The sequence below is a fragment of the Caretta caretta genome, chromosome 7, assembly GCF_965140235.1.
Source record: "Caretta caretta isolate rCarCar2 chromosome 7, rCarCar1.hap1, whole genome shotgun sequence".
Classification (NCBI taxonomy): domain Eukaryota; kingdom Metazoa; phylum Chordata; order Testudines; family Cheloniidae; genus Caretta; species Caretta caretta.
In genome coordinates this window covers 109,421,317-109,493,405 of record NC_134212.1, presented here as the reverse complement: position 1 = coordinate 109,493,405, position 72,089 = coordinate 109,421,317, and the positions used below count along the sequence as shown (strand labels likewise).

At 44.2% G+C, this 72,089-nt stretch overlaps 1 protein-coding gene across 2 annotated transcripts; it reads right to left on the bottom strand.

Annotated features, from left to right (window-relative positions):
* Nucleotides 1-38,017: 38,017 nt before the first annotated feature.
* RGS10 (regulator of G protein signaling 10) lies at nucleotides 38,018-64,132 on the bottom strand. 2 transcript variants are annotated; one of them, XM_048858697.2, is made up of 5 exons: nucleotides 63,704-64,132; nucleotides 55,358-55,476; nucleotides 53,768-53,854; nucleotides 43,276-43,419; nucleotides 38,018-38,646 (listed from the first exon to the last, which is right to left on the bottom strand). In XM_048858697.2, exons 1-5 carry the CDS (start codon nucleotides 63,750-63,752, stop codon nucleotides 38,500-38,502), a joined length of 546 nt encoding a protein of 181 aa, XP_048714654.2. In that variant the 5' UTR covers nucleotides 63,753-64,132; the 3' UTR covers nucleotides 38,018-38,499. The 2 variants fall into 2 exon arrangements, with proteins under 2 accessions (XP_048714654.2, XP_074987158.1); XM_075131057.1 differs by lacking the exon at nucleotides 63,704-64,132 and adding an exon at nucleotides 61,503-61,596.
* Nucleotides 64,133-72,089: the final 7,957 nt, after the last annotated feature.

Genomic DNA, 72,089 nt, shown 5'->3' with positions numbered 1-72,089 from the left:
GTCCTATTGAACCGTCTTATGGTGAGCGGGCAGGCGATACGGACTGCTAGCAGTCGTACTGTACCATCTTCTGCCGAGCAGCCATGAGATGTGGATGGTATGCAGTCCTTCTGCACCGGCTGCTGCCAGCCAAAGATGTAAAAGATAGATGGAGTGGATCAAAACAAGAAATAGACCAGATTTGTTTTGTACTCATTTGCTTCCCCCGCTCCCCTGTCTAGGGGACTCATTCTTCTAGATCACACTGCAGTCACTTACAGAGAAGGTGCAGCGAGGTAAATCTAGCCATGTATCAATCAGAGGCCAGGCTAACCTTCTTGTTCCAATAGGGACAATAACTTAGGTGCACCATTTCTTATTGGAACCCTCCGTGAAGTCCTGCCTGAAATACTCCTTGATGTAAAGCCACCCCCTTTGTTGATTTTAGCTCCCTGAAGCCAACCCTGTAAGCGCCCCTCCCAGCGTCAGAGCAATGGCAAACAATCGGGCATCTGAGAGTGCTGTCCAGAGCAGTCACAATGGAGCACTCTGATGGGGCTAAAACATTGTCGCGGGTGGTTCTGGGTACGTGTTGTCAGGCCCCCGTTCCCTCCCTCCGTCCGTGAAAGCAAGGGCAGACAATCATTTCGCGCCTTTTTTCCTGAGTTACCTGTGCAGACGCCATACCACGGCAAGCATGGAGCCCGCTCAGGTAACCGTCACCCTAGGTCTCCTGGGTGCTGGCAGACGCGGTACGGCTTTGCTGCACAGTAGCAGCAACCCATTGCCTTCTGGCAGCAGACTGTGCAATACGACTGGTAGTCGTCCTCGTCGTGTCCGAGGTGCTCCTGGCCACGTCGGCTGGGAGCGCCTGGGCAGACATGGGCGCAGGGACTAAATTTGGAGTGACTTGACCAGGTCATTCTCTTTAGTCCTGCAGTCAGTCCTATTGAACCGTCTTATGGTGAGCGGGCAGGCGATACGGACTGCTAGCAGTCGTACTGTACCATCTTCTGCCAGGCAGGCAAGAGATGAGGATTGCTAGCAGTCGTATTGTACCATCTTATGTCAGGCAGGCAAGAGATGAAGATGGCTAGCAGTCGTACTGTACCATCTTCTGCCGAGCAGCCATGAGATGTGGATGGCATGCAGTCCTTCTGCACCATCTGCTGCCAGCCAAAGATGTAAAAGATAGATGGAGTGGGTCAGAACAAGAAATAGACCAGATTTGTTTTGTACTCATTTGCCTCCTCCCCTGTCTAGGGGACTCATTCCTCTCGATCACACTGCAGTCACTCACAGAGAAGATGCAGCGAGGTAAATCTAGCCATGTATAAATCAGAGGCCAGGCTAACCTCCTTGTTCCAATAAGAACGATAACTTAGGTGCACCATTTCTTATTGGAACCCTCCGTGCAGTCCTGCCTGAAATACTCCTTGATGTACAGGCACCCCCTTTGTTGATTTTAGCTCCCTGAAGCCAACCCTGTAAGCCGTGTCGTCAGTCGCCCCTCCCTCCGTCAGAGCAACGGCAGACAATCGTTCCGCGCCTTTTTTCTGTGCGGACGCCATACCAAGGCAAGCATGGAGGCCGCTCAGCTCACTTTGGCAATTAGGAGCACATTAAACACCACACGCATTATCCAGCAGTATATGTAGCACCAGAACCTGGCAACGCGATACCGGGCGAGGAGGCGACGTCAGCGCGGTCACGTGAGTGATCAGGACATGGACACAGATTTCTCTGAAAGCATGGGCCCTGACAATGCATGCATCATGGTGCTAATGGGGCAGGTTCATGCTGTGGAACGCCGATTCTGGGCTCGGGAAACAAGCACAGACTGGTGGGACCGCATAGCATTGCAGGTCTGGGACGATTCCCAGTGGCTGCGAAACTTTCGCATGCGTAAGGGCACTTTCATGGAACTTTGTGACTTGCTTTCCCCTGCCCTGAAGCGCATGAATACCAAGATGAGAGCAGCCCTCACAGTTGAGAAGCGAGTGGCGATAGCCCTGTGGAAGCTTGCAACGCCAGACAGCTACCGGTCAGTTGGGAATCAATTTGGAGTGGGCAAATCTACTGTGGGGGCTGCTGTGATGCAAGTAGCCCACGCAATCAAAGATCTGCTGATATCAAGGGTAGTGACCGTGGGAAATGTGCAGGTCATAGTGGATGGCTTTGCTGCAATGGGATTCCCTAACTGTGGTGGGGGTATAGACGGAACCCATATCCCTATCTTGGCACCGGAGCACCAAGCCGCCGAGTACATAAACCGCAAGGGGTACTTTTCAATAGTGCTGCAAGCTCTGGTGGGTCACAAGGGACGTTTCACCAACATCAACGTGGGATGGCCGGGAAAGGTGCATGATGCTCGCATCTTCAGGAACTCTGGTCTGTTTCAAAAGCTGCAGGAAGGGACTTTATTCCCAGACGAGAAAATAACTGTTGGGGATGTTGAAATGCCTATATGTATCCTTGGGGACCCAGCCTACCCCTTAATGCCATGGCTCATGAAGCCGTACACAGGCAGCCTGGACAGTAGTCAGGAGCTGTTCAACTACAGGCTGAGCAAGTGCAGAATGGTGGTAGAATGTGCATTTGGACGTTTAAAGGCGCGCTGGCGCAGTTTACTGACTCGCTTAGACCTCAGCGAAACCAATATTCCCACTGTTATTACTGCTTGCTGTGTGCTCCACAATATCTGTGAGAGTAAGGGGGAGACGTTTATGGCGGGGTGGGAGGTTGAGGCAAATCGCCTGGCTGCTGGTTACGCGCAGCCAGACACCAGGGCGGTTAGAAGAGCACAGGAGGGCACGGTACGCATCAGAGAAGCTTTGAAAACCAGTTTCATGACTGGCCAGGCTACGTTGTGAAAGTTCTGTTTGTTTCTCCTTGATGAAACCCCCCGCCCCTTGGTTCACTCTACTTCCCTGTAAGCTAACCACCCGCCCCTCCTCCCTTCAATCACCGCTTGCAGAGGCAATAAAGTCATTGTTGCTTCACATTCATGCATTCGTTATTCATTCATCACACAAATAGGGAGATGACTACCAAGGTAGCCCAGGAGGGGTGGTGGAGGAGGGAAGGAAAATGCCACACAGCACTTTAAGCACAGCACTTTAAAAGTTTACAACTTTAAAATTTATTGAATGACAGCCTTCTTTTTTTGGGGCAATCCTCTGTGGTGGAGTGGCTGGTTGGCCGGAGGCCCCCCCACCGCGTTCTTGGGCGTCTGGGTGTGGAGGCTATGGAACTTGGGGAGGAGGGCGGTTGGTTACAGAGGGGCAGCAGTGGCAGTCTGTGCTCCAGCTGCCTTTGCTGCAGCTCAACCATACACTGGAGCATACTGGTTTGGTCCTGCAGCAGCCTCAGCATTGAATCCTGCCTCCTCTCATCACGCTGCCGCCACATTTGAGCTTCAGCCCTGTCTTCAGCCCGCCACTTACTCTCTTCAGCCCGCCACTTACTCTCTTCAGCCCGCCACCTCTCCTCCCGGTCATTTTGTGCTTTCCTGCACTCTGACATTATTTGCCTCCACGCATTCGTCTGTGCTCTGTCAGTGTGGGAGGACAGCATGAGCTCGGAGAACATTTCATCGCGAGTGCGTTTTTTTTTCTTTCTAAGCTTCACTAGCCTCTGGGAAGGAGAAGATCCTGTGATCATTGAAACACATGCAGCTGGTGGAGAGAAAAAAACGGGACAGCGGTATTTAAAAAGACACATTTTATAAAACAGTGGCTACACTCTTTCAGGGTAAACCTTGCTGTTAACATTACATACATAGCACATGTGCTTTCGTTACAAAGTCGCATTTTGCCTCCTACCACCGCGTGACTACCCCCTCAACCTTCCCCCCTCCCTGTGGCCAACAGCGGGGAACATTTCTGTTTAGCCACAGGCAAACAGCCCAGCAGGAATGGGCTCCTCTGAGTGTCCCCTGAAGAAAAGCACTCTATTTCAACCAGGTGACCATGAATTATATCTCACTCTCCTGAGGATAACACAGACAGATAAAGAACGGATGTTGTTTGAATGCCAGCAAACATACACTGCAATGCTTTGTTCTACAGTGATTCCCGAGTACGTGTTACTGGCCTGGAGTGGTAAAGTGTCCTACCATGAAGGACGCAATAAGGCTGCCCTCCCCAGAAACCTTTTGCAAAGGCTTTAGGACTACATCTAGGAGAACCGCAAATGCCAGGGCAAAGTAATCCTTTCACATGCTTGCTTTTAAACCATGTATAGTATTTTAAAAGGTACACTCACCAGAGGTCCCTTCTCCACCTGCTGGGTCCAGGAGGCAGCCTTGGGTGGGTTCGGGGGGTACTGGCTCCAGGTCTAGGGTGAGAAACAGTTCCTGGCTGTCGGGAAAACCGGTTTCTCCGCTTGCTTGCTTTGAGCTATCTACAACCTCCTCCTCATCATCATCTTCTTCGTCCCCAAAACCTGCTTCTGTGTTGCCTCCATCTCCATTGAAGGAGTCAAACAACACGGCTGGGGTAGTGGTGGCTGAACCCCCTAAAATGGCATGCAGCTCATCATAGAAGCGGCATGTTTGGGGCTCTGACCCAGAGCGGCTGTTCGCCTCTCTGGTTTTCTGGTAGGCTTGCCTCAGCTCCTTCAGTTTCACACGGCACTGCTTCGGGTCCCTGTTATGGCCTCTGTCCTTCATGCCCTGGGAGATTTTCACAAAGGTTTTGGCATTTCGAAAACTGGAACGGAGTTCTGATAGCACGGATTCCTCTCCCCAAACAGCGATCAGATCCCGTACCTCCCGTTCGGTCCATGCTGGAGCTCTTTTGCGATTCTGGGACTCCATCATGGTCACCTGTGCTGATGAGCTCTGCATGGTCACCTGCAGCTTGCCATGCTGGCCAAACAGGAAATGAGATTCAAAAGTTCGCGGTTCTTTTCCTGTCTACCTGGCCAGTGCATCTGAGTTGAGAGTGCTGTCCAGAGCGGTCAGAATGGAGCACTCTGGGATAGCTCCCGGAGGCCAATACCATCGAATTGTGTCCACAGTACCCCAAATTCGAGCCGGCAACGTCGATTTAAGCGCTAATCCACTTGTCAGGGGTGGAGTAAGGAAATCGATTTTAAGAGCCCTTTAAGTCGAAATAAAGGGCTTCATTGTGTGGACGGGTGCAGGTTTAAATCGATTTAACGCTGCTAAATTCGACCTAAAGTCCTAGTGTAGACCAGGGCTTAGTTAATTGTATCCTAAGTTTATTGTAGTTGTAAGAATGCTTGATGATTTCAACAATTTCCATCCCACCATCAACCTCAGCCTGGACCAGTCCACACAAGAGATCCACTTCCTGGACAATACGGTGCTAATAAGCAATGGTCACATAACCACCACCCTATACCAGAAACCTACTAACCGCTATTCCTACCTACATGCCTTCAGCTTTCACCCTGACCACACCACACAATCCATTGTCTACAGCCAAGCTCTACGATAAACCGCATTTGCTCCAACCCCTCAGACAGAGAAAAACACCTACAAGATCTCTATCAAGCATTCTTACAACTACAATACACACCTGCTGAAGTGAAGAAACAGATTGACAGAACCAGAAGAGTACCCAGAAGTCACCTACTACAGAACAGGCCCAACAAAGAAAATAATGGAACGCCACTAGCGATCACCTTCAGCCCCCAACTAAAACCTCTCCAATGCATCATCAAGGTTCTACAACCTATCCTGAAGGATGACCCATCACTCTCACAGATCTTGGGAGACAGGCCAGTCCTTGCTTACAGACAGCCCCCCAACCTCAAGCAAATACTCACCACACAACAGAACCACTAACCCAGGAACCTATCCTTGTAACAAAGCCCGTTGCCAATTGTGCCACATATCTATTCAGGGAACACCATCATAGGGCCTAATCACATCAGCCACACTATCAGAGGCTCGTTCATCTGCCCATCTACCAGTGTGATATATGCCATCATGTGCCAGCAATGCCCCTCTGCCATGTACATTGGTCAGACTGGACAGTCTCTACGTAAAAGAATAAATGGACACAAAACAGATTTCAAGAATTATAACATTCATGAACCAGTCGGAGAACACTTCAGTCTCTCTGGTCACACGATTACAGACCTAAAAGCCGCAATATTACAACAAAAAGACTTCAAAAACAGACTCCAACGAGAGACTGCTGAATTGGAATTAATTTGCAAACTGGATACAATTAACCTAGGTTTGAATAGAGACTGGGAGTGGATGGGTCATTACACAAAGTAAAACGATTTCCCCATGTTTATTCCTCGCCCCCCCCCCCCCCACTGTTCCTCAGACGTTCTTGTCAACTGATGGTAATGGCCCACCTTGATTATCACTACAGAAAGTTTCCTCCTCCACGCACCTCCCCCACACCGCTCTTCTGCTGGTATTAGCTCATCTTAAGTGATCACTCTCCTTACAGTGTGTATGGTAACACTCATTGTTTCATGTTCTCTGTGTATATAAATCTCCCCACTGTATTTTCCACTGCATGCATCCGAAGAAGTAAGCTGTAGCTCACGAAAGCTTATGCTCAAATAAATTTGTTAGTCTCTAAGGTGCCACAAGTACTCCTTTTCTTTTTGTCTCCAAAGAGATTCCCCTACTATTCTGCCAACATGGACGATAGGGGGACTTTGAAATGAAGCATGACCAATTTCATTGTTGAATTCTGGGGGAACAGGGCATGGGGAGGAGAGGAAAGTATGAGGGCAACCCCTTTCCGCCTTCCAACCTTTTAGTCCGGTATTTTCTTTTCTGTTTCTAGCTGTTAGATTGTAAGAGTGAGCAGAGCCTGCAGTCCTTTTGCATCTTGTGTAGCACCAAGCACCTCCCTTGTGCTTAACAAATTATAGTAATGATTCTGGGCCCTGATGTGTGGATTTGAGAAGCTTCAAGGCACCTTTTGCCTGTACAGCCAACATTAATGCAGCCAGTATCCTGACTTGACAGTGTCCTTGGCAGCACTAGGGGGATGAGCTTCCTGTAAGACTGAGCTGTTCCTGCATGCTTTCTCCAGTGTATTAGGCTAAAACCATCAGTCACCATCTCTATCTGCTTATCCCAGATGTTTGTTTCTCAAACCAGATGTTGCAATGCTGGGGTGAATTAATTCATCAGGAGCCTACAATGACAGAACCTAGTCTTGGGGAGCATAGAGAAGGGTAAGGCGGTAGGGAAGGAAGCAAGGAAATCCAAATAGTTCCCAATGTCAGACACAATGTGACATTGAGAAAACCCCGTATATTAGGCTATCCTGCTGGTCCTAGACATTTGTGTTACAGTGCTGGGAAAGGTGACCTTTTATTATTCGGGCTCTTTGGGGCGTGTTTTAAATTCTTTAAGTTAATTTAGTGGTTGTGAAAGGTGCTGAACTGACAGCATGGGAGATGTCAGGTCTGTGTAACAACAGGAGAGGAGACAATACTGAACAGCACACAACATTCAACGCCTGGCTTAGATCTCATCTTTGCATGACACACAACAGGGAGGACAAGGTTGTTCCCATATCATTCACTTTGCCATACCTGAATGTGGGCTGCGTAGTGTGACAAAAACCCAGAATAAGGGGCAGCAAAAGATTTTTCATGCAGCAGTGTTAAAGACCATGGGCTTCCTTCCTTAGCACCTTTCTGGAACCTCCATTTCATGAGTCTATATGTCTAATGTAAAGCATTTCTAACAATAAAAGCAAAGGGACACCACGGAGTGTGGAACATAGGGAGTTTGGGGCCCAAAATGTCTCTTAAAATGAAGGGTAGTTGTGTGGTTCCAACCCCCAAAGGTTCAAAAGCCATGTCAGGTCCTAAAGCATCTTGAGATTTTACCATTAATACGTTTTGGTTTCTTTGTATTTTCTCTCTTGTGTTGTAGCCCTCATGGTTCCCATTTTTCTGCTTCTCTCCACACCCATGAGGACCAGCAAAATACTTTTTTTTTTTTAAATGAAAGCAGAGGGTCTCACCTAATCCTGTGAATCCTGAACCTGGGGCTTTAAGAAACATACCAAATATTGTTAGACTTGCAATGAAATCATGAGAGTTATCAACACTGTTGTTGCTCTGCAGCGAAATCGTGAGCACAAGTTAACTTTACAAGTGGGCGCAAGCAAGGTGATTGAATGGTACTAAGGGTCGAGCACCTTCCGTGTCAGTTCTCTTACTTTCAACATAACCCAGTGGTAGGTGCCTCTGGGGAAAAAATTAGAAACAGGTTAGCTAGAAAAGAGGCTCAGGTTTGATGTGGGCAGACAAAGTGCCAGTCTGAGGAAACAGTGGCTTAATTGCAATCATAATCATGCCAATGAAATGCACAGCTATGCCTCTTCCTCTGGCCTTATTTCTGCTACTAGGCAGGCGTAATCTTTAGGCTGAGTAATGGCATTCATTAATGCCAAGTCACAGTCCCCTGAGGTCCCCTCACTACTTCATACTTTTCCCTTTAGACGTAACCCTTCATCCCTGCCTCCGATCAAGCCCATAATCAATGTGACAGAAGCTTTACAAGGAATGCATGTTTAAGCCCACAGTGAAGGCCCTTTATATCTCTGAGCATTTGAGTGCTTCTCTCTGTGTCATATCCAGCATATACAGCCCTGTAGAGGTAAGGAGCCCAAACCCGTACTCCATTTAGGGCTTTGCCATATCCTTGGACAATGGTATAGTATTTTCCCTTAGCTCACTTGTGGCTAGGAAACTGACACCACTTCTGTTTGCTGCAGAACTGTGGAACATGTCTTGAGACAAATGTGCCCTGATCTCAGCAGTGCTGAAAGATGTCTCGCTGTTTCTTTTGTGGGGAACAAATTGCCATTGCACCTTTAAAGGAATCTGTTATTGAGGGAGAAGGGAAGATGAAGCTGGAGACTTGAGAAGAAGTATATGTCCTTTTTTTAGGCCAAAATGTTCAAACTTGTATGCTTTAGGTTAGACCTCTACATCCACCTAAATAAGTGGCCTGATTTTCAGTGATTTGGAGCTGCCACAGGTGTCAATGATTTCAATGGGCGGTTCAAGGGGGGAGGGTGCTCATCACCTGGGGAAATAAGGCTGCTTGTATTTTTAAGCTGGCTCATGCTGAACCCAGGAAAGACCAAGGTGATGCTGGTGGAAAGAGGAAATGCTCTGAAGAACTGTACAAGCCATCCCTACATTCTATCAAAGGCATACAGCTGGCATTCAGAAGTGATGGGGTCCTGTTTGATCCTTCATTAAGCTTGGATGACTGGGTAGCATCGGTATCTAAAAATACCAGTTTTTACCTCCAGCCTGCTAGGAAATGTTGTACTTTCCTCCCTGATGAGGACTGAGGCACACTGATCTATTGCCTCTGGACTGGAGTACTGTAAGTTTCTGTATCTGAATCTGATGCACAGGCTCCAGCTGGTGCAGAATGTGGCTGCCTTCTCCATGGCTTAGGCTACCCTGAGCTCAAGTCTCTTCCAGCTCCAGTCAGCTGCTGACGCCCGTTTAAGGTCTTGGTCCTAATTTTCAAAGCAATTCACAGATCAAGCCTCAACTACATCAAGGACTGAGTTTTGATCTATGAACCACCATGACAGCTGTGCCCCGCCTGGGACACTGCAGAGCGCAAAGCTTGGATGATGTTTGGGAGAGGTGGGCACAAAGCATTTGCTGACAAGGGGATCCGACTATGGCACAAACTCCCAGAGGAGAGCAGGCAAAGCCAGAGACTGGTCATCTGTAGGAAACGCTGCAAAACCTTTCTCTTTGGAAAAGCCATTCCATGCTCAGAGTGACACACACAGCACTGGTATCCCCTGCTACCCAATAATCCCCAACTAACCTAAAAAAGGGAAAAGAAAAGAGGAAATTAATAAAATATAAAAATCAAAACCAAAACAACTTACCCTAAACAGTTTTTTCCTGAAAAGGGAGAAATCCCAGATATTCCAAGAAGCCTACTGGGGCCTCTGCTATTGCTCCTGATTTTACATGGAAGGTGCTCAAATACCTTGGTGACAGGAGCCCTAGACATGCCGCTTCTACGCTGAGCTGCATGCAATTCTAGGAGGGACCACCACCACTACCCTACCCCTGTCCATTGACTCCGATGATGGGTTACTCGCCGTCATGCCTGAGGATTTTGCGGATGGGGAAGATGAGGAGGAGGCAGACGAGCTTGAGGAGAGCACACAGCACACCATTCTCCCCGACAGCCAGGATCTTTTTATCACCCTGACTGAAATACCCTCCCAACCCAAAGAAGCTGGAGAAGGGATCTCTGGTGAGTGTACCTTTTTAAATATAATACATGTTATAAAAGAAAGAGTTTTTTAATGATTAAGTAGCCCTGAGGACTTGGGATGCATTCATGGCCAGTACAGCTACTGGAAAAGTCTGTTAATGTGTCTGGGATGGAACGGAAATCCTCCAGGGACATCTCCATGAAGCTCTCCTGGAGGTACTCTAAAAGCCTTTGCGGAAGGTTTCTGGGGACAGCAGCCTTATTCTGTCCTCCATGGTAGGACACTTTACCACACCATGCTAGTAGCAAGTAATCTGGTATCATTGCATGACAAAGCCTGGCAGCATATGGTCCTGGTGTTTGCTGGCATTCAAGCGACATCCGTTCTTTATCTCTCTGTGTAATCCTCAGGAGAGTGATATCGTTCATGGTAACCTGGTTGAAATAGGGGAATTTAATTAAGGGGACATTCAGAGGTAGCTGTTCCTACTGGGCTGTTTGCCTGTGGCTGAAAAGAAATCTTCCCCGCAGTTAGCCACGCGGTGGGAGTGGGGGCATTGGCACTGAGCTGTTCGCGTTTGGCTAGCAGGGATCTTCCCTGACACCAGCCACGCGGTGGGGGGAGGGGTAAAGCGATCATCCCAGAGAATTGGATGCGGGGGGGGCGGGTTAGTTTGGTTTCTGCTGCTGCACATTAACAGGAAAACTGCAGCACTAAATGGCCAACTCAACAGGCTTTGCTTGGTATGGGAGAGGAGGCACTGCTGTTATGAAGGCTGCAGAAGCTGAAAGACTATGGCTTACCATGGCCGCCTGCAAGTCGAATTCTGTTGCCCGGCACTGCGTGTGTTATCTCTAACACCAAAGCCGCAGGCACGCAATATAAGATGCAAAATGCGACCTTGTACCAAAATCACATGTGCTATGTAATGTGAATAGTGTTGTTCACCATGAAAGAGTATAGCCATTGTTCTGTAAAAGGTATCTTTTAAAATACTTCACTCCCTTTTTTTCCTCCAGCAGCTGCAAATGTTTCAAGCCTCCCTCCTCTGTCCCAAGGGCTATCTCAGATAAGGCAGCGAAAAAAACGGACGCACAATGAAATGTTCTCTGAGCTCATGCAGTTGTCCGGCACTGACAGAGCTCAGCAGAATGTGTGGAGGGACACAATAGCAGAGTACAGGACAGTGGCCAATGAACGTGAGGAGAGGTGGCGGCAGGAAGATCAGAGGAGGCATGAGGCAACACTGGGGCTACTGCGGGATCAAACGGACATGGTCCGGCGTCTGGTGGAGGTTCATGAATGGCAGCAGGATCACAGACTGCCGCTACAGCCCCTGTTTAACCACCCTCCTCCCCAAGTTCCACAGCCTCCTCACCCAGACACCCAAGAACTGGAGGGGAGGCTCCGGGCACGCAACCACTCCATGCCAGTGGACAGTCCAAGCAACAGAAGGCTGGCATTCAACAAGTTTTGAAGTGGCCTTTTCCTTCCCTCCTACCCTCCTCCCACACCCAACCCGGGCTACCTTGTGAGTTATCTCCCTATTTTTATAATCAATTAATAAAGAGTACATATTTTCTAAACGATAGTGACTTTATTTCCTTTGCAAGCAAGCTGTGATCGAAGTGGGGAGGGCGGGTGGCTCACAGGGAATTTAGAGGCAACCAAGGGGGCGAGTTTTCATCAAGGAGAAACAAACAGAAGTGTCACACAGTACCCTGGCCAGTCATGAAACTGGTTTTCAAAGCTTCTCTGATGGGCAGCGCTTCCTGCTGTGCTCTTCTAACCGCCTTGGTGTCTGGCTGCGCATATTCAGCAGCCAGGTGATTTGCATCAACCTCCCACCCCGTCATAAACGTCTCCCCCTTACTCTTACAGAGATTGTGGAGCACACAGCAAGCAGCAATAACAATGGGAATATTGGTTTTGCTGCGGTCTGACCAAGTCAGTGAACTGCACCAGCGACCCTTTAAATGACCAAATGCACACTCTACCATCATTCTGCACTTGCTCAGCCTGTAGTTGAACAGCTCCTTTCTACTGTCCAGGGTGCCTGTGTACGGCTTCATAAGCCAGGGCATTAAGGGGTAGACTGCATGCCCAAGGATAACTATTGGCATTTCAACATCCCCAACAGTTATTTTCTGGTCTGGGAAGTAAATCCCTTCCTGCCGCCATTTAAACAGAGGTCCTGAAGACACGAGGATCATGAACCTTTCCCGGCCATCCCACGTTGATGTTGGTGAAATGTCCCTTGTGATCCACCAGTGCTTGCAGCACCATTGAAAAGTACCCCTTGCGGTTTATGTACTGGCTTTCCTGGTGGCCCAGTCCCAAGATAGGGATATGGGTTCCGTCTATAGCCCCACCACAGTTAGGGAATCCCATTGCAGCAAACCCTTCTAGTATGACCTGCACATTTCCCAGAGTCACTACCTTTGATAGCAGCAGCTCAGTGATTGCGTTGGCTACTTGCATCACAGCAACCCCCACAGTAGATTTGCCCCCTCCAAACTGATTACCGACTGACCGATAGCTGTCTGGTGTTGAAAGCTTCCACTGGGCTATTGCCACTTGCTTGTGAACTGTGAGGGCTGCTCTCATCTTGGTATTCTTGCGCTTCAGGGCGGGGAAAGCAAGTCACAAAGTTCCATGAAAGTGCCCTTACACATGCAAAAGTTTAGGAGCCACTGGGAACCATCCCAAACCTGCAACACTATGCAGTCCCACCACTCTGTTCTTGTTTTCCGGGCCCAGAATCGGTGTTCTGTGGCATGAACCTGCCCCAGTAACACCACGATCTCCAAATTGCTGGGGACCGCAGTTTTAGAGAAATCTGTGTTCATGTCCTCATCACCGCGCTTCCGTTGCCCCCTCGCCTGGTTATTCAGGTGCTGGTTCTGTGATGAGATTCTATGATGAGATTACTGGTTCTGTGGATGAAGGGAAAGCAGTGGATGTATTGTTTCTTGACTTTAGCAAAGCTTTTGACACGGTCTCCCACAGTATGCTTGTCAGCAAGTTAAGGAAGTATGGGCTGGATGAATGCACTATAAGGTGGGTAGAAAGTTGGCTAGATTGTCGGGCTCAACGGGTAGTGATCAATGGCTCCATGTCTAGTTGGCAGCCGGTATCAAGCGGAGTGCCCCAAGGGTCGGTCCTGGGGCCGGTTTTGTTCAATATCTTCATAAATGATCTGGAGGATGGTGTGGATTGCACTCTCAGCAAATTTGCGGATGATACTAAACTGGGAGGAGTGGTAGATACGCTGGAGGGGAGGGATAGGATACAGAAGGACCTAGACAAATTGGAGGATTGGGCCAAAAGAAATCTGATGAGGTTCAATAAGGATAAGTGCAGGGTCCTGCACTTAGGACGGAAGAACCCAATGCACAGCTACAGACTAGGGACCGAATGGCTAGGCAGCAGTTCTGCGGAAAAGGACCTAGGGGTGACAGTGGACGAGAAGCTGGATATGAGTCAGCAGTGTGCCCTTGTTGCCAAGAAGGCCAATGGCATTTTGGGATGTATAAGTAGGGGCATAGCGAGCAGATCGAGGGACGTGATCGTTCCTCTCTATTCGACATTGGTGAGGCCTCATCTGGAGTACTGTGTCCAGTTTTGGGCCCCACACTTCAAGAAGGATGTGGATAAATTGGAGAGAGTCCAGCGAAGGGCAACAAAAATGATTAGGGGTCTGGAACACATGAGTTATGAGGAGAGGCTGAGGGAGCTGGGATTGTTTAGCCTGCAGAAGAGAAGAATGAGGGGGGATTTGATAGCTGCTTTCAACTACCTGAAAGGGGGTTCCAAAGAGGATGGCTCTAGACTGTTCTCAATGGTAGCAGATGACAGAACGAGGAGTAATGGTCTCAAGTTGCAGTGGGGGAGGTTTAGATTGGATATTAGGAAAAACTTTTTCACTAAGAGGGTGGTGAAACACTGGAATGCGTTACCTAGGGAGGTGGTAGAATCTCCTTCCTCAGAGGTTTTTAAGGTCAGGCTTGACAAAGCCCTGGCTGGGATGATTTAACTGGGAATTGGTCCTGCTTCGAGCAGGGGGTTGGACTAGATGACCTTCTGGGGTCCCTTCCAACCCTTATATTCTATGATTCTATGATTCTGCATAAACTGCACGATAATGCGCGAGGTGTTTACAACGGTCATAACTGCTGCGGTGAGCTGAACGGGCTCCATGCTTGCTGTGCTATGGCGTCTGCTCGGGCAATCCAGGGAAAAGGGCGTGAAATGATTGTCTGCCTTTGCTCTGACGGAGGGAGAGGTAACTGACAACATGGCTTACAGGGTTGGCTTACAGGGAATTAAAATCAACAAAGGGGGTGGCTTTGCATCAAGGAGAAACATCATCTCCTAGGTGCTCAGCAGAAGACGGTGCAGTATGACTGCTGGCTATCGTCGTCTCCTGGCTGCTCCTTAGAAGACGGTGCAGTAGGACTGCCAGCAGGACTGAATTGCCATGAGATGAAACTTAAAAGGGAAATGACCTGGCTGAGTCACTCCCATGTTTGCCCAGGCACTCCTAACCAACCTCACCAAGGTCGGCTAAAAGAGCACCCTGGAGTATGGCGACGATGGTTACCAGTCATACTGCACTGTCTGTTGCCAAAAGGCAATAAGCTACTGCAGTGTAGCAATGCAGTACCACATCTGCCAGCACCCAGAAGACATATGGTGACGGTAAGCTGAGCAGGCTCCATGCTTGCCCTGGTATGGCGTCTGCACGGGTAACCCAGGAAAAAAGGCATGAAATGATTGTCTGCCATTGCTTTCATGGAGGGAGGGAGGGAAGGGGGGCCTGATGATATGTACCCAGAACCACCCGAGACAATGTTTTTGCCCCATCAGGCATTGGGATTTCTACCCAGAATTCAAATGGGTGGCGGAGACTGTGGGAACTGTGGGATAGCTACCCACAGTGCAACGCTCTGGAAGTCAACAGTTGCCTCGGTACTGTGGACACACTCCGCTTACTAAATGCCGACTAAATGCACTTAGAGCATTTGTGTGGGGACACACACAATCAACTGTATAAAAATGCTTTCTACAAAACCGACTTCTATAAATTTGACCTAATTTCATAGTGTAGACATGGCCTCAGACTCTTTTTCACCTCATACCAACTTTCATGCATCTCTTTGCCTTTATTAGATGGCTAATAGTCTTACGGGGAGAAACAGATGGCACTTATTTGCAAATGTTGAGCACATGTCTCACGTGGCATGTTTACTATTGGATTTCCACCGGAGAGTCTGAGCCCAGATGGTTATACCTCTGCTGTAATCACCTGCTTAAAAACTGAAGCAAACATTCACTGATCACGATGAGCCACACTATCACTTATAAAAAGAAAAGGAGTACTTGTGGCACCTTAGAGACTAACAAATTTATTTGAGCATGAGCTTTCGTGAGCTACAGCTCACTTCATCGGATGCATTCAGTGGAAAATACAGTGAGGAGATTTATATACACAGAGAACATGAAACAATGGGTGTTACCATACACACTGTAACCAGAGTGATCAGGTAAGGTGAGCTATTACCAGCAGGAGAGCGGGGGTGGGGGGGACCTTTTTTAGTGATAATCAAGATGGGCCATTCCCAGCAGTTGACAAGAACGTCTGAGGAACAGTAGGGAGTGGGGGCGGGGGGTAAACATTTTCCCATGCACCTCTCAGGAGCATGCTCAAACCACTGAGCTCGGGACATTGTGGTGTGGGGCTCCCTCAAGCCTCTCCTAGGGAAGCTGTTCTGAGGTAGAGACATAACTAAACAGTCATTGAGCAAGAGAGAGAGAGAGAGAATAGGAATGTCTCTGTAGTCCAGTGGCTAAAGCACCTCCTGAGAGGCAGGACACCCCTCGCTTTCCCCCCCCCCCACACACACACACAGGCAGAGAAGGGGGAATTGAAGCTGCAGCTCCTACATCCCAGATGAGTGCGCTAACCAATGAAGCCAAAAGTTACAAGGCGGAAACCACTACCATCACCACTTGCTCCTTCTTCAGCCAGATTTTAAATGGTAGCCGATCCAGAGGGCATGCACCAAGGCCGCCTACAGCAGTGGGTCCCACCCGCAAGATAGACGTCCAGATGCTTGTCTTGTCCCGGGTTGTGAGTCATTCAGTGGCTTAGGCAGAGAGATAGGCAGCCGAGCCGGATGCCTAGAGGCAGAAATTTAGGCATAGAGGGAACTTTTACCCTGAAAACTTAGAAGCCAAGTGAGTTTAGTACCTACAGCTGGAGTTTTGTGGCTCACAGTGGAGCCATAGTTGGGATTTAAGTGCCTAGGTACTTTTGTGCACCCCACCCTTAATCTCTGCTTTCCTGGGAAGGGAGCTATACCACAGGAGCACTAGGGTTACAAGGGGAGAAGAGATGCATCTCTTAGTACAGATGGTACTTGCCTTTGCTGCCTTTAAAAACAGGATTCATAGCAGGTTTATACTTTTATATGGAATTTCTTTACACTGGGAGAAGCCCCTTCAAACCACAGTCCTCTGTAGTCAAAGGTGCTGTGAGTGATACAATCCCTGTAGCAAAACCAGCGAGGAGTATTTGTGGCACCTTAGAGACTAACAAGTTTATTTGGGCATAAGCTTTCATGGGCTAAAACCCACTTCATCAGATGCATGGAGTGAAAAATATAGAAAGCAGTATAAATATTACAGCACATGAAAAGATGGGAGTTGCCTTACCAAGTGGGGGGTCAGTGTTAAGGAGGCCAATTCAATTAAGGTGGAAGTGGCCTATTCTCAACAGTTGACAAGAAGGGATGAATATCAAAGAAGGAAAATTACTTTTGTAGTGCTAACGAGGTCAATGCAATCAAGATGGACGTCGCCTATTTCCAACTGTTGTCAACTGACATTTGCCACAGAATCCACCCTTTGTGCCAGAATGATGCTCTGATTTGTTGGGTTTTTTTAATGTGTTTCTAGGCCTCCTGACTGGGAAGAGGGCCCTGAAAAACATGACAAGAGTGTGCACTGACATGTATTTAGTCTTTTCTATTCTGCATAAAATTACCCCCTTGTTGACAACAGGTGGCCTGTGGCTTCTGCAATGGTGCTGAACATGGGGTTGTCCTTGTCTGTGTTTGCTGCTAACCTGCATTCAGAACTAGTTCAGCTGCACCTGTCCACAGCAGCGGGTGTTTTGCTGCTGGCCCCTGACTCTGCAGGCAAATGGCGCTGAAAGGTACAACAGCCCGATTCGCTCAATCAGGTTTTAACTCTGAAAACAAAAATGCTTATCCCACAATCCCAAATTGCCTCCCATCCATCACCAGCTGCCCCCAACTATTCCAACAACTTCTAGGATGAATTTAGGTGTTGGAAACTCTGTGGCATATTAAAAATGAAAATGCAGAGAGTGCGTAACATTTAAATTCATTTTCTCTCAAAATAGCTAACATGGGGCTACTGTACTGACTGTAGTATTCATGTCTATATTTAATTAAATTATATTAATTTAAACCTCTAGGATCTAGTTGAAATGAAGCCACCACAGCATTTCTCTCCTGCTCCACCAGAGTAACTGTAGCATAGAGCTTTAAAGTGGCTTTCCCACAGCCATACAACAAGCAGTAGCAGAGCCAAGTCCCCTGACTTCCAATGCCTTGCACTCACCCGTAGACTATACTGCTTCCCAGGGACAAATTAAGCTGACAGTAACATGGAAAAGCAATGTAGCCTTGACAAACTGATCAGCCCTTCAAAGAGCAGCTGTCAGCAGAATACAATCAAGGTGGGGTGAACAGTGTATATATAAACTGAGCCAAGTGAACTACAAAGGAGACAAGCAAAATCTACTGGCAGGTATCTATGTATTCTTAGCTGTATTTTTTCACTTTTGAAACCAGAAACCCGTGATTACACAGCTCACTTTTGCTGTTTGGTTTTTCTCCTCTCACTTCAGTTCTGTTGCTCTCTCTGCCTTTTCCTTTGGTGTCACCTAGTTCCCCTTCTCCCCTGTTGCCCTGCACCTGTTCCCCTGGTGATAGGTTCTCTTCTCCCCTGCTACCAGAGACTTTCTCTTCCCACTTGCACTTCTGGTTCCATTGCTGCTCCTGGCTTCTCCCCTGTTGGTCCTTGCAGGTGGCTCTTTTCTCCTCTCCTGTTACTCAGTAACAGCCCCTACTGGAGGCAGAGGAGCTGGCAGTTCTGCCTTGTTGCCAGCTGCTTTTGCAACCATCCACGCTTTTCTTTCACTGAGGAATCCAGACACCTGTAGAAGAAGTTCCCAATAAAGAGGAGGCAACACCATGGGGCTGGCCAGCTCCCTATGGCCATGACTTAGGAACTGCTGCTTGAGTGACTTTCACCAGATGTTGCTTGCAGAGAGGGGAAACCAATGGAACCACAAGTGGATTCTTGGTTATCTCCATGATAATAGACTGTTCTCTGTTCCAACACGCAGGCTCACCGATGGGGGAGGGGGGACAGCAAAGGGGGCGATTGCCCAGGAGCCCGGGCGATTTAAAAGGGCCCAGGGGGCCCGGCCACTGCTGCCACCACTGGCAGCGCAGCAGGGCTAAGGCAGGCTTCCTGCCCGCCCTCGCTCCATGCCGCTCCTGGAAGCAGCCAGCACGTCCCTGTGTGTGGGCCCTGGGGAGGGGGTGTCCGCATGCTGCCCCCACCCCGAGCGCCAACTCTGCAGCTCCCATTGGCCAGGAACTGCAGCCAACAGGAGCTGCGGGGGCGGTACCTGCAGGCAGTGGTGCACGGAGACCCCCACCTAGGAGCCACTGCCAGAGGGGTGTGCTGGTCGCTTTTGGGAGCTGCCCGAGGTAAGCACCGCACCCCCTGACACACACACTCTCCTGCATCCCTCACCCCCTCCCCCAGCCTAGAGCCCACACCCAACCTCCCTCCTGCCCCATCCAGCCATGCCCCATGCTGGTGTCAGGCCTGACTCCCACAGTCAGTTCCCAGGGGACAGCTGGAGGTGGGGAGCAAGTGACATCAGAGGCAAAGTAATGAATACATCTGTGACAGGGTGCTGGGCAGCACTCTGGTTACTGCAGCTCCAATTCAACACGGCAGGACAGACCTGGTTTAGGAGAGCTGTGCCTCATTGGTGAATGGAGGCGAATGGGAAGGCTAAGTATGCCATTAGGCAGAGAATATAAAAAGCCACAGGAAGGAGGTTTGGGGAGGAAGCAGGGGGAGAGAAAGCAAGCTCTTCCCTGCTTGCCTCAGGAGCTGAGGGCTCCCTAAGACTATAGGAGTAAGGCTGTATTGGTGGGAACCAACATTGTAAATAAACTGCATTGGGTGTTTTACCAGCATAAAGGACTCAGTGCTGTTTGTGAGCTTGAGCAGAGGCAGGAGCAAGTGGGCCCTGCCACAACACCATAGAATAAATAGCATGTTTATTACATGAGGTCTGTATGAAGGATATGTATCTCTGAATATATGTGTATGTATATGTTGATAGATAACAAAGATCATCTGCTGCCTTGTACAAATATGTAGCATTGCTCATACGTTTCTAGGCTTGCTACAGCTGTTATGCACTGCAATTGGCTTGCTGAGCACCAGTCTGAACAGGTCTGAGCCACTGAAATGCTCTGACCCTTCCTCTGGCTGAGCTTCTAATGTTAGATGATAACAAATGTGCTATTCTCTGATACTAGACATGGCATCAGTGATGGGGCAGATGCTGGCAATGAGACTGCATGATGTGTGCACAAGGTCAAGCAGCTATCACATGGTGTTTATCCCTCCCTCCCCTTTGAATTGCACAGTACACTGTCCTATCTGGATAACTGTTCCCAGTATGTGTGTTAGATATCTAATGCTGCAAACACTCCTAGCCCCTAAAGTTAGTTATTAGTACTGCTTCTTGCATCTAATGCTGGTTACTAACATTGGGCTCTGAAAGTTTTACCTGCCTCAGTTTATTATTATTTATTATTTTGACTAGAGTATCACCTAAAGGCCCCAACTGAGGCTAACTCTACTGTGGTAGGCACTCTGCAAAAATATCGTATGAGGCAGTGCCTCCCTTAAAAAGCTTACCGTCGAAAGTGACAACACCGGCAAGGGAAGTACAATTATCCTTGTTTTAGAGAGGAGGAAGTGAAGCACATTAAATGACTTGTCCAAGGTCACAAAGATAGTTTGTAGCAGACCCAGGAATTGAAGCCAGCTCTTGTGAAACCTAGTGCAGTGACTCAATCACGCGTAGGGCTAGCAGTGATCCAGTGGAGACACCATGCTATGCAATTTTGAGTGCAGGGAAGGATAACTACCATGATATTTGACTCAACATGTGTGCCTACGATGTAGTCCCCTTGAAATAAACCCAGGACTGCTCTGAAAAAAAAAATCCAAGGACTTTCATCTGCTAAATAATGGATTTCACAATTCTCAGCGTGAATTTAATACACAAGTAATAGCCAAACAGCTCTGTATCACACTCTGCATTGACTGACTATTGACTAGGAACACGTCAAGGCAACACAAGCTGCAGAGAGCCAAATATAGTCAAGTACCCCTTTTTTCCAAGGTCAGTTGGCAGCACATCATGAGTAGCACTGCAAATCTTTGCTGACTGTACACTCTGAAACCTGCACAGGGCTAGAGTGCCATCTGCTGACTGCAGTGTCGCCTCTGCTAAAGTGTGGCAGTAGAGAGCTGCGATCCAAATTCTTGTTTGTGTAGTATAATTCCCTAGCGCCTGGCCCCTACCAAGACCCTATTGTGCTAGGCACTGTATAAACACATAGTAACAGATAGACCCCCCCCTCACCCTGAAAAAGGTACGGTATTAGACAAGAGAGAGAAAGTGTGTGTGGGGGGGGGGGGAATAAGGAGTAGTGAAATTATTTGCCCATGGTTATGTGGAAGATCAGTGGAAGAGACCAGGATATTATTCAGGTCTCCTGACCTCTAGTCCAGTTGATAACATCTGTTGGACCATGCTGCCATCCTATGTATGCTTGGGGTATTGAGGTTTTTTTAATCTATGTAATAGCCTAAGTCTACTATTTTATTTGCATTGCAGTAACCCCCTAGGAGCCCCAGTTACGGACCAGGACCCCATTGTGCTCAGCGTGGCACAAACACAAAACAAAAAGACAGCCCCTGCCCCCAAGAGGTTGCAATCTAAGACACGAGACACCAGGTAAGTATCTGTAAAAGTCTGAGCTGATAGTGAAGTTCTTTGTGCTAAATATATTTTATAGGCGCTTGGAGAAGGATTTTGTAAAAGTGGCCAAACTGGTTCATGGTCGTCAGGGAAGTAAAAGAGCCAAGGAAATGGTTCCAATTGCACTTTGGAGCACCTGAAACTCATGGATGTCCAGCTCCTAGCAAATCCTCACCTCAGTCCTTTGCTAACTTTTGCTACTAGCTAGTTGTCCTTCACTCTGCCTTTGCAATAAAATGCCCTCAGAATGATGCAGGGAGCAACTTCCAGGCAAGAGCACTTTCATAAGAAAAAGGAAACCAGATAACACCTTAGTGTTACCAAGTGCTACCATAGCCTGAGGGTGAGAATGGGGGAGACTCAGGGAGGGGAGCAGGAGCCTGAATGTGAGAATGGGGGAGAATGGTGGAGGCTGAAGGTGAGAATGGGGGAGGCTGAGGGAGGGGAGCAGAAGCCTGAATGTGAGAATGGGGGAGGCTGAGGGGGAGAATGGGGGAGGCTGAGGGAGGGGAGCGGGAGCCTGAACGTGAGAATGGGGGAGAATGGGGGAGGCTGAGGGTGAGAATGGGGGAGGCTCAGGGAGGGGAGCAGGAGCCTGAATGTGTAAGGCAGGATCAGGAGACACACCCCTCTGAGGTGCTGAGTAATAGAACAGGAGGAAAACAAAGCAGATGGAGGAAAAACTAGACGAGGCACCAAGATTCTGCTGTGAATGAACTTTTTCTGTGCTGGAGGTTGAATCAGAGGCAGTGATTAAGGCTTGTGCAAAAACTCTTCCATTTTGCTTAACAGTCAGTCTGGCATCTTTAACAAAATGGCACCTGTGCTTCCCCTACCCATAGCCCTAATCAAGTCTGTGTCTCCTTTTAACCCTTCCTTCTGCCCAAGCCCAGCATTTTATCCTCAGTCCTCATGCAACAGAAACTGCATAAGATCCAAGACAGAATAAATTAATTTAGCCCATTTAAATGAATAAACTTTACCGGCTGCCTTGGACATTCCTGGTGGCTAACGGCTTTAACAATACTCCTTCCTTGACGAGCAGACCATCCGGAAACCAATATCTCTTGCTATTGCCCATCCTAAATGCCCTCTATTAATGCAGTTTTTGCTGTAGTATAAAGCTACAAGTTCTGCTTATGAGAGCACAGTCTCATACACGGCTGCTCTGCCCCAGACACTGGCCAGGTATGTTGCTCTTTGCATTGCAGTAATGGCTACAGGTGCCAGCAAAGATTGGGGCCACAGTTTATTAAGCGTTGTACAACAAATACTGATAGACAGCCCCTGCCTTGAAGAGTCACAGTCTAAATAGACATGACAGACCAGGCTCACAGGAAGTATTATCCCCATTTTACAGATGGGGAATTGAGGCACAAAGGTATTAAGTCTGGTATTTCCAAAGACGTATAAGGGAGTTTGACACCCAACTCCCATTTAATATCACTAAGATTTGGGTACTTAGTTTCCTTAAGCTCTGAACCTTCCAGCCCAGGTGACTTGCCAAAGGTCACACAGTAAATTGGCAGAGCCAGAATCATAGAATCAAAGAATCATAGAATATCAGGGTTGGAAGGGACCCCAGAAGGTCATCTAGTCCAAACCCCTGCTCGAAGCAGGACCAATTCCCAGTTAAATCATCCCAGCCAGGGCTTTGTCAAGCCTGACTTTAAAAACCTCTAAGGAAGGAGATTCTACCACCTCCCTAGGTAACGCATTCCAGTGTTTCACCACCCTCTTAGTGAAAAAGTTTTTCCTAATATCCAATCTAAACCTCCCCCACTGCAACTTGAGACCATTACTCCTCGTTCTGTCATCTGCTACCATTGAGAACAGTCTAGAGCCATCCTCTTTGGAACCCCCTTTCAGGTAGTTGAAAGCAGCTATCAAATCCCCCCTCATTCTTCTCTTCTGCAGGCTAAACAATCCCAGCTCCCTCAGCCTCTCCTCATAACTCATGTGTTCCAGACCCCTAATCATTTTTGTTGCCCTTCGCTGGACTCTCTCCAATTTATCCACATCCTTCTTGAAGTGTGGGGCCCAAAACTGGACACAGTACTCCAGATGAGGCCTCACCAATGTCGAATAGAGGGGAACGATCACGTCCCTCGATCTGCTCGCTATGCCCCTACTTATACATCCCAAAATGCCATTGGCCTTCTTGGCAACAAGGGCACACTGCTGACTCATATCCAGCTTCTCGTCCACTGTCACCCCTAGGTCCTTTTCCGCAGAACTGCTGCCTAGCCATTCGGTCCCTAGTCTGTAGCTGTGCATTGGATTCTTCCATCCTAAGTGCAGGACCCTGCACTTATCCTTATTGAACCTCATCAGATTTCTTTTGGCCCAATCCTCCAATTTGTCTAGGTCCTTCTGTATCCTATCCCTCCCCTCCAGCGTATCTACCACTCCTCCCAGTTTAGTATCATCCGCAAATTTGCTGAGAGTGCAATCCACACCATCCTCCAGATCATTTATGAAGATATTGAACAAAACCGGCCCCAGGACCGACCCTTGGGGCACTCCACTTGATACCGGCTGCCAACTAGACATGGAGCCATTGATCACTACCCGTTGAGCCCGACAATCTAGCCAACTTTCTACCCACCTTATAGTGCATTCATCCAGCCCATACTTCCTTAACTTGCTGACAAGAATACTGTGGGAGACCGTGTCAAAAGCTTTGCTAAAGTCAAGAAACAATAAATCCACTGCTTTCCCTTCATCCACAGAACCAGTAATCTCATCATAAAAGGCGATTAGATTAGTCAGGCATGACCTTCCCTTGGTGAATCCATGCTGGCTGTTCCTGATCACTTTCCTCTCATGCAAGTGCTTCAGGATTGATTCTTTGAGGACCTGCTCCATGATTTTTCCAGGGACTGAGGTGAGGCTGACTGGCCTGTAGTTCCCAGGATCCTCCTTCTTCCCTTTTTTAAAGATTGGCACTACATTAGCCTTTTTCCAGTCATCCGGGACTTCCCCGGTTCGCCACAAGTTTTCAAAGATAATGGCCAATGGCTCTGCAATCACAGCCGCCAATTCCTTCAGCACTCTCGGATGCAACTCGTCCGGCCCCATGGACTTGTGCACGTCCAGCTTTTCTAAATAGTCCCTAACCACCGTTATCTCCACAGAGGGCTGGCCATCTCTTCCCCATTTTGCGATGCCCAGCGCAGCAGTCTGGGAGCTGACCTTGTTAGTGAAAACAGAGGCAAAAAAAGCATTGAGTACATTAGCTTTTTCCACATCCTCTGTCACTAGGTTGCCTCCCTCATTCAGTAAGGGGCCCACACTTTCCTTGGCTTTCTTCTTGTTGCCAACATACCTGAAGAAACCCTTCTTGTTACTCTTGACATCTCTGGCTAGCTGCAGCTCCAGGTGCGATTTGGCCCTCCTGATATCATTCCTACATGCCCGAGCAATATTTTTATACTCTTCCCTGGTCATATGTCCAACCTTCCACTTCTTGTAAGCTTCTTTTTTATGTTTAAGATCCGCTAGGATTTCACCATTAAGCCAAGCTGGTCGCCTGCCATATTTACTATTCTTTCGACTCATTGGGATGGTTTGTCCCTGTAACCTCAACAGGGATTCCTTGAAATACAGCCAGCTCTCCTGGACTCCTTTCCCCTTCAAGTTAGTCCCCCAGGGGATCCTGGCCATCCGTTCCCTGAGGGAGTCGAAGTCTGCTTTCCTGAAGTCCAGGGTCCGTATCCTGCTGCTTACCTTTCTTCCCTGCGTCAGGATCCTGAACTCAACCAACTCATGGTCACTGCCTCCCAGATTCCCATCCACTTTTGCTTCCCCCACTAATTCTACCCGGTTTGTGAGCAGCAGGTCAAGAAAAGCGCCCCCCCTAGTTGGCTCCTCTAGCACTTGCGCCAGGAAATTGTCCCCTACGCTTTCCAAAAACTTCCTGGATTGTCTATGCACCGCTGTATTGCTCTCCCAGCAGATATCAGGAAAATTAAAGAAATAGAACCCAATTCTCCTGAGTGTTAGACTTAACCCCAAGATCATCCTTCTTCTTATGTGTTAGATATTCCACTCCATACCAAAAAGACTAGACATTCACACTAGTGTTTAACCTAAGTAGAGAAGTCTTATTTAGTTACTTATCGGTTAAAAATCGTATGGTACTTGTAAAATGTTGTTTCGCTGGTCTTTTTGACTAGACTTTTTAGGTGTGAAGATTTTCTCCTATAGGGAACTTTCTGACGGTTTAACCAAATCCCACTCATAATCTCAGTTGCATGACAGGATTTCTTATGATGGGGGAGAGGGGCAGGGCGCCACGGGCCTGGGCTCATTACTAGTTTATATCTGATGTTCTGAAAGCTTATGCTTCAGGATTTCAGTCAGCCACCTGCAGGGGTCAGAAAGAGATTCCCCTCCCCCTGTCCCACTGTATTCTGAGTGGGTTTTTTTCTCCCTATCCTTCCTCTGAAGCATGAGGGAGGGCGGCGGTTGGAGACAGAGCAGCGCACCAATATTGAGTGGGCTCAGAGGTGGCACTGAGCATTCTCTCTCTCAGGTGCTTGGCTGGCTGGCTCTTTCTCAGGGTCTAACTGATCGCCACATGTGGGGTCAGGAAAGAATTTTCCCACAGGTCAGCTGGCAGTGACCTTGGGGGCTTTCTACCTTCTTCTGCAGCATGTGGGTGTAGGTCATTTGCCAGGATTATCTGGATATTTCTCACTTAATCATTCCCCTGCCATCAGGGGTTGTTGCACCTCAGTCCCTCCTATTCTCTGACTGTGGCACATAATAGTCTAGTCTCCTGTAGGCTGTGAAACTTCAGTCTAATTTCGGTTGCTGGGTTTAATGTGGGGATGCTGGGTGGTGGTGGCCTGTGATACACAGGAAATCAGACTAGATGTTCTGGTGGACCCTTCTGGCTTTAAAGTCTATGAGTCTACTCCAGCTTTTTAATCTCCTTTCAGTGGCTGCTGAAGAACTCATCAGAACCTGTTGACTGCTCTCTTCCAGCCTTGAACTTTGTTGCAATAGGTGAAGCAGGATTCACTGAAGAAACAGCAGCAAGGAAATCCAGTACTCCACTGATTTAATCTGTCAGCCCTAGGGACCTGTAGGAAGGACATTAAAAAGTGAGTGATTTGTTACTTTCTTTCATTGCCTGTCAACCAATTAGGCTGGATTGTCAAAGCTGCTGAAGGGAGTTAGGCACCCAGCTCCCACTGAATTTGGATGAGATGAGGGCACCTATGTCCCTTAAAACCAGATTTTCAAAGATTTTTAGGCACCTAAAGATAGAGATAGGCACCTCGTGTGATTTTGAAAAGCACTGCAGTGCCTAACTCCCACCAAAGTTATGGAGTTAGGGACCTAAGGGCTTTTGAAAATCTAACTAGGTGACTATTTGAATCATTAGGCTCCTAAATACCTTTGAAAATCTGTCCCTTAGACACCCCTGAAAATCCCAGCTTCAGTGTAATGGTGGAAGTTGTATATCTGGGCCCTGGAAATTTAAACCCATTGCATCATGAAAAGGGTTTCTCAAGCCACTGGAATGTAAATCTGGATTCTTTTGTTTCCATAGGGCAATGGCTGGTAGAAGTGTTGATGTAATAAAACACGCAACAACTGAAAAAGGCCCATTAACCACTCAAAAATCAAATTAAAATCCGGGCAGTTGTTTATGGGACTAAATATAGTACTCACCTCAGTAGAGAAGGTATTTAGAATCCATTCATAGTGAATTTAGTAGTGGCAGTGTTTATCTGTGTGCAGATCAGTTTTCTGCATGCATGATTCGCAGCAGGATAACTGAAATGCAAGCTAAGGGAAAGTGTATCTCTGCTGTAATTCCATCAAAGTCAACACAGTTATGCCAGGAGTAAGTTCCACCTTCAGTCTCCAACCACCCTAGAAAATAAAAAAACAGCACAAGCAAAGACCTCTCATATTCAGAGAAACTCTCTTCTCAGAAGCAAGTCGCTTTATCAGTCCCCAGCATCTGCTCTGTCCTCATTCCCTTAATGTTCCAGAAACGCTCACCAACACAAATAATGAATCACACATACTCTGTAAAACCTCCCTTGTTGTTAAAACTGTGACTAGTGTCTTCCACTCTGTGGAACAGACAGTGTTCCTCTTGTGTTGTGATGTGAAACTGGAGATTGACCAGAGGCCTGTTTAATGGTGCCTCTGTCTCCCAGGGGTGGGCTCAGCCAGCAGGCAGCTTGGTGCCCTCCCTCTGTTTCAGTGATTCTCTCAGGGATGACTAAGATTCAGCATGGCTCAGTTTGGTGGAACATGGTGTCTGTGAGGCAAGGAAGGAGGGAATTACTACTAGGAAAAAAATGTGGCCCTGAAATTATGAGGAAGGGGGGACACCTTCAAGTCCTCAGGCTTGATCACACCTTATCCTCTTTTCATGTCTTTGAAGAGCACAGAAAAGCAGCTTTCTAAATATAGGGTTTTTTCATGACTCTACTGCTAGTGAACGGTACCTGCTTGACAGCCCTGGGGACCAAAGTCCTCTCCCCACAGAACAGAAACAGCATGGGACCCAGCAGTACACATACCTCTCAACCCTCTGGTGGCACCTCACTCATTCTACTCACAAAGGTCCCTGTGATCCACATGTATGTGGTATCCCAGCACTCTGACTGATGGAAATTATTTACCTCCAGATTGCACTCATATAACGAGTGTACTGAGTTATTTACACTAAAGGAATGAAGCCCACAGCATAAGTCTCTTACCTGAATCAGTTTTGAGCCTCCTCACTGTGTGTCTCCGTCACACATTGCAACCAGTTCCTGGGCCTTTGGAAGTTGTGAGGTATAGTGGTGCAAGCCTCCTCCACGGTGCCTGCTGACATGCTTCAAGCCTGGCTTCGGCAGGCCAGGTCTAGGATTAGTTGCAGTCTCCGTGCCTATTCAGTGCTTGGCCTCAGAGCTAAGAATGACAGCCAAGGTCCCAACTGTACTGACGACACTAGCTAGAAAGGGTCTCTTATTTTATGCTCCCCTTTGCAACGAAGCTTCAGTTCCCAGATCACTGCATCATCAGCCAAAGCCACCAACAATGCCCAGTTGAGTAGCAGCTTTTACATTGAAGTCACAGATACCAGTGGAATCCCACCAATTTTTATTTTACTCATGATATTTGAACTCAGATCTGCAGGAAGTACAAGACCAGCTTTTTAAGTCACCTACCCCACTACAATAGCTGTCTCAGTACCGTGTGATGGATCGTGAAACTTTTTATATATAGGCTGATTTTTTCCCTCCCCAGCCCATGAAGCAGTGCAAAGGCAATTGAGCGCTTAACAGTAGAACGCTTTAAACAAACTCTATTGTTGGCAGGGTTCAACGGCGGTCATTCACTCAGAATCCCCTTCCCTGGCTTTCCACTTCTGCATGCAATGTTTCTTCAGGTATGTTGGCAACAAGAAGAAAGCCAAGGAAAGTGTGGGCCCCTTACTGAATGAGGGAGGCAACCTAGTGACAGAGGATGTGGAAAAAGCTAATGCACGCAATGCTTTTTTTGCCTCTGTCTTCACTAACAAGGTCAGCTCCCAGACTGCTGCGCTGGGCATCACAAAATGGGGAAGAGATGGCCAGTCCTCTGTGGAGATAGAGGTGGTTAGGGACTATTTAGAAAAGCTGGATGTGCACAAGTCCATGGGGCCGGACGAGTTGCATCCGAGAGTGCTGAAGGAATTGGCGGCTGTGATTGCAGAGCCATTGGCCATTATCTTTGAAAACTCGTGGCGAACCGGGGAAGTCCCGGATGACTGGAAAAAGGCTAATGTAGTGCCAATCTTTAAAAAAGGGAAGAAGGAGGATCCTGGGAACTACAGGCCAATCAGCCTCACCTCAGTCCCTGGAAAAATCATGGAGCAGGTCCTCAAAGAATCAATCCTGAAGCACTTGCATGAGAGGAAGGTGATCAGGAACAGCCAGCATGGATTCACCAAGGGAAGGTCATGCCTGACTAATCTAATCGCCTTTTATGATGAGATTACTGGTTCTGTGGATGAAGGGAAAGCAGTGGATTTATTGTTTCTTGACTTTAGCAAAGCTTTTGACACGGTCTCCCACAGTATTCTTGTCAGCAAGTTAAGGAAGTATGGGCTGGATGAATGCACTATAAGGTGGGTAGAAAGCTGGCTAGATTGTCGGGCTCAACGGGTAGTGATCAATGGCTCCATGTCTAGTTGGCAGCCGGTATCAAGCGGAGTGCCCCAAGGGTCGGTCCTGGGGCCGGTTTTGTTCAATATCTTCATAAATGATCTGGAGGATGGTGTGGATTGCACTCTCAGCAAATTTGCGGATGATACTAAACTGGGAGGAGTGGTAGATACGCTGGAGGGGAGGGATAGGATACAGAAGGACCTAGACAAATTGGAGGATTGGGCCAAAAGAAATCTGATGAGGTTCAATAAGGATAAGTGCAGGGTCCTGCACTTAGGATGGAAGAATCCAATGCACTGCTACAGACTAGGGACCGAATGGCTAGGCAGCAGTTCTGCGGAAAAGGACCTAGGGGTGACAGTGGACGAGAAGCTGGATATGAGTCAGCAGTGTGCCCTTGTTGCCAAGAAGGCCAATGGCATTTTGGGATGTATAAGTAGGGGCATAGCGAGCAGATCGAGGGACGTGATCGTTCCCCTCTATTCGACATTGGTGAGGCCTCATCTGGAGTACTGTGTCCAGTTTTGGGCCCCACACTTCAAGAAGGATGTGGATAAATTGGAGAGAGTCCAGCGAAGGGCAACAAAAATGATTAGGGGTCTAGAACACATGACTTATGAGGAGAGGCTGAGGGAGCTGGGATTGTTTAGCCTGCAGAAGAGAAGAATGAGGGGGGATTTGATAGCTGCTTTCAACTACCTGAAAGGGGATTCCAAAGAGGATGGCTCTAGACTGTTCTCAATGGTAGCAGATGACAGAACGAGGAGTAATGGTCTCAAGTTGCAGTGGGGGAGGTTTAGATTGGATATTAGGAAAAACTTTTTCACTAAGAGGGTGGTGAAACACTGGAATGCGTTACCTAGGGAGGTGGTAGAATCTCCTTCCTTAGAGGTTTTTAAGGTCAGGCTTGACAAAGCCCTGGCTGGGATGATTTAACTGGGAATTGGTCCTGCTTCGAGCAGGGGGTTGGACTAGATGACCTTCAGGGGTCCCTTCCAACCCTGATATTCTATGATTCTATGATGGGATGCAAGTATGCCACAGGCATCCCTGTTCTAGAATTTGAGACCTTAAAAAGCTCGCCACTTCCAATTTCCCATTTTTCCTGCTATTTGCTTCCCTTCCAAACTGAAAAAAGATTGATTTAGTCATAAGCATCTCTCCTCTCACAGAATAGCATTCCTCGCCTTCACATAAAAGGGATTTTTAGCAATCCAGAGAAGAGTCAAAATAACAAACACAAACAATAAAAAATTATGGCATACTCAGTAGTTTCTGTGACTCCTGTGTATGGCCTAATGAGAATTTGGTTCATTGCCTAATCTTGGACTCAGAGAAAGACATCTTTAAGTTTAAAGCACTATTGGCCCAACTACAAAGGATAAACTTTCCCTTAAGCATTTGCCCAGGGCCTAACGATGACTCCAAAAATAACAAAACTCCCTGAGGTTGGAAACTTCAGTTCAGAGGGATTTTGTTAATGTTTTTGTAAATGATATACAAATATTCATCCAAGTGAATGGAAAATGCTTTAAAAGTTTAAACATGATGTAGTGAACAAGACCAACACTAAGATGGAAATAATTTACTTAATTCTTTGCAGTGCTGCTGTCATTTCCAGGCAGCTCTTTGCTGAGACTTCACTGATAATCTATTACTAACTTGGGAGATGGAATTCTATGAAAGTACAGATCACAGACAGTTCATTGATTTCTCTCTAGTAGAATAGGAAGTGGGAAGGGGTTGGGGAAGAGAGAGAAAGGAAGAAAGAAACATACAATTCATGCCGCTTCAGTTTCAGGGGTGAAAGAATTGCACTTCCTTTCAGAGTGAGACAGTGGCTGATTGCCTTCATAGGTAAAAAGTGACTTTAGCAATAAGAATATAGGATTTTCCATTTTTGATCAGACCAGTGGTCTAGAAAGTCCAATATGCTGTTTCTTGACAGAGGCCAGTAACAAAATGCTTCAGAGAAGGGCGCAAGAAATGCTATAGTGGACCATTATGGAATTACTTGCCCACGGGGGAAGTTTCTTCCTAACCCTGTCACTAAATGGGCTGTTCATACTATGAGGCATAAGGGTTTATCCTGCTGAGCTCTTGGTCTCAATGATATCGTGTGGCAATGAGTTCCACAGGTTAATGTATGCTGTGTACAAACCATTTCCTTTTGCACTTTTAAATATGCTGCTTTTCGATTTCATTTAATGTCCACTTGTTTGTGTATTATGTGAGAGGGCAAATAGGAGCACCCAATTTCCCCTCTCAGTTAGCCCATTTATTATCTTTCATACCCCTATAGCATTTCAGAAATACACAAAACTAATTCCTCCAATTGTACCGATCAAAAATAGCTGGTCTATGTAACGTTAAACATTGTCTGTTGATTGTCTAAACACAGTATCCATACCTTGCAAAAAGGAAAAGTTAAAAGCATAGAAGGTGAACAGTGAAAAACCTTGTTCATCAGAATGTCCCTATATTCCATGGATTGCATAGCACGCCCCTCCAGTCTACAGGCTGGTAATTCACTCCAGCGGCACTCGTACTGAAAAGTGGGAATTACATTTGCTGTTGTAGAAATATCTTTAGACTGGGGTCCTCATGCTGGGTCACACGCGCAGAGTGATCGCTACAGTTCTGCAAGTAATGCTGGCGTAAATGACCATCCTGATGCCGCAGGAAGTTTATTCCAGAAATGAACAGGTGTGGTTTTTTAAATAAAGGGACATCTGATCTTATGACGTTCCATTTACAACACCTGCAGCGTATAGAGCATCAGGATCATTCATATTCATTAGAGAAAAGCAGAAGTTTTGCGGCCCTGGTCCATCCCTATTGGTCACATACATTTCCTTAATAGAGTCTCTTTGAAATGGATTCAATTCAGGACACGTTACTGGATAATACTTCCCTATTTCTAACCAACATGGAGTTACATTTCTCAGCTAGATTTTTGTAACACAAAACTCTGATGATCATGATTAGACAGCCAATTAAAAAAGCCTCTGGAGACCAGACTGGATCACAAACATGCAGATAGCTATATTTTTGCTGTTAAATATTTTATATCCAAAACAGGGAAAGCAATGAAAAAGTGCAGCTAGGAGAAATAAGTATTTAATAGCATATAATGGGTTAATTTTATAATGTGTATAATTTTTGTGGTTAACAAAAATCAGCACGCCAGTCACTCTTTACTTTAGGAAATGTACTGTCATACATAGATAATGTCGAATATAAACACACACAAACACAGGCAAGGAGAGAACAACAGCGGAAAAACAAATGCCAACCCAAGTCTAAGGTTATTTTTAGATTTATCAGCTCTATAGTATTCTATGTTGGTCTAAATTATACACGTTACATTGTCAGCTTCAAAAGAGAGTTTTTATTTCAGCTTTCATGTATCATGGAAATAGCAAAGTACAGAAAAATGTCAACCCAATGTACATTTTATTATTATTCATTACCTTTCAATAATGAACTGAGCAGCCTTATTGTACCTTGACAAGGTGAATTCTAACTAAGCAATAAATATATTGATATTTCCACCACCTTTAAGAAACAAACAAAAAACAGTTATGATCTCTCTTCATTTGTTGGCTTATTATATAACCTTATCAATATCTCCCAAATGTTATCTATTTTATTCTTTCAGCAGCCAGTAGAGGGCGGTGTTAAATTTGGCAATGAGTTCCTTTCCCAGAGGCCAAACAAACCCTGCAATCTACAGAGCTCTATTTCTTCCCTCACACCCTAAAGGGCATGGGATTTGAGCTAATCTGCAACTTCTAGCTTTGACATGGCAGCTGCTCATCTGCCAGGTCAGCTAACACAAAAGTATTTTCTACTATTGATTTAAAGCATCTTGGACTTTGTCTTAATAAAATAGTTATGCCGCAGCAATGAAAATTCCTGAACCTGCTGTCAAGACGTATTCATTATTATTAGTAGTATTACTGTAGCACAGAGGAATCCCAGTTATGAACAAAGGTGCCATCATGCTAGGTGCTTTACAAGCACATAAAAAAAAATGCCTCTCGCCTCCAATTCCCCAGTTTAATGTGTTAGCAAGGTACTGTGTTTGACACAAAAGGATGGAGGAGGAATGCAGTGGAATCAAGGAAAGGAAAAGAGACAAAGAAGGTGAGGTGCAAGAAGTGCCTTGTGGTTCATCACTGATCCCTATTGCTATTTAATTAAAAGTATTCACTACCTCTGAAGGGAGTCCCAATCTAGCTATCTGCACATCTAAAATGCCCCCATTACAGTAGTATCTAGGCACCAATACTCCTCCATCACAGAAATGTTGCTGATGGGAAAGTGAAAGGACACAGGCTCTGAAGCCCTGAATCTAGAAGATGGGAGGAGGGGCACATCATATGCTGCAGCATCCTCCCAACTGGTATTTAAAACATCAAACAAGCTTCAACACACAGCTCTCGCTTGTTTGTAAATGAGTCTCATTTTTAGTTCAGAAACATATGTGAGGGTAGCCATTGGGGGTTTTGGAAGGAGTTAGCTATTACAATTCCCATGTATTTCAGACTGTGTCACTTAGAGAACTGGGGATAGATGTGAAGCTTGCAGTCACTGTTAGAATTAAGGTTTTATGCAAATGCAAATGCACATTGTTTTAGATCCATGCAATTTGTATCAGCCTCTTACTGTACAGAAGGGATCTGTACATGTTACAAAATTAATATGGTAAGTGATATGCAGCACTAACCCAAACAAGATAACCCCTCCTGAATCCACATCCCTGATAATATTCAACTGTTTGCAATGCTGCACTTTGAGTACTCCTGGGCAAATTACAGGTTCTCTTAAAGGTGAAAAAGCTCTTGAGTTCTGAATCTTGCAAAGATTTTGGAATCTTTCAAACCTTGATGAGACAGAGAACAGGATCACAAACTTCAACAGCAGAAGGGAGAAAGATATTTTTAAGACAACAGAACTGTGAAGTTTTAGATATGTTCCCTTTTTAAAAAAATTAGACAAATAAATACATTTCTACTAGTCTGACTTCTTCTCATAATGCCTAGATTCATACTTAAGTTTTCTGTATTAATTGTTTTCTTTAATTTTAAGAAAAACTGTAGTTGAAGACTGCTCTACCTTGCCCATCTATTTGGAAAACTATATGAGTAATCATAAATATATTTCACATATGTGTAATTACTAAGGCTGTGGGTTTGTCTCAGAGGTCACGGATTCCATGACTTTCTGTGACTTTCCATGACCTCTGTGACTTCTGCAGTGGCTGGTGCGCTTGGCCCGAGGGCCGCTCAGGAAGCCCCTGTGTCAGTTGCATCAGCAGCTGCTGGGGCAATCTCAGGCCACTGCACCCCCTCTCCCAGCAGCAGCAGGAGTTTGGGTGTGGGAGGGGGCAGAGGCACAGGACGGGACAGGACTGTGTGAGGCAGGCTCTGGGCAGTGCTTACCTCGGGGGCCTCGCTGGAAGTGGCGACATCCCCCCCACTCAGCTCCTAAGCAGAGGCATAGCCAAGCAGCTCTGCGCACTGTCTCTGCCTGCAGGCACCACCCTCGCAGCTCCCATTGGCCACGGTTGCAAAGCCGGCGCTCTGGGCAGAGGCAGTGCACAGAGCTGCCTGGCCACACCTCCACCTAGGAGCTGAGCAAGGGGGATGTCCCTGCTTCCAGGGAGGCACAGAGCCAGGTAGGGAGCCTGCTGGCTCCTCCAACCCCCCTCCCAGCACCAGTGGGGGTCCTGGGCAGCGTGTCACCACCCATGCACCACCCCAGAACCAGCGGGAGTCTAGTGAAGACCCATTAAATCGATGGCAAAGAGCTCTCCTATCAACCCCGGTACTCCAGCTCCCCAAGAAGAGTAAGGGAAGTCAACCGGAGAGTGTCTCCCATTGATGCATCGCAGTGAAGACACTGGGGTAAGTAGACCTAAGCTGTCGACTCCAGCTACATTATTCACATAGCGTAACTTAGATCGACTTACCCCCATAATGAAGACAAGCCCCCTCAAGTGTGGGAAGGCAGACACCCACTCTGCAATGCTTGAGCTACTGTGCTAAAAATAGCAACGTAGCCAGGGGTAGCCTGGATGTCACAACTGTAACTTTACTCATGTAAGAAGTTCTATGGATGGAAATTTTGTGTGAATAAAGTTACAGCTGTGCATAAGTGTTTGTAGGACCAGGGCCTAACTTAGCTATTCCCAAGAGGTGTATCTAACATCACCTTTAATGTTTTGCTTGTTTGTTGTCTATTATTACTGATCTGTCTTGTCTTTTAGACTGCAAGCTCTTGGGGCAGGGACTGTGTACCACCTAGCATGATGGGAGGGGTTCCCCGCAAGTTGGGACCTTTCAGCACTACTCTAATGTAAATAATAATAATGACAATTATAAACCAAAGTTCACACTGTAAATGTTGGATGCAGATTTCATCTTTCCTGAGTTCCAGGGGGCTTGGTTTGGGCCATCACTCAAAAGATTTGACAGGCAAACATTTAGACAAAAGCTAAATTTCATCCAAAGCCACCCTTCCTCTAAAAGATTAAGAATAACATGCACTTTCTAATCATGAACATGCTGAATCTGGCAAATGCTTTCAGCATGGGAAGCCCAGCTCATTCCGTTGAAGTTTAAAAAATATCTTTGCATAAACTGAAAAGTTTAAGTAAGTCTTATCAAACAAAAATAAATGGATGTATATGACCTTAGAAGTAGATTGTGTCTGACATCTTGGCTCCACTGAGGTCAGCTGACTTCAATGGGCCAGGATTTCACCCTGTGTTCTTTTGGGGGTAGGATGTGGCGGTTACATAACCAAAATTATTTTAATTAGAAGATCTAGCATGATAACAACTGGCTGCAAGGAGGAGGATTATAACTACTCACTTAGTCCCCAATGCAGCCAAGCATTTAAGCATGTGCTTAAGTACATTCTTATTCAACAAAGCATTTAAATACGTGCTTTACTTTCAGCATGAGTTGACGTCCCTCTGAAAATTGATGAATCATGGTCCTAAACCTTTAGTTCTGCCATTTTCTCCTTTGTAAATATGATGGGAAAATGTACTCAGTGCATCTGACCTACAGCTCAGAAAGTGCAAATTGAAAGACTGCCCTCCTGCTCAATTCCCTAAAAACTAACAAATCTCTTTATTCCTTGATAAGTTTTCAGAACTCCCACTACCATTATATGAATGGATTAAGTGGGAGAAGAGACCACAGCTGCCATTTTCTTCAGACATAGGCTATAAAGGTGGCTTAGAGAAAGACAGTGTCATATGTCATAAGGCAATATAGAGAGTTTTCCTCCTAGAAAATTACAACCTAGCCCTGGCTTTTAAGATGATGATAGCAACAGTAATGAATATATATAACTCACCTTCCTGAGAAAGAGAATTTTAAAATAATCAAAAGCTAATTGTGCAATCTGACTAGACAGCCCATAAATACAAGCTCAAGAAAAGCCTGTACTAACACAAAAAATGAGTAAATAGTGAGTCAGTGTGAGTCAGAGCTAGACGACACATGGCGAAGCTTGTAAATAAAACATGCCAGCCAATATGTTCTCCCAATTCCAAATGGCAATTTAGTACTTTGGCATTGAATTAGTGAATTCAAAAAATATAAACATTAAACATTTATGGCAAAAATGCTTTTCAGTTCCCAAGCTGCTCCAGGCAGACAAAGAGAACTCTTTGGTGGCGATTTCCACCAGCATTTTCTTTTATTATCCTAACATTTCATCATTGCATGTTGATCTTCTCAGGGCAGACATAAACTGTCCTTCATCTCAAGCATGGAGTGGGAATGGCTACAATCACAATGAGAATTCACAGTTCTGTTGGACTTCCCAACATCTGCACATAGGAAACCCTAAAACACTTTTTTGGGGAAAACAAAATCAGATAGTATGTTACCAATTGATTTTAGCAAAGCCAGACTGAAAATGTAAACTGTTGTTTTGTGCCTCTGCAGAAGGACTCCTGGCAACCAGGGCACAATTCCTCAGGAAGATTGGGGAAGACCTAATGCTTACTAGTACTTGTATGTGACTTCAGAATAAGTGTGCTAGCTGGTTGAAGTGCTAAGCCCACCCGAAGGTGTGATGTCCAGAAGTGGGCAACGGGTATCAGTTCTCCTATAGCTTTTTGAGTGCTTTGAAGGAATCCTTCCTATTTTGGTGCTTTTGTTCCATTATAGTTTAGGTGCTATGAAAACACTAGAGGTTTTATTGTGTTTTTAAAGTTGACATGTTATTTCTGTCAAGGCTGGCGGTTAGCCTCTGTCATCCGAAGAAGCTGGTTGGCTGTTGTGGGAAACATCATGAAATCAAAGAAATACAGTAATGAAAATCCTGACCAAAAAAACCAAGCCTTCTGCTTCAATAATAAAGGCAAACCCACGCTTCCCAAAGTCAAAATTGAAATTGCTTTTCAAAGTCTCACAGACAGATTAGTTTCAAAGAAGAGATTTACATTTGGGAGGACTGAAACTGGGTTTTATTAGGAGTAACCCTAAATTATACTGCCCCCTAATGGTAATCAATGTATGACGCATCCACAGAGTTACCGGAAATGCTACTCTGCATTGACTTCACAAACATACACACAGGATAGCTATAAAATCAGGAGGCAAAAGGAACCCTATCTTCCATTTCTCATGTTTGTGATGCCTCACAAAATACAGTGATTGGAAAACATTTATATTTGTTAAATATGGGATGTAATTCATGCTACATAGGGATACCTCAGCATTTTAGCTTAGAAAATGGTCTTTTCAAGAGTGTTTGGTATTAGCCATCATGCAAAAACAATTAGTTGTTCAAGCAATTAAGAAGGTAAATATCCCCTAAAAGGGTTTTGTGCTTGTCAAGCCTTAAATGCAACAGTTATAGACCCAAAAACTGTTCCTGAGAGTTAGGTTATTTTTTGTTGCTTGTCTGAATGGGTTTCTTTGGATCATGTGTTGTAAATCCTTGAAGCTCTTTTAGCTACAGTTTGAGCTTCCGATGAATTCTCTTCTTGTTTCTCGGCCCTCTTGTGTTTTAAAAATATGTCTGACTTTAAGAAGCGGCTGTAGCTGTCGTACTTCATGAGATTGAATATCTGGGGGAGGGAAACAAAACAAAAACAATGACTCAAATAAAATAGATCCTAAACCAGAAGGATAATAGGAAAAAGTTCTAAAATTTTGTTCTGTCAGCAAATGTGTACACTAAAATGTACTGGCCAGAAAGCATGACATTAAAATAAATCTTATATACTCTAAAAGTGATTGTGTATAACAAACAGTATTATGGGGCTCCATGTTCATTAATGTCCATATCAAATTTGATCAGCCTATGGGTCAAATGGTGGTTTTCCTGCCTGAGAACTCGGCAAATGCAACCTGATGTTTGAAAGCTAGATTCTCACATCACCACCTGTTGTAAAGGGTCTGCAGCTGGCACTTAGTTACTAATTGTATATGATGTACAAATGAGGACATAACCCAGCTCCCACCCATAACAAGGTCAGCTCTGCAGGGGCCACCAGGAGAAAAAACGTAATGAAGTTGGCGTTCGGGTGGTGCAGTAAAAAGATGCGACTCAGAATGCACAGAAGGGGCAGAGCTGTATACACTCACCTTTCTGATCATAACCACACTTGAATATCACCGTAGAGCCTGAGTGCACACACACAGCACTAAGATGTTAACAAAAGAGAGCCTCTAAATAATTTAAGCAGAAAAATGGTTGCAGGTGCAAATGTGTCACTGATTGAAATAGCTGGCTTGTCCAACACTCCTGAAGCTGAGCTCACACTTATAACTGGTTTAGCCAACACTTGTTACTCATGCGAGGGCTGATAGCCTGGTTTCATTCAAGGCAATGGAATTTTGCCATTGACTTCAAGGAGACCAGGATTTGACCCCCGGTGTGTACAGGGGCACAAGGCACTATATAATAATAAGTATTTCACCTGAAAACTCTTCTTTCTTTTTGTTTCAAAATAAATATTTTATCCCCATTTCCCCACCACCCTTTTTTAGGTATTTTTGGGAGCTAGTCACGTTGTCTTTTCTCTTCCAGGACTTCCAATTCCCTGATGTTCTTGAACTCCGCTTCATCCTCCAACTCAGTTGTTTTCTAACCTCCTACTTCCATCTATTTCTAAGAAAACTCCTACAACTTACTTGGATTTTTACTACCACCACGAAAAAGTCTTTAGTGTTCTCAGTTGTCTAGGTCGTGACTATTTTGCTTGGGCTAGAAAAGCTAGGGGAGAAAAAAAAAATACTGCAAACCATAACTCCAAACCATCATTGAAACAAAACAAAAGCATACATCACCCTCTGGCAATGAGTGCACTAGAGTAGCCTCTCTGAGTCACGCTTCGTGACTGATTACATTTTATGGTGCCCAAAGTCCCTAAGCTAAGCTTCCAACAGGAATTTTTGGATTCTCAGCTGCTTCAATAAGTAGGGTTACAAATTCCATGTGTGGATAATTGAAGCTGTAGCTTTATGGGTCTCATTTCTAAAACGTTTCAAACTGTTAGTGCAACTGTAGCTTTCCTCCTTGTAGAGAGAACACTTGTTCTTTTCACCTCCGCAGTAATCTTAGCTTCAAAAAACCCTCAATCACATAAAACATATGCATGTATGACCTGTAGTATCCTGCTTGCAAAAGAAATGACACAGGGGCTTTCATACTGTTGTTCATTTTTTATGTAAACCAGTGGAAAACTCCCTGCTTTAATTTAAATGCTAAATGGATTTAAATGAATTTTAACTCAAGTTAGCTACCTCAGTGTAGAATGCTAGCAGTGACAAGGCACAAGTAGGCTTTACTTTGATGTGGCTAGTTGAGGTTAACCCTATACCTCCCACTTGGGGTTGACCCTGACTAGCTACATCAAGGTAAAAATTACCTGTGCCATGTATCTACTAGCATTCTACATCGAGAGAGCAATCTAAATGTAAAAATACACCTTTTTTTGTGGTGAAGACATAGCGCATCAGAGGTTCATGAGCCAGAGTCTGGAACTTACATTAACAGACCCCCTCCTTTTCATGGTGACAACAGGGCACCTCTCATGGTGGGCAAATACTATAAAGATTAAAACCAAGTTGGTAACAGTCCTGGAGTGTGACAACTACACAGATTGCTGAGTTTTTTATAGTCATGTGCAGAAAGGGAATTTTCTTGCTCTTTAAACTGAATGGATGAGATTTTTGGAATCTCTGCACAGAACAGGTGCAAGTACCTGGGCAAAGAGTTTGAAATTCACAAGGGTTCTATGAACCACTAAAGTTCCACTTCCACATACTGAATAGCAGCCTTTGTGCTGACGCTGTATCCAAATAACTACATACACAGGGCCAAATACTGATACTCTTACTAATATTTAAAAGTACTTTACCCCAACAAGAAGTCCCAGTGAAATCAATCGGTCTACTCAAGAAGTAAATTGCTACTTGCCATGAATAAGGTCAGAGTCTGGCCTTCAAGCTATGACCTTTTATACTTTATAAACACAGTCATATCTCAGATTGTCCTCGTGGGAGCAAATTATACCACTCCTTGTAACTTAATAAGGATTCAAGCCAGAGAAGAGGATAATTGCTGCTGGAGTACTGTGTAGCAGGATCAGACAAAAGCTGCATTCCATACAGTGGAAATCTGCAGCAATCCCCAGATGTCCTGTGTTTAGTTTTAAAACATTTACAGACATTCTTGAGTAGCACATTAACGGGACTCCCCTAGAACCTGGTTTAGTATATGTCTCTAATTTGTGCTTCTTTGGCTGTTCCCATCTATGCATGGATCCCTCTTCTAAAATGGAGAACAGTTAAAGTCTTTTGTACTCTCTCCAATTTCATTGTCACAGACATGTAATCACCTACTATGCAGAGTAACATCGGGGTTTATGAGGACACTTTCTTTCCCATTCCCCCCCATAAGTCAAAGCTATAAGCGCAGATTCTTTTATGAATGATTTTGCTTTGTCACACTGAACTTGAGCTTTAGACATTTCCACTGTTAATCGTTTGGAATCCACTTCAAGGGGAGCAGAACATTTTCTCAACAGCCCACTTCGATACCTGACAGATGCATTCAGCATGTGATGTCAACTCTGTTAAATATGCTGTTTAAATCAAAGAACTGCTTTGCTGTAAAAGACATGAGCCAAGGGGAAAATACAAATATTCAAAAGTCCTGTGGAGGGTGCAACAGGAAGTGGCAATGGCCACACTCTTTGGAAGCTGCAGATGAGAATCAGTGACTCCACAGTCTATGGCAAAGTAGGTTAAAAAATGAAGAGACTGTCTCCAAAATGGACATCTACAAAATTCTGCCCAAAGTCTTGCATTGCCAGATGGGCTGGGATTGGAATCCCAGGAACGAGCCCTCTCAAGCTATGAGGATGTTCAGATCTGCACTAGCAGATCCAAACCCTTCCTCGACCTATAGAGATTTTTGGATTGGGATATAGAGGCTCACTTACCAGCTCAGCCCCCCTCTCTAAAGCACAAGGAGATGATAGGGGGTATTCCAGGACATCTGTCCCATTTTGAGTCAATGAGCAGCTGAAATCAACCAAGGAGAAAAGTCCTGAAGCAGATTCCAGCGACCACAAGGGAGCCAGTAACAGAATTCAGTGTTACTGAAATCACCATAACTGGTGTCTCAGTCTGAGTGCACAGCAAAACATGGACATAAAATCAGTCAGCTGATGGGTTCTCCAGCTGCTGACAAAAAACACAGAGGCAAATCCTACCAAGCTTCCACTGAAAGCCCCTTCAGCGGAACAGGGGCAAAGGTGGGGGCATCACATTAGGGGGCTGTGGCAGAGGTGGGGAGAAAGGATGTGACACTTCACACATCCTCAGATGCTCACTCCTGCATGATAATTATTTCAGCAGAAGTAACCTCCAGAGAAGAGCTGCAGCACCTCTCCATGCCTGATGGGGATGGGAGTCCTCCACTTCCACCTTCCATGCATCTGCTAAGTGCCCAGCCCCGGAGCTGGACTGAGGATTTGATCCATAACAAATGCAGAGTGGCGCACAGTAACCAGGTCCCAACTTTATTAAGGAACCTTATGCTATCACAGATGGTGTATGAGTTTCCCCCGAGCGAGGGCTGCAGCAGCAGGCACTCTGTAGAGAGTGCACAATGTATAATGTTCCCTTTAGGGTATGGAGTGCAGTTGAGAAGAATAAAGAATTTAACAAGCTGTTTTATTCTTAGCAGCTTTTCACTGTCATTTTTAAAAAGCTAACTAGGCCAGAATAGACCGAACTGGAGCCCGGGCTCTTCTGTGCTAGCCAGTACGTGAGTAGTGTCCTCTCCACCACATTACCAGGATAGGCTGCCAGAGCAGGACCCCTCTGGCTCCTTTTCCCTAATTCACCTTCCGTCACATTCAATTCTGTCCTTTGAAGCTTCCAACTCAGCAAGCCACCACAGAGTACAGCACACGGCATCCAACCCTTCGTTTTACCCTGAGTCCAGTGAGCGTGCATCACTCTGTATCTTGTAAGATCATCTGCTTTCATACCTGCATGGGAGCTCATTTTACCAGTTAGCTGGCAATGTGCATGCTCTGGCAGAACCGACACTATATACAGCAACAGCCCAGGCCTTATGGTCCCGCCACCTCCCTGTCCCTGCCATCTTCAATGCATCCTTCCACACGAGCCATAAAATATGTCCTCAGGTGTGAGCAGGGTAAACGTAATAACTTTACCTGGTCCTGCAGCTTTTGAAACATTAGTGGGTGAGGTTCTCCCAATATCGTCTCATTCAAACGGGATTGCCCTTCAACATTGACTTGGCAGGAAGCTTTACTGGACAGGAAAGTCATGTAAATTTCTTTAGCTTTTTCTTGCATCTGTGAAGGGTCAAATATTTACAATGGGAACATGTTACTTTGCCAGAGTCCTCCTTCAAGACATGCTAACAGCATGGGAGATGCCTCTATCAGGGGCAGCATCTTAGAAATAAGATATATAGTCAAAAGAAAGAAAGTGTGCAGTAAGTCAGTTTTTTCTTGTACATTCTGGCTGGGATTTCCAAAAGATCACAAGGGAGTTAGTTACCCAGATCAAATCTGGGCACCTAACTCCTTTAGGTTCCTTTAACTATCCCAGCTCCTGACTTCTGTTCTGAAATGTTTATAATTAAGTACAAAGGACCTGATTCTCCTCTCACTTACACAGGTGTGAATCAAGAATAAAACTGGCAGGAGAGGAGAATCAGGCCCCAGAATGCTATATCATGCAGTAAATTCTCTTTCCTCTTTTGTACTGTAGAAACAAAAAGGCAAAGAAAGCAACCAAACAGAAATCAGATACTTGTGAACACACTATAGCTAATAGTGACATATAGATCATTTCATTCCTCATTTAGGAAATAGATATTCCTTAAAGAAAGGCCTAATCCTGCAACATGCTGTGTTTTCATTAGCTTTAATGGGAGCTAACAGAGCTCAGCACTTAATTCAAGAAGTCAATATCTTCTAATGATCAGGCCCTGATCATGCAATTGTGTAACTGCACAGAGAGGGCTTATCACTATAACTGAAGAGGTTAGGTGTGGCTTATTTGAGGTAATTTATTTTTCATTGTTTGCTCTGACTGCAGCAGATGTTCTGTTTTAGTGGCCTTCTCTTCATAAAGCAGGAATAAGAATGATAATGCTTAGCACTTATGCAGCACTCTTCAACTTCAAAGTACTTTATTAAGGACCCCAATCCTGCTCCCACTGAAATCAATTACAAAACTCTCCTTGCTTAGGAAGTTCATGGAAGCAGATAAAAGAATGAGCACAGTGGGAGACTCTATTTATTTTAAAGCCACCTGAGATGAAAATCTCAAACTGGTGTTCTAAATTTTTCATGCTTAAAGCTGCATACCAGCAGACACTAGAAGATAATTAGCAATGAGTAACCATAAATATTCTGCATTGCATATTTAATGAGGAACAGTATTCGTAGAGCAGCACAAGCCAGAAGACTGCATCTGTGATGGGAAGTGAGACTGAAGAGGAAAGCACTTAAACCCTTGGCCATGAACAAATCACAGGAATACTTTTATGTTTTACAGTTCAAAATAGACATGTGGGGATAATTTTTAAAAAAAGCTATGCACATCTATCTTAGTGTATTCCTAAGGTCTAAAAAATTAACCGTCTCACAGCTGAGAGCACGTACATGTTGAGTGGCAACATTTCTTTTTAAAAGAGAATATTCATTCAGGAGAATGAAATACCAGGATATAACAGATACAGTAGATCATACCGAAGGAGTATATTTAGGAGCCATACTGCCTAGGGATGTGATCTTTGTCAATTTCATACTAAAGCAGGTAGGGTCACTCAGGCCTGCTCTAACTAGAGAAGTTATACTAATATAACTATGTCCATTAGACATGTTTAACCAATACAGTTATATTGCTATAAACCTACTGGGAATGCAGTTACGCTGGTATAAAGGTGCCTTTTATGAGGATAACTTATTTCACTTCCTCAACCAGAATAAGCTATACCAATATGCCAAGCACTTTTTTATCAATATAACTTCATCCACACTGGGGCAGGGAGAATAGGCAACTTTAATTATACCGGTATAGTTAAAGCAGCAACATTTGCTAATGTAGAGGAGCCTTCAAGACAGGGGTAGTAAATTATTTTTTAATCAACGTCCAAATTTCTTAGTCAAGGCATAGTCAAGGTCCAGACTCCGGAGAAAATAATAATAAAAAATAACAATAATAGTGATAATAAGTAAATAAAAAGATTTCCGGGTCCGTTCAAAAGAGTCCGGTGATCTGGATTTGACCCATAGTCCGCCTATTGACGACCCCTGCTTCAGGGTTTGCTTACGCTGCAGCTGGAAGGTGCGATTGCCAGCGTGAGTAGACAGATTCATTGACCTAGTGCACTAAAGTGGCAGTGTGAATGTTGTGGCACACGCAGCAGTCCAGGCTAGCCATCCAAGTCCAAGCTCACCTGACCCCCCTGGATTCTAGCTTAACTGCAACACCTACACTGCTATTTTTAGCGTGCAAGTTCGAGTGAAGCTACCGTGAGTTTGTCTATCCCCGCTGAGAATCACAGTGCCCAGCTGCAGACATGACCTCAGCGACCTTCCAGGAAAAACGACTGCTGAGCAGGAATAAGGAAGCGATGTCAGTGATTCAGTAGATGGCACTCTTCCTGCCTTCTGTGTCAGCTGGGTGGTAAAAAGGGACTGTGCTACTGGAACAGTCTTCTTTTAAATAAGATTTAAAACTGAGATCTCACTCACGTGTGGTCATTAAAGATCCCATGGAACTTTTCATTAGTATACATGTGCTTGCCCCACTGTCCTGGCCAAATTCCAATTTGGACTATAAGGTTCTGTCTACAGAAATCCCCCTTGCTGTTTCAAATGGATATAATATTCCTCTTTACTTCCTTTCCCAGAGTCAAGTTCTGCTCTCAGACACATGTACGGTTCCCAGAAGAAATAACCGGGGAACCCCAGATGTTCATCAGAAGCCAGACTCTGGTATTTAAATTATTTAGCATTGCTGAGCTCCGTTTAACCATTGCCACGTTCCAGCCTAGAAGTGGCAGCAGAGATTCCTGAACATATGAAGTTTGCAAGGTGCTTTGAGACCTTTTGAAATGAAAGGTGCTATATATATATTTCTGCTACCATAAGCAACAGGAGAATCTTCACTGTAGCATTTTGCTAAATTTTTCCCGTGGTTGAAAAAGTGAAAAAGATTCCATATGATTGGATAGTTCTTACTCCCTATCTGTGTTTACTTTTAAAGTGCATTTGAAAAGGAAGAAATATTTTAACATTGTGAGCACACACAAAGGGTTGTGATGTTTGTTTGTTTTTAAATCATGAACATACAGCAACTGCACACAACTGATGCTAATCAAATGCTCATCCTTATTTTTAATACAAAAAACGCCTTGTTAATTAAACAAGAATCAGATTTGCTCTATAAAATCATAGTGTCCACGTGCTAGAAGAAGTGTACCAGGCACTAGCGGTGGGGCTTTTTGTTATTGTTTTTAACATATTTTCAAAACTGTCGAGTTGTTTGAAAGCTAGCTACTGAACATAACAATAATTCTACTTAAGAACACTAATCAGCATTTATATAGCACACCCTGTGATCAGCTTTACTGACATTAACTAATTAACAGAGGGGTGACTATAAAAAAAAAGAGCTAGTGTGGAAGAGGTACTGAAAATGACACTGCATGAGTCCTCAGCCCAGTTGTGGAGGGCACTGATGGTGAAAAGCTGCAGAGAGGTAGCACGTCCCTCAGTTAATGAATACAAGCAGTAAAGGTATTTCAAAAACTTTTCACCAGCACATTTATGTCATCATCATCCTGACATTATACAGACTTGTGCAAAGCCAAACTATGCTACAGATTGACGCAAGAGGTCATAATAATGTGCCATAGAGAGATGCTCTTTTAAGCCATTTAGACTATTAGGGGGGCCTGAACTCACCTGGAGGGTGTCCGTGCACGAATTTGCAACAGTTTGGTTAACCAGCCTCTGTGTGTGAACTTCTTTTTATTTTATTTTTTTTCGTTAAAGAATGATTTATTCTGCTTTAGCTTAATTTGATAATGAATGGGTTTTAACTAAACCAAAACAAGCCTGGTTTAAACCAAAATAAGAGTGTCCACACTGCTTTCTGTTCCAGTTTAAACTGGTTTAAAAATGACACCATAAGTTAAATCAGTGCAGATATGTGAAGAGAAGCCGTTGGAGGAGACAAATATGTAAAATGTGGTGGGAGATGGCTTTAATAAACTTTGAATACATAGAAAAAGAAATACGGACAAAAGACTTGGGCAGCTAAGGAAGAAAAGAGCAGAAAAGTCTCTTTCTTTGAATTTTTTGAATAGATGTGGGGCAGAGCCAAAGCCCACGGGAGTCTTTTCCCTTCTTGCTAATGGGCTTTGGATCCGGCCCTATAAGAGTGTGAACTGGACTTCTGAATTATAGTGAAAACTACTGCCCAAGGGGTACAGAATGCAAGGTACCATCCTGCCATGTCAGGCATCTTAACCCAAATGAAGGAGCAGAGCAGACTAGCATTTAAAGCCCTGGGCTGAATGCCAGCTGAATGCTGAATGCCAATGCCAACCTGTTCCTGGTTCTGCCACCAGTTTGTTGTGTTCTCTTCGAATTTTAACATTGTAAGCAAGTGGCACTTATTTGCAATTCTAATTCTGTCCTAAACGTTTTTGCCTGTGAATAATATTTGTTGAGAGAGAAAACTGCAAATTATACAGGGCCAAATTATGGCTGCTCCCATGTGTCTGGCGGGGCACTAGAAGAGGAAGGCAAAAGATACTGCTATGCACTAATTTAGCAGTTGGCATCCTTCAGGTACAGGGTAGGGGGATCCAGTGTTGCCAGCTAGACACACTGTCCTTCCCCACTTGACATACTGATAAGGGTAGGCAAGATTACAAAGCATGAGCATACGTAGTATTTGCCATAGACAGTAGTAACCGTTACTCATGAGCATACTTTCCACAGTACGTTTGGAGGTACCATGCCGGCTCCTGGTCTCTGCGGGCATAATGTCTCCACTAGCTGTTGCTAGTAAGGCAGTACACCTCCTCAAACCCCTAGTACAGCAGGACAGGCCCCATTTGACAAGAAAATAGGCCCAAAAGGCTAGGGGACTCAGGGATAACTCAATCAGCATACAGAATAATGGATATCCATGGAGACAGGGTGTGTAGGGGCCAGGTGTTTGCCTAAGGATTTACAAAGAAAAAAGAAACCCAAAATAATTCTCTGAAGAGGAGACCTCCTTGGGTAAGAGACAATAGTCTGCAACTGTGCGTGTAAAAAAAAAAAAAAACAGCAGGAGGGACAAGATTTTATCCTCCACTGAGGAAGCAAGCTCATGGTGTGGCTGCCTTGTGAAAAGAGGGTCACAGCCCGACAGTAAAGCACTGATCTGCAATCTTTTATTAGACAGGAGAGTATCTTGTTAATTAAACCTAATCTCTAGAATGCGTATTATGATTTTATTTCATATGTAACAATTTATTTCCAATAGTTCTACTTCCTGTTACTTGAATCTGTATGCCTTGTTAAATAACCCTATATTCGATTTCACTATAAACACATCACAGGCTACGTCTACCCTACAACCTATGTCGACATAACTTATGTCACACAGGGGTGTGAATAAACCACCCCCGAGTGACATAAGTTACACCAACATAAACGCTTGTGTGCACAGCGCTATGTCGGCGGGAGAGCTTCTCCCACCAACATAGCTTCTGCCCTCTCTCCCATCAGCATAGAGCGTCTTCACCAGACACGCTGCAACGGCACAGCTGTGGCCCCATAGCGCTGTATGTGTACACCTACCCTACGTGTTGTGTTAAGCAGAGTGGTGATCTGAGGGGAACTGGTAAGCTAGGTATACTGCATCTTGGAAGCAGCAAATCTGTGAATACTGTGATTGTCCAGTGGACCAAGGGCTTGACACTCCACGGAGGAACTGGGAGGGCTCAGCGTTAGAGTGGGCCTATTGCTAACCTGCAGAGTGACAGCGAGGCCCCCGGCAGACACAGACAAGGCCTCCTCACACTAAGGGCATGTTGTTGCAAGGTGCCTCACAACTCTGAGTATCCCTGGGAAGCATCACATTAGCAAAATATACAAGTTAACTCCCTCATTGATGTAGTGTTACAGTGATTGCTGCAGAAATCACTTTCAGGAGACAAATTAGTGTTTCATGCTGTAATAAATACTGAACAGAATGATTTCTATCTTTAAAGTTTCTGTTTAATTCTGTAAAGGAGATAGATAGATAGATCTACAATAACTTTTAAACCCTACTGCAAATCTATAATGTATTATAATTCTTCTAGCCTCCAGAAGCTTTGCTAGTGTTAGACTGCTGACTGCATATATTGACTAAAGACTGGTACTGAATAATTGAAGGTAAATGGGAACTAGTTAATCATTGTCCGTTCAATATGGCAATCCATCTGAGGATTCATTGCACTGTTATCTCTGTATGTCTGTTTACCATTTCCTGTGTCTGTGTGCACAATCTTAAAACAGAAACCATGAAAAAAAGATGCAGATTATTTTATAAAAGGAAAAAAGGGTCATCATCCCACTGCAAAATCCTACATAAGGACTTTTCATGCAGTATCCATCTTAGAATACAATTTGGTACCTGTTTAAGCAACAATGGAGATGACCTAGCTCCTGAGCAGGGCCTGGGCCACTGTGCATCATACAGACAGAAAACAGCTGGCCTGTGTGAAGAAAAAAGATACTCCCTATTTGCAAAACAGCTGCAATGCCAGATCCACATCCACCAGTGAAGAAAGTAAGTTCTCTTGACAGAGGGACATATCTAGACACCAGGCCTTACATACTGCACATACCATACCAAGGTGATATTGTGCACAATGGGTTACTTTCAGCACTGATTTGTAATAACAAGGACCGAACAGGTGCTATGTGTAATGGCTTTTGTGCCAAGGCTAAAGTAGGCCCCGTGAGTCTTGTCTTGCAATTAGCTTGTTGAGGTGAAGACAGGGCACAGACAGCTTCTCAACCATGTGGACAACAGCCAGGCAGAATGCTGCCACTTGTGTTAGGAGGACTTGAAGTGAGAGCTAATTAATGTACCCAGTGCCAGTCTGTCTAACTTAAATGGCTGCCACCATGGTAGTATCTGAGCAGCTCCCACATATTCATAGCTTCCAAGCCCTGAAAGGACCATTGTGATCATCTGGTCTGGTCCCCTGTATAACACAGGCCATAGAACTTCCCCAAAATAAATTCCTGGAGCATCTCTTTTAGAAACACATCCATTATTTCAAAATGGTCAGTAATGGAGATTCCACCATGACCCTTGCTAAATTGTTCCAATAGCTAATTATTATCACTATAAAAAATGTACACCTTATTTCCAGTCTGAATTTGTCTAGTTTCAACTTACAGCCATTGTAGGTTGTACCTTTCCGAAAGACTGAAGAGACCATTATTCAATGTGTGTTCCCCATGTAAGTACTTATAAACTGTAATCAAGTAACTCCTAACCTTCTCTTTGTTAAGCTAAATAGATGGAGCTCTTTGAGTCTATGGCTAGGTATGTTTTCCTATCCTTTAATCATTCTTATTGCTCTTTTCTGAACCCTCTCCAATTTATCAACATCCTTCTTGAATTGTGGACACTAGAACTGGACATGGTAAAACAGCAGCAGTTGCACCAGTGCCAAAAGAAGAGGTAAAATAACCTCTACTCCTTCTTGAGATTCTCCTGTTTATGCATCCTTCCTGGGACAGCATTAGCTCTTTTCATCACAGTGTCGCATTGAGACCTCACGTTCAGCTCATTATCCACCACGACCTCCAAATCTTTTTCAGAGTTACTGCTTCCCAGGATAGTGTCCCCCATCCTGTAAGTCTGACCTACATTCTTTGTTCCTCAGTGTATCCGTTTAACCATATTAAACTGCATATTGTTTGGTTGCACCCAGTTTACCAAGTGATCTAGATCACGCTGAATTAGTGACCTGTCCTCTTCATTACTTACCTCTCCCCTTATTTTTGTACCACCTGCAAACTTTATCAGTGATTATTTTATGTTTTCTTCCAGGTCATTGATAAAAAATGTTAAATAGCACAGGGCCAAAAACCAATACCTGTGGATCCCACTGGAAACACACCCACATAATGACAAGTCTCTTTTTTCAATTAAATTTTGAGTCCCATTTAACCTGTACCATCTTAATTTTATATTAGTCTAGTTTTTTAATCAAAATCTTGTACAGTACCAAGTCAAATCCTTTGCAGAAGTCTAAATAAAACATCAACACTATTACCTTTAACAAACTTGTAATCTCATCAAAGAACAATATCAAGCTAGTTTGATAGGATCTATTTTCCATAAACCCATGTTGATTTGCATTAATTACAGTGCCCTCCTTTAACTCTTTATTAGTCAAGTCCCATATCAACCACTCCATTATCTTGGCCAGGCTAACAGGACTATAATTACCATGGTCATCCCACTGACTCTTTTTAACAATTAGCACAACACTATTTTTTTCCCAGTCTTCTGGAACTTCCCTAGTGCACCAAGACTTATTGAAAATCAACATTAATGATCCAGCAGGCTCTTGGATGCAAGTTTTTGGGACCTTCTGATTTTAAAATGTCAAACTTTAGTAGCTTCTGTTTCACATCCTCCAGAGATGCTAGCAGAATGGAAAGAGTGTTATCATCACCATATGATAAGACTGTATCATTTGTTTTTCCCCAAATACAGAACAGAAATATTTAAAATAGAAACAACAATCATCCCCCCATCGTCCCAATCTCTCTCTTCTTTCCAGACTGTAGGAAAAACAGCCTGATTAGTTGTTTCTGTTTTGAGTGTGTCCATCTAGATGTGTATGCATAGACCTTACTGAGGGAAAACCAAGCCCAAGACATTACTTCTGGGTAGTTCTATGCATGGTGAGGTCTGTTGTTGAGTTGGTTGAAAAATGTGTTTCCTTTCCTGCAGAAAAATTTTTGGCAGAAATTTGAATACTGAAAAATATTTTGGTTTTCAGTTGTTCATTTTTTCTTTGTATGACATATCAAAATTTCCTGTGGAAAGCAGACATAAGAACGGCCATACTGGGTCAGAACAAAAGTCGATCGAGCCCAGTATCCTGTCTTCCAACAGTGGCCAATGGCAGGTGCCCCAGAGGGAATGAACAGAACAGGTAATCATCAAGTGATCCATCCCCTGTTGCCCATTCCCAGCTTCTGGCAAATGGAAACACTTTTCAAAAAAAAAAAATTAATTTTGCTGAAAACCCAATTTTCCACTAAAAAACAGTTCCAAGGAAAAATTTTCAACCAGCCTTGATCTATAGTCATTCCTGTGTCTTGTGAGAACGAATATCATAGTCAAGGTTGGATCTAGACTTTCACCTGCAAGACTCCCTCTGAAGGTTAACAATTTCATGGTACTAAGGGTACCATGGGGATGAGACCTGTGTCCCCATTGCCTCCTATTTCTGATGGTGCCTGGCACAGTGGGGAGTGTACAATGCACCTTTCTAGAGCAGGTGTAGAGAGTTCTGCTCAGCAAACTCCCTGCCCCTATCTTCCTGTGGCACTCTGCTTGCCTTTGGCCAGCAGAGTACCGCCACTTGGACTATTCAGCTGCAAAGTGCTCGTCCAGCAACAAAGGCTATAATTTAGCCCTTGATGTCCCCATAGAAAGTCTAAAGCTGGAATTCTCCAACAGGCCTAAGGGAATTAGTCACTCAGCTCCCACTGACATGCAATAGGATTCTGGCTTCTAACTTCCTTTGGACGTCTCAGCCTAAAACATTAATCAAATTACATGTTTTAATTGTCAAAACATTCTCCAATATTTACAGGAGCAAACAGACAGAAACCCAGTAAACATTTCAGGCCTGATTCCACATAACGTGGTTCTGATCCCACAGTCAGAAAATGCAACTAGACCCCTGTGCTCATGTGAATCCAATTGCAGGACTGGCACCTATACAGCAGAAAAAGGTTATGATTAGAGCTGACCAAAAAATATTCAACAGAACAGTTTTCTGTCAAAAATGCAACTCAGTCGAAATCTAAAGAATTCACAGGAATATGTTGATTTTGAAGAAATTTTTGATGGGGGAAAAGTCTAAATAAATGGTTTCCACTGTTTTAGTTCCATGTCAACACATTTAATTTTGATACAGTAAAAATGTTTCAACTTTCTTGTTTTGATTCATTTTATTTCAATTTTTATATGGTAAAATAATTAATGTATTACAATATATTTAATATTTTATATATAATACACTATATGTAGTAAAGTTACACCATTATTGAAACAAAACATCTTTAGCTTATCAAAGAACAATGATTAGACATTATCAAAACAAAACATTTCAGTGGTTCCAAATTGAAATTTTTTGGAATTTTTGTTTCATGGGAAATATCAATTTTGGCTTTTCATTCTGATTCAGAATAAAATTTGTTTTACTAGCTAGCTACAACTAGCTCTAGTTTTGATGATTTCTGATACATTCCTTCAATATATTTGTTTGTACATACATGAAATACAGCTGAATAACTATGTAAGTAGGAGACAGGTTATATCCCTAATGCTACCATGGAATCTTTGTTGGCAGGTAAAGTTTAATTTTGAAGGAAATACCTGTTTCTTGTCTTGCATTTTCTTAAATTCTTCACATGCTAACCAGAACAAAACATTTTCTTCACTAAATTCTTTCTTTAAAAATTCCTGGGGAAAGAAAAAAAAAAAAGTACAATGTTAAGATCTGATTTTTCAGATGTTTGTTTCCTCTCCCCGTGTTAGTCTGTACAAACTAGATGCTCTTTGGGCCCAGGACTGTCTTATTATTTTTTGTACAGCACAAAATGAGGCTACCAGCTGGGGACCAACAGGTGCTACTGAACTATCAACAAACAACATATTCAATGCTTTAAAAAATACAATCCATAAGAACCAGCCTACCTAAATTTTAGTCTTAAATTCCGTCAGCCAGCTAATGAGAGGAATGTATCTATCATCATTAAACAACTTGAGCAATTTAAAATTGTTATTCAGAAAGAACACAGGAAATACACAAACTCAGTAGTAATAAGTATATAGCTCTCTTTTAATGAGCTTTATCGATCACTTGGGATTCTAGTCTACTTTCATTTGACATTCTTTACTGGCAAAAACTGCAAATGAAACTGCTTCTAAACATGATCATCAGTAACAATAAATTATCTTTAAGTAAATTAAATCAAAAGATATATTTGCACTCTCCAGACAGTGTTTAAACAAACCACATTCCTCCTAAAGAGAAGCATTTTTTAAAATGGAAAAAATATATATATTTAACATGTGTATAAAAACAATGACTGAAATATTTATAGTTCTGGGATGTTCAATTTTCAATGTCAAATGTGAAAAAAGAAAGATTAAATTATTTGCTGGCACCAGGAATTCTAAAAGCATTTGGATCAGTCTAGTAATAGTAATAGCACTTTCCAGCAGTGGTCTGGTATAAAATCACTTCACTCCAGCCTCTGGGTTTGATTGGACAAATCATTACTCAAGCAAATAGTTTTTATTTATGCAAATAGTTACACTGATTACTAGCATGATAAAAGACTTGCGAGATTGAGGGTTAATGGGCCACCCCCAACATTCTTGAGCCACAGTCCTGCATTGTGATCTGTGTGGGCAGACTGCTGATCCCACAGGGAGCCCTACTGAAATTAAAGGAGCTATGCTCAGTTCACCTGCCTGGGTCACAACACAGGATCGGGCCCCTACTGAGTTACTCTTGCTCAGTAGCAGTCACTGGAATAACTTATATGGATAAGGGTTACAGGATCAGGCCCCAGTAGTGGATATGACATGACAGGAGACCGTAATATTTCAGAAAAGACCAAGTTTCCTTCTGCTCCATTATTTAGCCCACTGTGGCTTTCCAACCCTTACTCCTACTGTACCCATACCATTGCCGGTCATCTGTTTTCTGGTTAGAAAGGTGCAACCAATCATTTTCCCTACACCCAAAGATAGGCTGTTGGCAGAGGACACCATCTGAGAAGCATAGCAAATGCCCCAGCTCAACTATTCTGTCACCAACGCTTAATTCACACATCTAGTTATATACAAATGTATACCCTCATGCCATTGGTACCCCACCATTATTTAATGCGGATACATATTAAGCTTCAAATGCTGTTTAAAGTCTATGCAACCATTAATAGTTAAGATAGCTACCCTAAATCGTTTCACTCCTTCTGGATCTTCTAGGAGGTTCTCTAGTGACGTAGTCCACCTTGAGGTTCCTTTTAGGGTTTGTTGGCTGCTGCTTGGGTTGCCATCGCTGTCATTTATCTCTGAAAAGTAAACAAACCAGCTTTAAAAAAATGAATAGTCTCACGTGCATTTTTCTGATCCCATCACTACCCTCCTCAACACCTTCAAGTCATAGCTGCTTTCTTAAAAGGAGATGTGATCACACTGAAAAGAAACATGTCTTTTTCCATTCTGCATCGTTGCTAAGAGCTTGTCTTCGCTGCTACAGTTTGCTCAGAGTCCGTACACTCCGGTTACTCCACTCAAACTAACCTAGCTCGACCACACTGCAAAACAACACTCAGGCTGCAAGAGCGATTTGATTAGCAGCTGATGCGCTGTTGTAACTCCTGCAGCTGCATCCCCACAGCATTACAAGTTCAAGCATCAGCAGCACTCAAGCTTCAACCCACCCTGACAGCCCAGTGAACGAGCTAGAATAGAAACTGTCGTGTGTGGATGGGGGTTGGGTTCGGGACAAAACCTCAAGCTAATCCTGCAGTGAAAGCAAAGCCTAAGAAATGTAAAAGCTGCTTTACAGTCAGGGAACTCAAGAGCAGATAATGTCATTGTCTTATCTGAGTTAATTTGCCTTATGGACATGGAACATTACTACCAGAGCCTCAGCTGTAAAAGGGCTGTGAGCTTGTTTCTGGCACCGTCAGTGCTATTGGCTGGTTTAGATCACCCACACCGAAGTTATGAGACAAATCTTGGTAAGCTGCCTAGATGAGATTTCTTTTAGAAATGAACACTCTCAGGGTAGGGTGGGGGCCACGGATGGAGAAAGAAAAACTATGCTTTGTTTAGGAGGAGACGAGGCCTACAAATCAAACCATTTTACTGGGAGGGCAGCTAGACAGGTGGTGGAATGGTCTCGTGCAGTCTTGGAGTACACTTATTGTCGGGCAGTTTACTTTTGATTTTCTTAAATCAATTGGAGTTTTCCCAGAATAAAGAGTGCAAGGTTGTACCCGACTAATATGCCAGCCAGCATTCTCACAAATGTTCCGAAGTCTAAGGAGAAGGAAGAGATGGTCTAACTGCTGAATCTACATCTGACTGACTGTGCCAAGAGATGGGTTTATTAAACCGCAGGCTGCTGAGGCCAGATAGAAACAGATTCTTCACTGGCTACCATTCTGCAGTCCCTCTTCTTGGAAAGGCTCCAAGTATTTTACTGCTGAATTGAAAAGCTTTATAATAAACACAGAGAGAGCGTGATCTTCCATTCGCTGTGTGCCCAAAACTTCCAATAAAGACAGTGGGAGTCTGGGCCATCAGGGTCAAGCCTAAAACCCTATCTAAGATTGCTAGACATTATAAGACTGGGAGTCTAATCACACATTCCTTGCACACTCAAAACTCCACTGTAATAAATAAAGCTCTTACTTAGGACACCGTATTAATAATAAATACAAAGAGGGCATTTGTAATTGAAAGCTACGCAAGCAGAGACCAATCCTGCTCACCTTTCTCACCCAAGTAGCCCATTGAAGTCAATGGGACTATACGTGTAAGGAAATTGAACAGGATTAGGCCCCTCTTCTATTAACAGTTTGGTATCTCATTTCTATTTATTGGCATGTTTATTTTTATAAGTCCTTCATTTCACCTTAAAGCCAGTGTTCAAAGATATGGATCTTCTCAATACATATTTGGATCTAAGTTAGGGATCTTTCTAAGTGTGGAGCTAAACCTATTATAGCAGCTGTCCAAAAAGAAAAAAAGAAGAAAATGAAAAAGCATTATACAGAGTAGAGAGTCAAACATCAGCAGATAGCTAGAATGATAAATGCCAAGACTGAAAACCTATGGAAAACTGGTATTCCAGAAAAGCCTATTGTGCTAAGTGGATTTTGGTTGTTGGAGGCTTTGGTGAGTTCTTTTGATGAGTTCCCTCTGATAACAGTCAGATGGACATCTGGTTGTAAAAGCATAATAATCTCATTCACTCTCCACAAGGCATCTATCATAGGAGTTTCCCTTTCCATGGGGAATACAACTCTGCAAGAGGGTGAAAGCATCTAAAGTTGCACAGACTCCATCACATATCGTTGCGTAAGGAGAAAGAGAGACCCACCCCCATGCACCAAATCAATAAAGTATATAGAGACTAAAAGGAGAATATTTTAAATTAACCCAGCAAGTGGGACACACACTGAGTATACTATAAAATACAAGCCATGTCATTAGCATCCTCCTTCATCTGTTGTGATCTCTCTCTTTGTCATCTCTAAGTAAGCCCCCAATCCTGCATTGTCTTGATGTGTGAACTTGAACAAGGCACTTTAACTTCACCATGCCTCAGTTTCCCCTTTGGGGAAATGGAAATAATAATAATTCCCTCCTCAAAAGGGAGTTGTGACATTTAATTAACGTGTCTACAAGGCATGTTGGGATCCTGGGGTGGAATGTGCAAAATATTGTTACTTGTATAGAGTCAGATTCTCATGTTCTGCAAATATCCACTGTCTGTACACAGGGACCAAATCAGAATGGCAGTGTTTTCTACCCACAAGTGTAAATGACTACACCAGGGGTGGGCAACCTTTCAGAAGTGATGTGCCGAGTCTTCATTTATTCACTCTAATTTAAGGTTTCGCGTGCCAGTAATACATTTTAACGTTTTTAGAAGGTCTCTTTCTATAAGTCTATAATATGTAACTAAACTATTGTTGTATGTAAAGGAAATAAGGTTTTTAAAATGTTTAGGAAGCTTCATTGAAAATTAAATGAAAATGCAGAGCCCCCCGGGACCGGTGCCCAGGACCCGGGCAGTGTGAGTGCCACTGAAAATCAGCTCACATGCCATAGGTTGCCCACCCCTGGACTACACAATGGACAGAGTAGTGGAGAACCAAACCTATTAGATATACTCTTTACGGGAGTCAGATTTTATGTCTGGTCTTCTTTTGCTCTACCATGCAAAATGGACTGTAATGGTTACTCGTCCGTTGTTCTTTAAAAAGCATAGCAGAAGCAATATGGATATTCACTTCTAAGAGGACTCTGAAGCAGACTGACTTTAGAATCCCAAGCTAGACCTGTGCTTCTGTTTTTCTATGATATCTCTAGAACACTAGATGACAGACACATTGTGGCCTACCCTGGGGATGAGGAAGGGAGCAAAGAGTTTCCTCCCCACCTGATGCCTCTCTTGCAAGGACAGGGCACAAGGATTGCACTAGTCTGGTGACACTGGCAATGCTAACTTCCCCCAAGTGGGCATGGAGTGGTGGGGCTACGGTCCGATGCGGCAGCCACTTTCCTCAACAAGCCATGAGAGCTTGGGCAAAAAGAAATTCCAGGGAGGACCCAGCCCCACCTGAGCCAGAGAAATTCTCTACCCAGAAGGAACAACTGCAGCAGGCACAGACAATGTCATCAGACTGCTTTCTACAATTTCTCTCCCCTGTGCTCACTGTCCATTCACTCCAACCCCCTCCCTCAGAGTCTCTTCATTTCAGCCTTACTCTACCTACCCTCTAAGTTCCCCTGCTTCCTACCCTCCTCCTTTCCCCCTGCCCTACCCTTCAATGTCCCCTCTCCCTTCTCTTGTCTTTTCATTTAGCTATTCTCCTCCTCATTAAACCATACCCAAAGAATTTTAAAAATGTAAATGAGATAGACCCACTCCTCCATTCCCCCCACTCCTCCCAAAAATACTGTGGCACTAACATGATGTTTGCAGACCACCACTGTTCACTCTGTTTGCATGTTACTTCCCTTTCTCCCTACCCTTTGTCTTTCCTGTCTACTTTCACAGAAGCTCTTCGGGGCAGGAGTGATCCAATACTGTGTTGCACAGAGCTTAGCACAATGGGGCCCCATTTTCAGATGGTCACTTCCATAATACACATAATAAATAATAGGCTTTTTCCCCTTCTACACAAGCGTAAATGACTACACAAGGTACAAGGCCATGGGGAAACAGGCCCAAAATACTTCTGATAATATTAGAATTGTTGTAGCTCTGTGTTTTCACTGTACACAGTTCTAAGGCACCTCTCACCTCAGTTACTGGACACTCACATACATATTTCTAGTATAAGAATTGTCCCCAATAAGATCATAGCTCTCCACTCTATACACAATTGCTTAAATCCGTCTGATTCAACAGGTTCATGTGTACCATACAGAGAATACTTCTTTATGTCTTAAAATAGGCAAAAGGTTTGCCTGGACCTAACCCAAGGGATAATCTCTACATTTCTATCTACTAAAGTTCTACTGAACTGTCTTGAAAAAAAATCATCACACTTGCAGTGGAATTTATATACAATTCTTCACAACTAATTTATTTTTAGAATGTAACGGTGAAATATATTTTAGTATATGAAATATGCTAATCCTTAGTTATCCCTCTTCTTGTCATTAGTAAGATCATCTTATTCCATCAGAAGCCCTGCAATTATGCTGTCCTGTAGTTTACACACAAACTGCATGCTTGCCAGTGCCACCAGTACCTAATATCCAAATGATAGAGTAATTCACTTCTTTTTTAAACAGCAGATAATTATGTGCACCAGTAAGAAGAACGCAAAGGAACTACAGAAAAAGGGATCTTTTCTATTTGAACTTTTGTAGAAGATTAAAATGTACAGAAGTAGATAAAGATGTAAAATAACTCTGATCTTTCTTGTTTTGGTGGAAAAAACACTCACTATCTTTTAAACATACAAGGAAACCAATAAGTGGAGAAAATACTATTATAAACATTCACAACATAATTGTACGCAGGACCCCACCATACAGTCTTTACTTCAACAAAACTTCCACTGACTGCAGGATCACAACGCATTTTCTTATATTATGTGCAGCGGCCAACTGCTTGTATAAACAAAGCTAACGTCTGGAAGTTATACTAGCTGCAGCATTATTTTAGGGAACAATCCTATATGATCTATTTTGATCATTACAAAATACTATTACACAAGATACAAAAACACCTTGTAAATAAATATTTGTATAAGTGATAAATGAAAGGGCATATGTAATTTTTTTTTAAAAGTTCTAACTACCACCCTTGACACTGTCCGTATCTGAAATAGCGAATATTTGTATTATACAAACAACAAGTCCCATGCTAACATTAATTAGCAAATCAGAACTCCAGGCTCCGGACCTTGCTTTGAAAGGACAGTGGCAAAAAAACAGAAGAAACCACCAATTAACATTACATGCTTACTGTTTCAAATAATAAGGTGATTCAGTACATGGGGTGAGATCTTCACACACTCCTAAGTGATTTAGCAGCACAAGTCCGCTTTGAATTTCAGTGGAAACTTTGTGAACCTGTTCGATAGACACTTTGGAAAATCCTACCCATAATTCTGAAGTGTTGCAAACATATAACATATATTTAACAAACAGACATATAACAAATATTTAATAAACTGCGCCCTGCGGCAACATATCACACAGCAAAAATTTGTGCATCTTACGAAACTTTGTTACATCAGCCATTTAATGCTTGTTCTTTGCTTATCCCTTTCCATATATGTTTTCTGCAAAGTTATTAACAAAAGACAGCAGACATGACCAGCTAATCAGCCAAGTATGTACCCATATAGCACCTTATAAATAGCTTTTTTTCCTTTGTTCCCAGTGTTTAAACAAATAGCATCAATTCACAGAACAGTTAACAGGTTTCAGAGTAACAGCCGTATTAGTCTGTATTCGCAAAAAGAAAAGGAGTACTTGTGGCACCTTAGAGACTAACCAATGCATCCGATGAAGTGAGCTGTAGCTCACGAAAGCTTATGCTCAAATAGAACAGTTAACAAAATCCTTCCCATTCTCCTATAAACTTATCTTGAGGGAACTTTGACTGCACCACATGCATTTGCTCCTTCTTCACACAAAATCAGGCCTGGGTCCTTTGGGAAGCTGTGAATACTGACAGCTGGGCCTTTTATTTTTTAAAGTGCTCTTAACCGTTTCTCTGTGATCATCAGAATGTCTTTCCCCTCACAAGCAACAGTCCTGAATTAATAAACCAAGGTTATGGAACAATGAGAAATTGTTCTTAACTGTTCCGCTTAACAAGGGAAAGTTCCCTTACTTTCCATGTACCCAAGTGCCACTTGATGAGTCCAATAGATCAACTTTTTCTAGTAGCTGCTGTATTTTAAAGGACCTATGGGCTACGAAGAGTTGTCCTTTGCCTGTTTTGGTTTGTTCAAAGTATAAGCCTTAACATCCTCTTTCGAGTGTCTCCAACAACAGATGGCAATTGGATTCTAGTTTTAACTATACGGAAGGAAATTAAACGTATGTTCTGCATTTGTAGCATCTCTGAAAGCATTCACCAAGCACATAACTTTAAAAAAAAACCAAAAAAACAAAAACCTAGACTAAAAGCCACACTCAATTTTTCTTTGGAAGGCTTTAATGAGGAACTTGCAAGTTAGTAATCTTATTGTACATTCCAAAAGTAATGTCGGTACTCAGGATTCTTAGTTTGTTATTTTTATCCAAATTATTTTACAAAGAATAATATATGTTATGTTCATTTCCTTGAGCCACTGAACCTGCTGTGTCAGTGAAAGTCTGTTGTAAAATGTTCTGTATTAAAGTGCTGTAAAATGTTCTGTATTAAAGTGCTGTAATATTCTGAAAGTGTGTCTGTAAAAATGGCGTTCTGGGGTTCCGTGTCAATGACTTCCATATCAAATGTAAGAAGATGGTCTTAGATGACAGCTCTCCAAAGTCAACTTGGAATCTGAAAGTCAAACTAGGTTCTTTCTGGTTAGGAAGTCACCACCACTAACACAGATGATCTAATCAGAATGTCTTTAAAATTTTGGTTGATGTAGAAGCAACAACAGAATCCAACAGCCTCTCCTGTAGAGAGTCTACAATGGAAAAGACTATGCTACACCTAAATTATAGTTTCTGAATCTTGTGCTTAAAACATAACCTATCAGTTATATTTGATAGCCCCAGAAGCATACAAAGCATTAAAAGGTGCATAAAGACAGAAAATGCTACCTGGGCTGTGTCCATCTGTATCAGTGAGGGCAAACACACATGACAGAAGTATGTATGCCTCCCACCCCCACCAAAGTTCACTTTGTCCTGGGAGCTATTAAGCATCTTAAAAGCATGGACAGGTCTACAGCAATATGAATCATCAATCACACCCTGTACTCAGTTAGTTTAAGTCTAATTAACATCATTATATCTCAATATTGTAAAAATCCAGATACACTGACAGGTTTCAGATATGAAACTTGCCACCACTGCTTTCGGCCACTGCATGTTTTGAGTTGCTTTATAAGTATTACCAAGTCCATTACATGAGAATTAGACAGCTAAAGCCATTATTTGCTATTTTAGAACTGCACAATTGCATATTTTGAGAAATTATAGTGGACTTTTACAGTCATACTAAACCTCATGAACAGCTGTCATTGTTCATGCATAACTCAGAGGAAAGGCAGTAAAAAATTCAGGTTGATACAGTGAAACCATACATTCATACCTTCTTTCTATCCATCTGTATCATCCAGCTGGTTAAAGCACCTGAATGAGAGTTATCTACTTGATTTGTAGAGGCACTGAGCACCCACAACTCCAGTTTAGCTCAGTGGAGCTGTAGGGGTTCAGCACTTCTGAGGCACAGGCCCTATTTGAACCTGATGTCATTTGGCACTGCTACTTTCACTGGTGTTTGTTACAGTTTCTTATAATGTAGCCTTCCCTCTGCCACACAGCAGCTATGACTCATGTGGAGAGAAAACAAGACAGTTAACAAACCAAAGCACATCTGGAAGCTGGGCTCCGTGTTCCACTTCAGCGTGCTTTATTTTTCAGACACACTAAAAAGAAAACTCCATCCTTCCTCTTTCAGCTAAACTTCCTCTTGGTCTTGAAGCAGCTTGCGGCTGCAAGCAAGAAGTGGTTGTGTCTTCTCAACGCAAAGCCAAAGCTTCCTGGGCCGAAAGGCAGCTGCAAACTAGAGGAGTCTGGAAAGGCACCAGCACCCCTGGTTCCTGCTTTGGGTTAATCATTGGTTTAAAAAAAAAATGGAGCTTCACCTCCAATCTGGACCCAGCGGCAGAAGGCCGGTGCTGGCCAGAGTCATACCCTGCCTGGGGAGGCTGGGGCTGATTCTGGGGCCGCTGGTTCGCGGCCCGGGGTTAGCCCCGGCTGACTCACACCGCGCGCTCTAAGCCTGGCGCCGGGATGAAGGTGCCCCCAGCGCGCGGTCCCGCTCGGGACCCCGGCTCGCCCGCGTCCTCCGCGCAAAGCTCTCCTTACCTGACGGCGGCCGCTTCCTGCTGAGCCTGCTCACAGCCCGGGTGAACATTTCGGGGGGTGGCTGCCCAGCTCCAGCCGGCCAGCCGCAGGAGGCGGTGCCCGCGACGGGAGCTCCCTGCGCCCCAGGAGGCGCCTCCAGTCGGTCCCGCGGCGAGGGCTGGGCGCGCCTGGCACTTCCCCAGCCAAATGAGACGGGCCTGCCTGCGGTGAGCGCCCTCCCTTCGCTGGGACACCCCTAGGAGGCGCCCCACGTGGGCGCCCTCCGCCTCTGGCTGCCGGGCTCCTGCGCTCCCTCCTGCTGCCCTAGGAGGCGCCCCGGCGCGCGCGCGCTCCGCAGCTGCCAGCCTGTCCCGGGGCGCTGACTCAGGGGCCGGGCGCATCCTCCTTCCTCCGCCCGCGCACGCCAGCCGCTGCCGCCGAGCTCCCTGCGGTTAGCAGCCGCATGCGAAGCGCAGCCGCCGCCTTTTCCTCCGCCAGTTAAAAAAATAAAAATAAAAATAAAAAATCGAGCCCAGCAAAGGAAAAGCACCAAGGAGCCGCCAGGGGCGTCAGCAAGGGGGGCCCCTTCCCAGCTGTGCAGCGAGCCACATTGCCGGGCAGCTCTGCAAGCTCCTACCCCTCCAGCCCCCTGCCTCCTCCTGCAGGGAGCTTGAGCCGGGTGATGAGGACCAATCAGGGATTTCCCTACACCCCTCCCAGTGGGGGTGTAATCCCCCCTGAATTTCCCCAACACCCCCCCGCCACCGGTCATCTAGTTACATCAGTGTTGCCAGTTTAGTAATTGGTTCGAAATCTGAATTGAAATTGCAATATTAATACACACTTTAAAAGCATAGACAGTGTATGATGAATTACTTGCACCTGGAAAGGTAGAATAGGTTTGAAAAGTATGAACAAAGACAAGCGTCTTCACACAGCTGTTGTTTTTTTCTGACAACGTCGCCACACTGGTTTCCGCAATGTTGGCCAATCTAATAATTTATAATGACGATTGATAAGCAAGGTCTGAACGAGCTCTCTCCTGGCAGCTAGTGATGAGCCAGGAGAAGGCTTCAGGACCACATGGTATTTACATGAACTCACCTACTCTGCCTACTTATCCAGCAGACAGAGCTGTGCTGCCCAAGGGATCAATTTTGGCTGATGCTGGGTTACAAATCATTTTAGTATTGAATGTGGGGGATAGGACATGTTGTAATCCTTATTGAATGAGTAAAGGGCAGCAGAACTGTGCTTAGCCTGCCTGGATGAAGGGGGTCACCCTCAATGCTTAATTTTTGCCAGGCTTGGCAGTTCATAGCCCCGGGCTTGCCACACCAGTTATGAAAGTAAAAAACTTGCTCAAGCCCTGGCACCTCTTAATTACAAATTAAGCACTGGTCACGCTCAACTACACTTCACTTGCTAAGCAAGGGGTTTGGATGGCAGATCCTAGTGAAGGAGGAAATGGGACAGGGGTTGTGCTTGGTGGTGTGGGCTCTGCCTAAGGGTCACAGACATTATTTGAATTGCCCCTCTTGCCTATTTAAAGTTAGTGCTTATTAAGCTCCATAGAGAGTCTTTTTGTTTTGTTAAGTGGTCGCTGGGGCTGAAATCACTAATAATCAGGTCTACGTGCTTAGACCTGCTGCAGGACAGCTTTTCTGTGGAAAAGACAGCCCAGCCTGTACTTGCTGTGAGGTGAAATCACCAAAAGCTAGGTGGAATCTCAAGAGACTGACTTGCAGAGGTCACAGTGGCAGGTGGCAGCAGAAGGTGATGGCACAGGGCCATCAGCAATGGAGTGAATGGTGGCATGACAAACAGCAGCAGCCAGAGTGAGTGTCCGGAGCGAGTGGCGAGCAGCTGGAGGAACAAGCAAGGTGCTTTCTCCCCCACGCTCCCAGGGTGAGAGGTGAACTCCTGCGAAAGCACCTCTGAACTCTGGGTCTTCACTGACCAAGGACAACAAGGTGGGGTATAGTAGAGGGAGAAGGGAGGGGCACATTAAAGGAACATTTGTTTGTTGGACTATGTTTTAGTGACTTTGCTCCAGAATGCTAGATTTGTGACTAAGAAATTTATATAAATATACATTTCCTAATAGGCCAAGATTTTTTTTAAAACGCATTATTTGCCAAGGTCATTATCTCATATTGTCTTGGGGAGTTTCTGTACTAAACATTTTTATTATATTATAATTAATTTTTACAGAAGAAGAGCCATATTGGGTCAGACCAATGGTCCGTTGAGCCCAGTACCCTGTCTTCTGCCAGTGGCCAGTGCCAGGTGCTTCAAAGGGAATTAACAGAACAGGGCAATTATTGAGTGATCCATCCTTTGTCATCCACTCCCAGCTTCTGGAAATGAGAGGCTCTCATAGCATGGTGTTGCATCCCTGCCCCTCCTGGCTAATAGCCTTTGATGGACCTATCCTCCATGAACTTTCTAGTTCTTTTTTGAACCATGTTATAGGTTTGGCCTTCACAACAGCCTCTGGCAAAAAGTTCTATAGGTTGACCATGTGTTGTGCGAAGAAGTACTTCCTTTTGTTTGTTTTAAACCTGCTGCCTCTTATTTACTTTCTCTACACCAGTCGAGTCATATCCTGTCTTAGTTGTCTCTTTTCCAAGCTGAAAAGTCCCAGTCTTTTTAATCTCTCCTCATATGGAAACTGTTCCATACCCTTAATCATTTTAGTTTCCCTTCTCTGTACCTTTTCCAATTCCAGTATATCATTTTTGAGATAGGGCAATCAGAACTGCATGCAGTATTCAAGATGTGAGCATACTATAGATTTATAGAATAAAAGTGGAGGAGCTCGGTTTGCCAGACCGATCAGCAAAGCCAATGCTGACACACGCTGTGAAAAGGCTGCAAAACACCAATCCTCTGGACTGCATCAACATGCAGAAAGCCTTGCAAGCCAGTCATTCTCAAAGCCAATTTTAGAAGTACTAAATGAGGGTGTTAAAAATGCTGGGACACGGTTTATTCAAACAAACCAGAGTTACCACTACAACACTACAAACTGGAGGCCAATGTTAAGTGCATTGTCATTTGTTAATCCTGAAGTTGGACACTGGTTCCAACCAAGACCAGCAAATGCTCACTATCTTTCTGCAAGAAACTCAACTGACTGGTTAGAAGCATGCAGTGCAACAGTGAACTCAGCAGTTGAAAAAGTGAAGAACTCTCTCACCACTTTCAGAAAATGTGCATACATGGCTGATGAATGCACTGATGCAAATGGGTGTCAAGTATTAAGTCACTGCATATGTTATCTTGATATCAGTTGTAGGCCAGTAGATGCATTTCTAGATGTTCAGTTTATAGAAGACACAGCAGCTGCACCCTAGAAGAATTAAATGCTTGTAAATTGAACCCCAAAGAGATGGCTGCTTGTGCATTTGATGGTGCTGCAAACTTCTCTGGAAGACCTAGTGAAGTACAATCTTTGCTCAGAGAATAGTGTAACTCTAAACTCTCCTGTACACTGTAGATGCCATCTACTCCAACTAGCACTAGAACAAGCTGCAGAATCTCCAAAAGGCATTTAAAAAACTATAAATTCAATGTCTTCATCATACTCTTTTTTTTTTTCCAGCAGGAGTCCAAAAGGACTGAACAACATGGAAACAAATAGAAGATACACTGGGACTGAAGTTCAAATTATTCCAACCTGGAAAAGCCCACTGGCTTTCTCATGAGCGATCCTTGGCTGTTGTCTTAAAATTACTGCAACCATTATTACTGGCTTTGGAAAGTATCTACCAAGATGGGACGGATCTAAGTAGTGAGGCTACTGGACTACTTTTGTTACTAAGTTCAGAGAAGACTATCACCATTCTCTCTTGTAAGTCTACTGTTGAAACCACTTGGGTCATTAAACAATGTATCTGCTACAAAAGGCATCTGTTACATCTACAACAGACAATGCATCTGCTACAGCAGGCATCTGTAGCATCTACAACAGGGATCTGCTATAACAGTAGTAGATCTTTGTCCAGCAATAGAAGCTACACTTGGATCAATAAGGGAAATATATATTGAAAACATACTGGAAGAAGCAAAGACTTCAGTCCAGAAGTTGACCAATTAGGGCAGTTATATTGGCTCCTTAAATTAGGAGGACAAAAAGTGTTTGTTAAGCTAGCTGAAAAAGAAAAGTACACGGACTTGATTCTTACATCTCTACACCACCAACTTCTGGATTCTATCAACCTCTACATAGCTTTTACAGATGCCTGTCTTATAAAGTGAGTGAGTCACTACACCTGCCATATGATCAGGACAGAATAGAGAATTTGAACACAGCGTGGAATATCATACTGTGAACAAATGAAGATTTAACTTCAGCTTCTTCTTTATCATCACTAGAGGTTTGACCCAATTTTTGTGCTATGTTTCCTGGGATGAAAGAAATAGGAATTCATCTCTTTCTAGTCCCAGTCACAACAGCTACAGTTGAGGATTCTTTCTTCTCATTGAATAGAATTTTGTGTTCTAAAAGAAGTTACTTTCTGCGTGACCATGAGCATATCATGAAGGACAGGAGGTACTGGACACATGAGAAGCCACCAAAAATGGAGGCACTGCATTCGAGCAGTTCATTAACAGAGTTGTGCAAAATTACAAGAAGAAACCAAGAAGAATGTAGATATAGTGCTTCATAGTAGGCTTGTGTAGCCAACTTTAATTTGTGTGAGGATTTAAAAACATGAGTTAAATCTAATAAAATGGGCACGATTCCACAGGAGACTGAGACAAGCTTGTCAACATTCAGCCCTGATGGATCCAGCCCAGGTGCAGTCACGATTACTTACAACCCACAGAAAACATGCCCATGTCACAGCATTTCATTTATTGCAACGCTATCCCAGGTTAAAACCACCCTCCCTTGCCCCCATCAGCTCTCCGAGTGCAAGGCCTGCCTGGGGTGCTTACCGCGTGTTACTGAATCATTCTGCACAACTCTCCCACACTTCCTCTTTTTTCCCCCCTCTCCCTTGTTGCCTCCTCGTCCCTGCAAACTTTGGAACTGCTAAGCTAAGTGTTTCACCCTCACTCATTTTAGATCACAGACTGTGGCAGTTTGGACTTGACTCATATGTTGTCCGGACTCAGGCTGCAGGGGCGGGGGAGTCTGAAAACCCTCCTTGATGGTGCATGCTGCTGTTGCAGAAACAGTCAAGACAAATTAATTTCATAGCCCATGCTAACCAGCAGTACTTTCAGGACAGATTTGACTCTGCCTGCACCCAGTCTTCACTACCTCTTTGTATATTATAGGACAGAGAAAGAACAAAAAGTCTTGAGTGGCTTAACTATAATTACGCACACAAACTATGTTCAAAGAATGTTCAGGTTGCAAAGTCTTGCATGTGTCAATTAGGAAATGCCATAATTAACGTTGCCTGTGAGGCCTTAATGCAGCTCCCTTGGTTGTATGCACTATGACATTTAATGACATTTTTGCGTATGTAATTTCCTATGTTTTTAAAAAAAGCAAACTGAAAAAACCCTATTCATCACGTGGAACCATATGGACACCCACAAGAGGCATCGGCCCAACAGTTGGAACGTTTAAATCCACTGCACTGACCTCTGCCATTTTAGCTAATGGAGTAACTGATAGCAGTAGTATGTTGCCATCCTTCATGCAGACCAGGAGCTAGAAGGGGATGAGACACAGTTTGCCCATGGTTTTCAAACAGATATTTGCTGACAGCACAGGAATGGGTAAAACACCAAAATCTTGGGTTCCATGTCAGGATCTGGAAGAGTGTATCTAGTCATCCCCCTTCTGTCCCTGTTCCCTCCCACGCCTAACCCTTCTGTCCCTGTTCTCTGCAGCCCATCTCTGCCCAGTCTCCCCCGTTGCTCTTCCATCCCAGTCTTCTTGCCCAAGCAGTCCCAGTCTCTCATCCCCAGGCTCCTCATCCAATTTATCTCTGACTCCATCTCCCTCCCACTGGATTCAGTCCATTAGCTCCTTGTCGCACTCTACTCTCCCCACCCCACCCCTGTCTAGCTCTTGTTCCCTCTGCATTTGAGTCAGGCAACTTCCTCCTCGACATTGCTTTGGCACAAGCAGGAGAAGCACTGAGCACATGGTGGGAGCATGATTAGTACGGCCAGACTCTTCAGAGAATTCACCTGCCAGACTCTACTTACAGTCTCTACTAAGCACCTATAACCCAAGACCTTTTGCAGGATTATGATTTGGCCAAATTTCAGCAATTTTTCATGGGAATGGCAAAAAGCTGGTACCGGGCAGCCCCTCTGCCAAATTTCAAGCCCTACCTCTAAAATATATTAATGGACAGTTTCCATTCAGCATGAGCATTGGAGGTGAAATCCTGGTCCCACTGAAATCAATGACAGTTTTTCCATCCACTTGATTGAGGCAGGGATGAGGCCTGGGAGTTTGGAGATACCAGAATGCTGACTCCCTAAGTAGATTACATTTTATGTCTCTATTTGGCCACACAAATCATGGCACTTTACCTGTTACCTGCAATGATTTGCCTGTACAATACTGGACTTTTGCCTTGAGTACCAGGGCCAACAGCAGTACTGGTGATTTCTTAGCCCCTCAACATGGACTGAAAAACAAATTGCGGGGGGAGGGTAATATGAACAAACAGCTTGGGACAATTGCAAAAGAGCTACACAGTGGCGTTTCCAAGCACATGTAAGATTGACCCTGGTACATATAATTAGAATACAATTGCAGCTTCTGTGCAACTGTCAGCCTCATGTGTGAGATGGGTACTTACTCAGAACAGTAAGATACAAACAGTGCCCATAGGCCCAGAATAGAGTTACATCCAGAGGAGAAAAGAGGAAGAGGAAATTTACATCGTACCAACGTTTAGGAGCCCACCATTTGGAGCTATGGCCTGGGGCATTTTCCAGCTATATCCATACCTAAAGGTGTGCCAGATGGTCCAAAACACCAAGTACCTTGCTTCCTGCCTATCAGCTCTGATGGTATCTTTCTAAACAATTCAGGTGGCAAAACCCAAATGATTCACCTCAGCACTCGACTGGCACATCATCTCAATGATGAAGCACTCTTTCCATCAGTTTAAAACTTTCCTCTTGTAAGATATTCTTCTTATATTAAGATTCATAGCCATAAAGTGAAATTCTACTCGGAAAAGTGACTATATATCAATAGCACTTGCTTCTCCCTGCATCACACATCTGATCCACTTGAGTTACCAAAAAAAAAAAAAAAAAAAAAAAAAGGGTGGGGGTGGGTGTCTTACCACTTTTTACTCCTGTGAGCATTCAGAGCCAACAGAGTTATGGAAAAATGAGCTTGATTATGTTCATGCTCAAGGGCCAGATCCAAAGTCCATTGTAATCAATGGAGATATTTGGACATGGGATTCGGCCCCAGCAGAAATATCAACTAAGAACACAATCTCATTCCTTTTGTAGTCAATAGTCAAGAAGTCTTTGGTCCCCTGATCAGAATGCAGGTCCAAATTCCGTCATCCTTGACAACTCTGCAAACCCTCTGAGATGCACCAGGTTGCACCAATGTAACTGATAGCAGTTTCACGCCATCAGAAACTTTCTTTTTAGTGATTAAGAATGAACATAGCTTGATTTCCAGAGCACAGATGAGTTTTGCAGGGTGGGCAGTTAGGAAAAATTGTTTTCTTGTAAACTGAGCATGCAACTCTTGTAATTTCCAGGCCTACATCTTTCCTGAATAGAGACTGGCAGTGGCACGGAACTGGTGCTGCATGCATTAGAAACTAGTTTGAGGCTGTAAAATGTATTTTAGATATGGTCTAATATCAAAATTGAACTAAAGTCTATGGAACGGACAGCTTTGTGTACTAATACATTGCACCACCTTGCCTCTAAGATCTTCCCTTTAGGGTTTTAGAGAAATCTTAGGGTTTAGAGAAATCTCTTTTTGTGTTTTATTTCCCTAGGTCAGCATGTCAGTGGTGTGCCATATCACAGCTAGTTATTGTGCAATCTTTTGTGGTTGGGCAAGAGACAGTACAGAAATAAACAGTCCAGGAATTTTTTTAAAGCTTCAGTAATAAAAAAGAGTAGTTAAAAAGACAAAACTCTTTTTAAAGTATTTTTTAACGTTTATCGTTAAAGAAAACAATGATAGTTTAGACCTTCCACAGGTTCTAGCACATGCTCACATTCCATATGCTGATCTTGCAAGATTGGTCCTTGTGCCTCTGCGGCTCTAAATGCAGAATGACAGTGCATCTGCAGTTCCCACTGAAACCAACGGGAGCTTTTTGAAAATCAGGCCTTCTATATAGGTGCCGAAGCACAGATCTGAGGGCCTAACTTTCACACAGCTTTGATTTTGAACAAATGATTTCGTCTAGGTGATTTTGAAGACATACTTCTGCCCCCT

Excerpts from the sequence above, each read along its gene's own strand:
- RGS10 (XM_048858697.2), bottom strand. The coding sequence starts at position 63,752 with ATGTTCACCCGGGCTGTGAGCAGGCTCAGCAGGAAGCGGCCGCCGTCA. Across the intron at positions 43,420-53,767 it reads AAATGCAAGACAAGAAACAG|ATGCAAGAAAAAGCTAAAGA; the intron begins GTATTTCCTTCA and ends GACCCTTCACAG. Across the intron at positions 38,647-43,275 it reads TTCAAAAGCTGCAGGACCAG|ATATTCAATCTCATGAAGTA; the intron begins GTAAAGTTATTA and ends TCCCTCCCCCAG.